The sequence below is a fragment of the Anarhichas minor genome, unplaced genomic scaffold, assembly GCF_050575085.1.
Source record: "Anarhichas minor isolate MPS153535 unplaced genomic scaffold, ASM5057508v1 ptg000021l, whole genome shotgun sequence".
In the NCBI taxonomy this organism is placed as follows: domain Eukaryota; kingdom Metazoa; phylum Chordata; class Actinopteri; order Perciformes; family Anarhichadidae; genus Anarhichas; species Anarhichas minor.
The window spans coordinates 1,034,528-1,106,616 of record NW_027466467.1 but is presented as its reverse complement, the minus strand read 5'-3'; the positions used below and the strand labels follow the sequence as shown (position 1 = coordinate 1,106,616).

Below are 72,089 nucleotides of genomic sequence, written 5' to 3'. Positions count from 1 at the left end.
TGAGGAAATTCCTCTCAGATCAGATCGCGATGACAGAAGAAGTTAAATAACTCTCCAGCCTCGGTGATAATTCCACCAGCATTTTCTCCCATTATTTTCTCCACTGGCGCCCCATACAGCAAAGAATCCAGTATAAGATTATCCTCATTACATACAAAGCTCTCCACAACCCTGAACCCCTTCATACCTTTCTGACCTACTGCATCGACACTCCCACCTGCAACCTCAGATCCACCGATTCCAACCTCCTTACCCCGCCTACTCGGTCCAAGCACTGCACCTGGGGGAACAGGGCCTTCTCCATTGCTGCCCCATCCCTCTGGAACTCTCTACACCAGCACCTCACTCAGACATGGCACTTTCAAAACTGCACTTAACTCCTGTGATGTGACGTTATGTATGATTTTGTTTTGTTTATTACTGTTATGTAATTTATCTGCTTTGTTCATTTTGTTATTGCTTTTATTGTTTCTGTCTCTACCATGTAAAGTGGCTTTGACTACCTTTTTTAAAGCGCTATATAAACGTACCCTGTTTAAGCAAGTTGTCATATCTTTAAGGCTGTGCTTTGCTGCTGAGGTCTGGCCACTTCGAGGATGGAGTATCCACACTGCTTCCTGCGGATGGAGGCGGTCATGGCGATGCTAATCGCCCTTCCTCGCGTGAAGCAGCCGCGCTCTCGTTTCGTTCCGGCGGCCCGAGGTTGAGAGGGAGTGCTCCGAGGACAGCGTCGAGCACAGCGCGGGCCAGAACTTGAGCTCTGGCTTCACAGTGTGAGGGCGTGTGGGGGGGAGGTAATCCTTTTCTCTCCGTCTCGCTTTCCCCTCAGCATGCTCTGCAAAAAACCCTCCTCCAGCAGTGCAACAAGCTCGGGGTCACCGTATGCCGGATTAGCACCTGTATCGCCTCAGATCTGCCTCGCGGTGTCAGCACACATTCACAGGTGGATGGTTTTGTGTGTGCGGCCATTTAATGCCAGAATATACTCTGTGTGCCTCTGTGGTTCTGTCAGTGAAGCTGGTGAATAATCAACAGTTTGTGAGGAGATTTTGAGGGGAAAACAATAGCAATCCATCATTGTAAGGGTCAAACGTTTGATGCTCGCAATAGCCGGTGTGGGTGTCCAAACAACCAATGACTGCTGTCAATGTCGGATCCCTGATCCTCTCCACACCACGATTTGGCTTAAAATGTCCCAACTGTTCATGTTTTATTGTGGAATCTGTTTCAGCACAGATGGGGAAAAAAGTGACTACACTGACATTTACAACACGTACATTTCATTGCAGGAAGGCACATAAACAGGAGAGATGCATGCTGCAAAATGACAGATGGGCTGGCTGAAATCTGAATGGTTTGTTCTGCGATTTAGGCAGCACACAAAATAACTGCCTGGTTTGCGGGTTGCAAACAGTTTGTGGGTTGGAAGGAACTCCAGATATCCAAACGGATGTGAACACTAAAAAAGTGAGTTTTTCATGATCTGTCTACTTTAAGTCCTCGTTGTCCAGACTAAACTTATAAAACCAAGAGACTCAAAGACACTCAAAGCATCTATTTGGAGTTGTGGACGTAGTCGTTGTAATGTCACCCGTTGGTTTGTGGACTGACGTTTTGAAGCCTTGAAGTTGACGATTTGGCCGTCGTCATTTTTGCTTTTTGCAACCAATGAACGGATGTGACCATGTTTTGAATGTGGAGGAGTGACGTAGAGAAGCTGTAAACGGCTCTGATGTGTCAATCACTGTGTAGCCCCGCCCTAAAGCATCCCCTGCTTTATGGTCTGTTTGACTCTAAATGGACCATAATTTACTAAATGAACATCATGCTGTATTGAAGAAGACTTGAAACTAGAAATTGAGACCATAAACTCATGTTTACAATGTTTACTGAGGTAATAAATCAAGAGAGAAGTAGAGTCATTTTCACATAGACTTCTATACAATCCGATTAAAGTCGCCCCCTTATGGACATCAGAGAGAATGCAAGTATAAGACACTTCAGCATTCGCTTCACTTGTCAGGACTGGAGCTTGCCGCCTGGTTGGAGCTTGCCGCCCTCCCCGCGTTCCATACTTTAACACAACTATTTAATTCAAAGGTGCGAGAATGAAGATAACTCTTTCATATGAAATATGCGATGGCAAATGCTCTCAGGAGTTACACTAGTCTGCATCACAATTAACTTAATACTTCATTGAGAAACCTAGAAACCTTAAACTTAACGAACTTCAAATTCAGTCCAACCTTGCCTCGGGCGTACTTCGTTCAGGCCACAACGGCTGAATTCCAAAACTTGTATTTCACCCCCCCGCACACTCAAATACATTAAGTTGTCACGCTTGGCATGTGGATGAAATTACACCCGGGGAAATGTCCCAGCGTGGGGTTCTGATTGAGAGCGAGTGGATTCTTATGATGGGCTCATTACATTGAGGGGTGTTGGTCTGTGAAAGTGAGTGGGCTTAATTGGGCAATTGCAAGTGATTAGTAGGAAGAATAAAGGGAGGCTTGGCTCCGGTGAAATGACTCGGCTATTAGAGACAAGCCATAAAGGAGGCCATATGTACGTACAACACACACACCAGCAAAGCCACATTTCTATGCATACAGCTCCCTTCACACACAAATCTGAATTCATATTGTCAAACTGAACACATTTATGAATATGCTCATAGGGATTCCTGACTCACACAGACTAAATTGTTGGTGTGCACCCTGAAACCACTCACACACACACACACACACAGCTGTATACTCCTGACACGTTATTATTCAACAGTCGTTCAGAAGGCGGCTCTCTGTGACTTCCTCCATTAACTTGTAATTGTTTCAGGGCGAGGAGAGGGGTACGTATTGGATGTAATTAAATCTGACCTTTCCCCAAAGCTGTTTAACCCTTTCTTTGTAAGTGTGTGTGTGTGTGTGTGTTTCTCTGTAAATACTGCGCAAGATAATGCATGTTTAATTAATTGGCAATCAATGCAGTCTGTGCATTTCTGCCTTGAGGCAACCTTTGGCTGTGTGTGTGTATGTTTATTCTTTATATTCCGCATGAGCAATGTCCAACATCCTTGTGGTCCACCAGAAAGAGCTGGAGAACTTTGCTGAGGAGAGGGATGACTGGAATACTCTGCTAATGGTGCGTTCACACCAAACGCGTTAATCGCATCATTCGCACCGCGTTCACTTGCCGGGGACCATTTGTGATCATTCGAGTGAATCGCGCCATTGTTGTTTGGTGTGAACGCACCTTGAGACTGCCTCCCCGCGCCCCAGATGAGCGGAAAAGGATAATGGATGGATGGATGAAGCAGATCATCTGGAATCAGTTATATGATTGTGCAGCAAGTCAAAATATTCATGTTCATCTCAATATCTACAGTGGAGTCATTCCTTGTATTTAGTTGAGTTTGGTCATGCACGATTGGAATGTTTCTACCGTATCCCCGGCCCACTCTCTGGCGTTATACATTTCTGCAAACACAGGACTTTACCCTTGGAGATTACCGCTTTTGTGTAAAGAAGAAGTCCATGGTTCATCACATCCTGCTGCACACATCAAGGCCATTTCCCCTCCATGTCAAGGGGAGCTCCAACCTCTATGGAAGACATCCGCCAAGTTAATCTGCATATTGAGATCTGATCACAACGCTGCAAGAATTGAGATATGAGAACACTTATTGACATGGATTGTGTGTTATGAGTTCATGTCTCACACATACAGCTCCCATGTTAATACCAGGTGGAAATAGGGCTTTTCTTTTCTTATAGCTGGTCACAGAACATCGCTCCGTCCCCCTTTCTTGTAAAACACGTAGATTTCTCGTCCAGCCTTTCATTTTTCTTCCTTTCTGATAATTTACGAGGCTGTTTGACTGGGGACTCGGCTTTGCTCAGCTTGCATTATGACTACACACTTTACCTGCCCTTTTGGGAGTTCAATCAAATCATCAAACGCGTACCAAATGAAGGATTCTGCAGGTTTGGTTTGAATACGATCAGCTAATTCTGCTCTGAGTCTTAGCAACCTGATGCATGGCCTAGATACATACTCTAATTCTTTTTTAGCTTCATTAAATTAGAAACCATAAATGGATAAAGTAATCCAGGCTTATGGGAAATCTAAAACAACAGCCAATGAGATGTGTGTAAACTGTGTTGTTATGTGGTTATTCAATGGTGTGTGTGTGTGTGTGTAGCATGTATGTGAGAGTGTAAAGTCTCTGGAGGCCGTGCTCACAAAATGATTGTCTGATGAGCGTCCTCTCCTCATGTTATTACAGCATTAGAATAAGAATTGGATTCTCTATGTGTCGGAGCTTCTGTATTACCTCTGTGATTGCATTGCGTTTCTCCATCACCATCGCTGATGTTGTCCCGGGGGAGGGGGGGGAATTAACATGCTGCACAACTCTTTGTGTTCAGGTCACCAGCAAAAAATGAAGGTGTGTATGTGTGTGTGTGTGATAGGGAAATAAGAGTGAGGCTGATGTGTGCATGTGGCCTGAGAGAGTTACCATTGGCATGTGCTCCGTGTGGCTGTGCCCAAGTGTATTTCAGCGGGAGAAGAGATGTGATGTGTGGAAAGATAAGAAGAAGTAAAAATAATGAGTAAAGAAAAAAGAAAAATGCACAGGAAAGATTGAAAGTACCCTGAAAGAAACCCACTTATGAGAAGCTGCAATGAATAAAAGAACACACAAAAACCACGTCCGAACCACGAGGAGGCTTAAAAATGTGCTTAACAGGGATTCTCTGTGTAATCACACACGTCCACACGTTGAAATCACGTCAGCACTCGACTGCAGAATGAACAAAAGCCTTCTGCCTCATCTCATGCGTGTGACATGAAATGCACACGCGTAGCACAATGAATTAAAGCCTGACTTATATCTTTGTGTGCGTGTTTTATTCCTGCAACATGCTTAAATACACAGCAACCACATGTTGGCATCGTAAAGTACAAGCCCCTCTAAATCCCGCCTTATTGATCTGACACGGATTAAATATATAGCGAGACAATCGATCGCTCTCAACAGAACGAGTGTATCGTCGAGCTGAGAGCTTGTAAGTGGAGCACCATTCTTCCATGATATATCACCAAAGGCTGAGTGGGTATTTGATGGGATATTCAAATTGATCCATTGAGCATCACATTTTCAAAATCATGAAGAGCAAAAATGCATCTATACTGAAGACGTGTTTACAAAGTATGAGGCCTTTACAACCGGAGTGTTTATTGACATCCTGGTAAGAGTCACACTGCAGCTATTTGGGTATTTACTACTGAATATGCTACTCAATTTAGAAATATATAGCTAGCCGAAAGGCCTTCTGACAGAAAGATTTTGAAGTACTAGTGGTAGTAGAAGTAGGATATGTGCAGGGGTAGGTTGTGGTGGATTGATGGGTCAAGACTTTAACCCAGGAGACTGGGGTTAGAGTCCTGTAAGAAGCTTATTATTACATTTGACTTTTATTATTGCACCTGGGTGTTCGTAGTCCCGTTCCACATTGGCTAATCCGCCCCGGTGCAAGTAGTGTTGTTGGCTTCTGTCACCTGGGTGCTAATAGCATCGTCCATAATCGGCACAAAAATGTGAAATACTCTGCTGGACCAAATGACGACGTGTTGTGTGTCTCAGGTAGTGAATGATCAGATCCCCTCGGCTTTACGGAGCTCTATAGTGACTTTCAACTTGTTGTTTATCTGTCCGGCCCACAACTTCACTGTTCTGGTTCACTCTCGTTGCTCTAGTAACGCCGTTTTTCTAAATAAAAGCCACTGCACACTGTCTACTCCGCAGCAAACTGCAGCCAGACTCGGTTAAAGACTAGCTGGTGAACACAGTGGAGCATTTAGCGGCTGAAGAGACAGATATTTCCCTCAGGAGATGGATGAGACCAAAAACGGACCTAAAAGAGAGAGAATATTGGACATTGATTTGGTGACACAAAAACGCAACAACTCCTAATAAATCATCATGTTTCTCAGCTGGATGTGGAAATAAGCAGCTGTTTGTCAACAACTTTCTAATTCCTTGTTTCTACTGTCATTTACAGCATGGCTGCTTTTCTTCAATGTTACTGGCACAAATCCAACAAGTGGTGTTTTAGTAAATAAGGACAATTTGACTGTTAAGCGGTTATATAAATTCTCGGTAACTATCCTCCTTTATGATCTCAAAAACAAAAAAAGGAGGTCAAAACCTTTTCGAAGCTATCTTATTAATAACTTGTCAATAAAAGTAATGTGCTGACCTTATTTAGCACATTTAGACTCCCTTCATCACCTCTCAAAGGCTTCAGCACTTGAGGACACATTATAGAGAGTCTTTCCCTCTCTCTTATCAGTCCATTGATCCCCAACCTCTCTCCTCTCTTCCCTCGTGTCATTGGTGGTAATAGCTATTGAAAAAGACATTGATGGGATCCAAATTAAAGTAGATGTCTCAGTTAAGTGGAATTTCTAGTTTCCGTCTCAGCTTGGCTCTGTGATGTGTGACTCGGCCCCCAGGAATTCCTCCACTTTTTCCCCCCCACTTCTCTTGCAGACACTGGATGACCAGAGTGCATGAAGTGTGAAAGCATCGGGTGCTTGGACAGTAAGTGTATGTCTGTGCTGATCTCTGTGTGCTGACAGAGGTAGCTGCTGTGCTTGGATCTGAATCAATAACCATGTGTGTCTGTCTGTGGAGATGTGAGCTCCTGTAAGTTACCTCTCTCTTTGGTTTATCCCAATGACTTCTGTTCATATTGGACAATTCTGTGGCACATGATTCATTTATACCTAGTATCCAGCAGCTACTTCAGGTATGCATTAATGTTGGCAGAACTGGTTTCCAGGCACCTTTTTAAATGGAATGAACTGCAAACTCGAACTAGTCTTGCATCCCCCTTGGAGATTTCTAAAGCTATATTTTCTGACATTTATTTTGATTATTTTAAGTTTAGTCTTTAATTCCAGTTTCCTGTGTAGATGTGTTACTTTTCATGAACAACTCCCAGACCGGACAACGGCGTGGTAGAGACCTGTCAATCACAGTAAGCCCCGCCCTAAAGCATCCCCTGCTTTATGGTCTGTTTGACTCTAAATGGACCATAATGTACTAAATGAACATCATGCTGGTTTAAGGCACTTCAGAATTTGCTTCACTTTTCATAACCGGACTCTTCATAACAAGAAGACATTAAAATTGACATTGACATTAATGTTGTCTGTTGTTTGGTTCACCACTTAGGTCCAGAATTAAATATTTAAACAACTTTTGGATGGATTGCCATGACCTTTTGTACCGACATTTATGTTCCCCAGAGGATGAAAAATGCTGACGTTAGTGATCCGGTGACATTTCATGTAGTGCCACCAGCAGGTTGAAATTAATGGTTTTTAAGCGAAATGTCTCAACATCTATTAGATGGATCGACTCGTAATTTGGGGTCAGACTTCCACGCCACGACCAGCTCTAGCAAGACAAAGATCTTGAGCACAAACAGCTCATGAATGTCACAACAATCTCACCAGCAGAGATGTCACAATTTAAGGCTGAGGAGGGCAGAACTCAGACATGTGGTGCAAGCCGGGCGGCAACCTCCGGTTCTGCCAAGTGAAGTCAATGCTTCATGTGTTAAAGCTGCATTCTCTCTAGTGTCCACCAGGGGGCGACTCCTCTGGTTGTATAGAAGTCTATGAGAAAATGACTCTACTTCTCTCTTGATTTATTACCTCAGTAAACATTGTAAACATGAGTTTATGGTCTCAATCTCTAGTTCCAAGTCTTCTTCAATACAGCATGATGTTCATTTAGTACATTATGGTCCATTTAGAGTCAAACAGACCATAAAGCAGGGGATGCTTTAGGGCGGGGCTACACGGTCATTGACAAGTCGCTGGCGCTACCAGAGACGTATCTGCCGTCTTTACGTCACTCCTCCGCATTCCAAATATGGTCCATTGGCTGCAAAAAAACAACATGGCGGCAGCTGTATTCCAAGATGGAGACGGTGAAATCAAGACTTCATAACATCAGTCCACAATGAGTACGTACACTTCTTATATACAGTCCATGGGTGCAAGGCAATGTTAGGGTTCAGTGTGTGTGTGTCTTAGAGACAGAGAGATGGGTGAACTGTCAATGGCAGTCAAGTGTGTGTGTGTGAGTGTGTACATAAGGGAGACTGAGAGACAGGACCTACGACCATATCAGGGAAGAAAGGAGGGTTAGTGAAGAGCAGATCATTGACACAGCGATCACGTCTTCACTGAGGAGGCCAGTTGGCTCACAGGGCTTCAATCCTGCAGGACTCTCTCTTTCTCTGAATGTCTTTCAGCTTTCATCTGTTGTTCATTTTCACACGTCTATCTTTCTGTCTCAACACATTTTCTCTGCAGTCCCTGTCCAACTCTGTCAGCGTCTCTGGCTCATCAGCTGTCTCTGTCACACAGCATTGTCCCTCCAGCCTCACTGACACATGTTCAAAACCCCTCATGTGCTCATCTTTGGTGTCGTTTTTGTTTACATTCACACGCTCTTCTTCACTTCCTTCTGCTTCATCTTTTTTGTATGAAAGACTCATGAAGATGATTTTAATTAGTATTCATATAAACATACAAAAAACCTGTCTCTTCTTTGCCATCACTGTTAAACTTCTACAAATGTATGCACTAAGCAATATTTGTAAAAAGATTTTGTCACAGACGTCAGCGAGTCAGCGTCCTGCCACATGATCCATTTGTGCTTTCAGTCATTTTGTAAGAGATGGTGTTATAAGCTTTTTGCATTTAGGTATGAAACTATCTTCCGAGATGTCTTGCACAGAAAAAAAAACAGCAATTTATTCACAATGTAGATTAACATAAATCTGACTTGAGCTCCCGAGTTGTGTGTGTGTCTTTGCATGGCTTAGTCTCATTTATTTTGAGGAGATAAACCATCGAGTTTTTTACCCTATGTTGCTGATTGCAGTGTTTTGCTGGGTGACGTTTTTAGTGAGATCTGGGTTTGTGTTGCTTTAGATTTTCACCAAGGCTGGCCACACCTGAGTCTGGGAGAGATGGAGAAAATGGACGAATTGGTCAGTGTTTTTCTTTCTCATTTGTGCAAATCCGGTTTAACGCTGCTGTGATGGCCCAAATTACAGACAAATTAAAGTTGAAGGCGGAAGAAAACAAGCTGCCATTACAGCGACTGGCGCTTTTAAACACAACATTGTGATGCATTTGAAGAATTTCACTTTTAAAAGACCAAATGAATGTCCAGATATCCTGCAGAATCTGTTACATGTTGAAAACATAGTCGTCAAATGGTGCACTGAAAAAAATGATTCGGCCCCCAAGTAAATGTTACATGTCTTAATCTAATTTATTTCATCGATTTTAATGTGTAATTGAATCCTACGTATATTTTTTAATTAATCTCAAAATGTACTGCGCTCGTTTAAAATGAGTTAATTCCATTCAAGTAAAAGTAATGAGAAAAAAATATGTACAATTTAATTTCCACACGCTTTCCTGTCTGCGCATGGGCAGACTGCTAGAAATTAAAATTCTGAAGGCGGGGATTTTTTTCACTCTGGGGGATTTCCGTTAGAAGCTCTGCACTGCCGTCTGTCCACAGGTCTGTTTTCGGTAATGTAGAAATATGCTAACGGTATTTACAGGCATTAAACGTATAAGTATTATGTGTGTGTGTGCTCATTTGCAATAGTGTTGCGTGTGTCATAGAGCAAAGGTTTGAATCTCCGGGTGAGGCACTCACACGCTCCCCGTACAAAGATGAAGCTCTGGCACACAGGTGGTACTCGTAACTAGATGTGTTGTGAAACTGATAACTCCATGGGATATTGTGTAGCAACCTGCAGGAACAGCATCTTCTCTGTCCTGAGAACTGGAGGTCTCCCACATACAGTGGCCCCAACCCTGGCGTGTGTGTGTGAAGATAACGCATCCCTGTGCAGGACAAGGTCAACTCCTCATGAGAATGAATAAAGAAACAGGGAAATGATAGGACGGGGCTCACAAACACAGAGAGGAGAGATGGATATGCCGAGCCCTGACTTTGTGTCTGATGCTAGGGATATTTAATCAATTCTTGTGTTGTGTGAAACCATAGATCTATGCATTATGCTTTGATGCTTGTGTAACAGACTTGGAATGGCATTGAAGGAGACAACTCAGAGGGTAGTTTTCCAGCATTTATTCGCTGCAGAAGACAACATAAACCACATTAGTTTCTTCCTGGTCTCACTCTCTCTTTATACATCTGCTCCCTCAACAGTACGAAACACCACTGTCTGGGGAAGTCGGGACTAGCAGCGACATCAAATGGACAAAACAAACAACTACATGAGGTGGAATGATTAACAGAACCCGCGGAAATTATAACATTAAACAAAGGAAAATACATACCTGCAGAAGACAACATAAACCACATTAGTTTCTTCCTGGTCTCACTCTCTCTTTATACATCCGCTCCTAAACATGCAAGACAACAGAATTCACACAAAGGAATGCCAAAGTATCTGCGTTGTTACGTTATATGACAGGGCAGTCTGACGTAAAACCAAATGGCGCCAAAAAGGCTAACTGAAACAGCCACTAAACATATATTTTCCACAGTCAAAACGGCACGTAACAGCTTGATAAGGTCATCGCCTTAGCAGTTACTAAAGTACGTAGCGTAAACAGTTACATTCCAGAAGAAAACAACAAAACAGTGCAACAATATTATTCCACACAACTTACCCTCAACAGTACGAAACACCACTGTGAGGGGAAGTCAGGACTACGGGTGCTTTGGAGGTACAAAAGAGGCGAGACGCCGCTTCCGCAGGAAGCATTAACAAAGTAAAATGCTAAATAAAAATAGCTCATAAAGATAGAATTCACACATACTCAACAGAATAATAAAGTACATTTTTAACTCTGTTACACTTGACTTAATAAATTGTTAATACGTATAGATCGTCTACCGTCTTCTGTTCATCGAATGTAATTCCAATCAAACGATCTGCGCGGGGTCCTTCTGAAGGTGTAGTCTTTTGGAGTCAGATTATACGGTGGGCTTTTTGCCCGAGGGTAAATCCCCAACAGTAAGTAAGCAATTTATAACCATATGTGTGTTGTACTTGTTCTAAAACAGAGTTTTCTTTACACTTTAAAACAGTGTTTGATAGAAAAAATCATTTAGCTAACACTATCAATTGTGTGTTTGCTACTTTAGCTAACGTTACAACAGCTAACGTTAGCTTAGTTGCTACTTTAGCTAACGTTACAACCGCTAGCTTAGTTGTGTAGTAACATAATGTGAAGGTGATATGTATGTTAACATTAAGCTAACATGGTATTGCTCTCAAGTGTAATGCTAGGTGAATTCAATTTTAGTAGCTTTCAGACTGATTTAGTAGCTTGTGGACTTCACAAACATGCATGCAAATGTTAATGGATTAAAAAAAGATGATATCCACTTTTTACAGAATAGTTTAATGTTCGTCAAGAGAAATTGTAAAGCTTCTCAGTAGACAGTAGATGAAAAATCTACCAGGACACTTTGACAGCACCCCTGGTGATTTTACTGTATCATGGGGACATTTTCCGATTCATTGCTGGAACATCTACTTTGAAGAATAATTTAAGTTTTAGAGGGGAACTCTTAACGAATTAAAAACATGTCAAACGACTAAAAACCACCAACTCGTCACAAACGGACGTTTGGTCACTTAGGTTTAGGCTCCAAAGCTTCTTGGATGAGTTTATTTAAAGTTCATGGTTTTGGGTTAAAATTACGCAACTAATTTCTAAAGCCTTTGTTACACTTAGTGACAGCAATTAATTAAGAACGTTACATAACGTACTTGCGCTAGTTAACAGAGGTGTGGAAGTGAGGCTGACTTGAGTCCACACCTCTGTTACGTTAACGCACAATGATGACTATGAACCCGAAAAAACTTGCAACTGGTCTTGTACTTTAAATACCAATGACTAGTGAATTCACTTGGACTTGATACCTTCCGCCCCAAGCCCAAAGATTAAATAAAAATCGTAAAAAAAGATCGGATCAAGCAATTTCCCTTAATTTCCTAAATCAAACAACGTTAACGCTGTTTACCCTGATCCATTATGTTTGAACCAATCAGACGGCATCCGGTCATTTTGCAAGAGATAACCATGAAGAACTAAGGTGTACAAAAACTATACGGTGTTCAACAAAAACATGAATTGCAGTCTGCAAAACATGTGGGTCGAGAATTAGAGTCGGAGACGCAAATGGGATTACATTTGGTGAAGAGCGCGTAATGACTTGTTCAGGACTCAAAAGTCAAGGTTTAGGACTTGAGACTTGCCTGTCTTGACTTGGGACTTGACTTAGAACTTGAATGCAAAGACTTATTAATAATGACTTGGTCCCACCTCTTCTCGTAATGCCTCCAGTTAAACATCCACACTGTGGAGGTTGGGCTGAAGCGTTATCTTTTTGTTTCTGTGTCATTATCAGTTTCACACGCGTGTTTGGAAAAAGAACAACTTCCACATTCACACTCAGCAGAGATGCTTATTCACATCTTTTCGAGTCCCTTCACAGCGTGACTCATGAACCAGCCGCAGAATTATTCTACAACCACAGGTTCATTGTATGAGTTTTTCTGCTTTTCATCTCGGTTTCTTTTTCATCTAGTTGTCTTCAATCAGAATCTCTCAGACAGAACCTCTTTGATAGGAGACGGGGTGTCTACAGGCTGTTTAGTTCTTTGTGTGAAACACAAATGTGGCACATGAAACAGTCTGGAGAATTTGCTGACATCTTCGTTGAGCTTATTAACCTTTATTTTGATGGACGATTGAGATAACAGATACATGGGAATTATTTCTCGCTTGCGGTTATTGCTCAGAAAACAACTCTGGATGTGTTTGTTGTGATGCTTTGTGTCAGGGACATCATTTCATGCTTGGCAGGAGGCTAAAAAAGTTACAATTAACAAATATGAGCTTTGACTGAGTGCCCTATAATTAACAAAATGTGTTGCAAAAGTTAAATGACCATATAAATGTCAAGGCAGTATCTATTTAATTAGATGATAGTTAAATACATTACAGTTTACATTGTTCATCCCTGAGTTGGCCTCTTTGAAACTGATCTGTCGGATAACATACGGTGCATATCAGTGATTAAAAATCTATATACAGTTTTTGTTTATAGCCCATATAATTTATAATATTTCTATACTATGTCTAATTTAAGATATGTGCAATTTCACGAGCGAATAAACACTGTAGGTTGCAAACAAACAAAGAAATTCAACGTCTCTTATTGCACCTCCATCACTTACAACAACTCTGCAACTGTCACCCCGCCCCCAAACATCCGCCCCGGCTCAGTCCACAATCATCAGGACGCTTTATTTGTTGTGTTTTTGTTTTATTTACCCAGCTGCATTGTGTGCCACTGTTTACCCTGCCGGCGATGTCCTCGGACATCCATACGTCTCGGAAATGGATAATACCTGCCAAAATCTAATTTGCCCCCGCCCGCCCATCCCTCTCTTCCCTGTCAGACCTTGTAGGCAGATCCTTTCATGGTCCGCGGATAATAAATATCTGATCTGTGCTGCTGGGGAAGAGATGGATTATGGGAAGTAAGGGGGGGAGGAGTGCTGGGAAAAAGCGAACAGAGTTGGAAGAGGAGGAGGGAAGACGTTAAATAAAGTGTGTAATAAGGAGGAAACCTGAGGACTCACAGGGACCAGAGCAGTGTGTGTTTTTTATGTCTCATATTCCAACAAGTGCTTTCGGGGTGTATGTCTGTGTGTTTGTATTTTTCTGGGATTTTGGACTGTGGAGAATTTCAGTATTAAACGCATTATTAGTAGGATTTAATAACACCCCTAGTGGTGAGTAGAAGTGTTACAATAATAAATATGTTAGTCACAATATGTTTCCATATGGAATGTATTAAAGGTTTACAATATTCTTACTTATAGAGGATATTATATGTTACAGTATATTAACTCATTGAATGTATTACATCATAGAAGTATAGTCACTGTAGGTATTAAAACACTAAGAATAGTCTTGAGGGTCAGATAGGGATTCTGAGTGAGGTGTCAGACATGCAGCAGCAAATGGAGGCGACCTCATCGATGGAGGATGGGGCCAGTGGGACGGTCAAATGCCAAGCTGACCAGCAGGACAGAGAGGAGGAGTCCAAGATGTTTTGCGAAGAGCCAAGATGTTTTGCTAAGGGATCGATAATGGGAGGGGGCAGAATTCAAATGAAGCCAATCACTAATCGCCACGGAGGGTCATTCACATGTTTTATGAAAGTGTCGGACACTTTCCGACTCTCAGGGGATATAAAAGACAATGTTTTAGGGAGTTTACCTCAGATTACTGCAGCTCTCATTTTCAGCTAACTGGCCGCGCCGGACTGTGAGGAGATGCGTGTATGTGGTCTCTGCTCTCGAGAACATTACTATTGATAGTTAATTCAGTTTGTAAGTGAACTTTGTGTCGTACATTAAATATTGTTTTAATTTTGGACCAGGTCCAGCTCATTCTTCTGATGCCCGTGCGCAGTAAGAAGCTCGCAGCAGAAGAGTTCCTGCGGCCTGCAGGCTCCTTCATCCTTTGTTCTAACCCTAACAGGACCAATAACATAAACTTAATGAATTCATTGAGATCCGTTGTAGCGTGAATGTGGTTCTTTGAAGATCTGTTAATGAAAAGTGTGCATGTGGAGAACTAACTGTTTGACTGCATGTTAGTATCCTGTGTGTGTGTGTAAAATGTTCACCACCCGGCGTGTGTGGACTACTAGGCCATAATAATACTCACTTCAGGACGCTCAGTTTGCGGTTGTTTTGTTGAGGCATTGGGTCAGTCTGTCTGTCTAAATACCACACAGACCACTTGTTGTCTCCACTGTCAATCACTCCGTCCTTCTGTCTTCATCACCTGTCTTTTTGTTTTGCCACTGACAGTTTATCATATTTTTTAATAACTTTTAATGACCAAGTTTCAAGGTTCACTTTTCCTTCGTACTTCATACAAACTTCAGCCCTTCTTTGAGGTTTAAAAGACCTGAACCTAAAGTCATGACCCTATAGACCAGGGGTGTCCAAACCTTTTTCACTGAGGGCCACATACAGAAAAATATACCAAGGGCTGGGCCACTCATTAGAGGTCCGATATATCGCCTCACCCCTAGTGTGTTAACGTGAGCAAAATCAATCAAATTTGGTTCTCAATGTGCTTTTGTTCATATTTAACAGAGAAATGTTTGCTCACGTATGTTGAGCCGAACAGACTCATCATTCAAGAAGAAGGGAGTTGAGAACAGCTTGATGTCTTTCTCAATGAGAGAAAAATATTGAAAGCCAGTGGCGGCTGGTGGAACATGTTCTAGGTAGGGCTGTGCCACATCCAATCAATTTCAGCAAACATCCCAGTATGATTTAATGCAAAGAAAATTAAGGTATCAAACAGGCATTACTACTTTGCAGTTAAATATTTAATGCACACAGGATCCTCTGGCATCAGCAGTCATGGCCATGGCCAGTCGCAACCTTTAAAAGACATAAGTCACAAGTAGGATGGGGAACAGCAGAGCAACTAGCATTCAGCCAGTGAACACCCCAACGGGGGGGGGGGGGGGGGGGGGGGGGACCAGGACACCCTGCTCAATAACACTGGATTACATGCTGCATTGTTTCCTGACAACAGCTTGTGGGTGTTTAAAGGCAGTCTCAATACAGTGATGCAGTGGTGGACTACGCCACTGACAATCAACACTACCATATGGTGAGGCAATCGCAGAATTCAAAAAATCTGTATCAAATATGGGTTTGATTTGATGGAATATTGAGAATTATAAAGTTTAAAAGACATTTTTCCCATTTCTTAGTTCTGGCCTTTATTCCTCGTGCCGATGACAACATTTTATTCATTATCAATAGATCTAATCCCTACTCATCATATTTTTCAGCTGAATCAGGAGCTCCCAGTGGGGGCAGGCTTCTGCGTCGTATCTTCATGCAGAGGTTAGAGTTGTGAAATGTGGTTAATGTAAATCACAAAGGGTAAGTAAAAACAGCATGGTTCGGCTTACAATAAGTACGCTTGTAACGTAAGGTACAGGGTAAGGTTATGTGACTCTGGCACAGCGTCACGGGACATAACATTGTTCGTAAAAAATCACTTAACTTTTGGTTTCACACACAGACTGTATATAAGAAGTGGACGTAGTCGTCGGGATGTGCCCCATTGGTTTGTGGACCGACATTTTGAAGCCTCGAGTTCGGCATTTTTGCCATCGCCATCTTGACTTTCTGCAACCAGTGAACAGAAGTGGCCACATTTGGAATGCGGAGGAGTGACGTAGCAACGACGTAGCAACGACTCTGGTAGTGGTAGAGACCTTTCAATCACAGTAAGCCCCGCCCTAAAGCATACCCTGCTTTATGGTCTGTTTGACTCTAAATGGACCATAATGTACTAAATGAACATCATGCTGTATTGAAGAAGACTTGAAACTAGAGATTGAGACCATAAACTCATGTTTACAATGTTTACTGAGGTAATAAATCAAGAGAGAAGTAGAGTCATTTTCTCATAGACTTCTATACAATCAGACTTCTTTCAACCAGAGGCCATTAGAGAAAATGCAGGCACTGGAGGTTGCCGCCTGGTTTAACACGGGACAGGAACCCTGGTTCCCTGAGTAAAAGTCTTGTTTGTTTGTCACCTATATGTGTATATCTATATGAGAGAGAGAGAGGTTAAACAAAAGAAAGACAGTGAGAGAACTAGACTGATAGATATATTAGCTGAAGAGTCTGCTATGAAGCAAAACAAGTTCATGCCCTTACAACTGTAGAGAGAGATGTGAGTCTCAGAGTGTAAAACAGGCAACATACAGAAGACATGACATGAAATTGGTGAGATGGGGTTGAAAGCGCTAGAGACCATATATAGGTCAGAACCTGCCAACAAGTGATATTAAGCAGCTTTGAAAAAAGCAGCAGAATTAAAAAAGAATTGGCACTGGCTGCTGCTGAATTATAAAACATCTTCATTTGCTCAACTATATTTTTACATATCAAAGAGCGTTATTGGGTCAGCCGAGCCTTGTTCAGCGTGGCGCAGGGCGGGGGGGGTGGAGATAAGTAAAAGTGAAAAAGACAAATGCAGGCAGAGTGAAGGAGACAAGGGGACCAACGGAGGCACGATTATATAACATGCTCACAGCTTTGTAACTGCTGAATCACACAGACTGACTTTAACCCTTTAAACCCTCAGCTCCTTTACTTTTTATTTACAGGTTCATGGGATGGTCACTATGTTGGGCTGCTCTACATGTCCTGGTACACTTTTTTTGTACGATGACACATTGACAAGATTCAACACAACTCGTGTTGGATGTGAATGGAGAGAGTGACATGAAGGATATCACTTTTGTCAAAAATAATTAGTTAAACGTGCTAATAATGGATTTTGATCAGGTCATTTGTTGGCAATTCATCCAGGTAATGAGAGACACATCTGGGAATGTTCTCCCGGTACTCATTCATTACTTTAAAGCAACTCTTAATGTTGTTGATGTGTAGTAGGGCAAAGTTCAAGCAAAACTCTTTTCGAGGACTCTATCCACTCGGAGTCAAACGTGTTCGCAGCCAACAGACGATCTCGTCCTGGCTAAATGTCTTAATTTTCACGGCGAGAAAGTTAAGCAACTCATCCTCAACAATAACTTTGCCGTCAACAGTTTTGTAAATCTCAGGTTTTATTCAAGACCGATTAAAAGCAGGAGCGACCGAGACTCGACGTGCGACGTCCGCCATCACACCAGGTTTGGTGTCGAATTGCAGTCTGACTGGTGAACGGACTGAAAACATATTTCCAGTCATTCACTGCCATTTTGCATCTCACATTCAGGGTCAAAGTGCTGCAGTGTATTGAGGACAGAACAATCATCCTCCAGTCCTCTGCTATTTTAGAAAAATAGCAATGAAATGGAAGCTACGGGCGACTCCTGGATCAATATTTTATCCGAGGCCAAGGCTGAAGCCAGAGGTTTGAATAGAGAGCTGAACGGAACATCCCAACCAAGAACAACTCCAAGTAAGGAACAGATGTTTCAATGAATCAGTAAACCAGTCGGATGAGGAAAGTGGAGATGCTTCCTTAGAAAGAAGGATTTTCTTTGTGGCTAAAGACAAAATGATTTTCTAAATAAACACCCGATTCACTTCTACCAAGGAGCTCCACGATGAATTTTCCATCCTTTTGGAAGTTCAGGTCAGAGTCAGAAACTCAACATCAAGACATTTTGCCAGATATTTTGATGGAAGGATGTGACAGAAGAGTCAAGTGCGCCACATTCCGCGACTTTTCACAAGAATCTGAGCCCATTGGAGCGACTCAGGATGCAGCTCTAAAGTATCTACAGAGATCTGTGCATACTCACAGAGCATCTTCTTCACATTACTGGCGATCGTGGTTTCCTGTATTGGTTTTAGAAATGAGGGTGGATGGGTGATTGTGGTGCAGGACTGGGTGTGGATAAGGGGCCCAATTTTGGAAAACTCTCTTATTCTCTCTGTCCATAATTCGTGGCGGTTGGCCTGCAAACACAAGCGGTAAAAGAAACCGAGACCGTTGATACAGAGGCAGATGCAGAGTCTAAGAAAAGGTCAGACACAATGACAGGGATGGCGAGGTAGCGAGAGTGCAAGTAACACAGTGCTGTCAGTTGGTGCTTTGACAAGTTGCCCTGGTTGACTGCTGAGAAAAGAAAGCAGTGTCAGCCAGCAGCAGAGAGGAGCCCCGTGTCACAGTCGACACACAGCCCTCCACTCGCTGCCCCTATCATTCTCTCAACCTAGTTGCCAGAGAAAAAAATATTGGCATTGAAATTTCTGCAAACAACAGGATATGTTGAATGTTTCATATTAACCTTTGTTATCATGCTTAAAGAAATGCACATGGTAAACACTGTGGAATCATTGGTTAGGTTAAGGCAGGGGTCGGCAACCTGCGGCCCGGATTTCAACGTTGATTTCTGGTTGAAAAAGCGTTGATATTGGGTCTGAACATCTTAGACGTATTTTAACCATCTTTTGAACCGGCTAAATTACGGTTACAATATCAACGTGTCACAAAACACCAATTTGTTTTAAAATATTGATGGTTTGTTAAGTTGTAGGTTGAAAGAGACGCGATTTTGGTTCATTTAAACGTATTTCTCCAAAATCATATTACGCTGGCCGGTGAAATGTGGTCTCCACGAAGACGTTATTTCAACGCATTTAATGTTTCATACAAAACTTCGTAAATATGGAACTATAGACTGTGTGCTTATTAGATGAACGTACCAATGCCTTATTTGACAGGTGGTTTGTGACGTGTCAGTTTTATCTATGTGTGTAAAGACTCAGCTAGCTTAATCCTAACGTCAGCATGCTAACATTAGATCATCAGCAGTAAAGACTACGGAAATCACAAGAACAGATACTTAGGTACCAAAGCCAAAATTCAGGGAACATGACTAGCTGTTAGCTGTTAGCAGCTAACAGGTACGGAGGTTACTATATTGACTTAAATTATGATTGTTTCATTCAAAGGTAAATTATAACGTTATTATGTGTTTAGATGTAACCGTGGTGTTGGATTGGATGTCAATAATGTTATAATTCACTGATATTGGTGTCGACTACTAAATATCTGGTACTGTGACATCCCTAGTTAACACACAGACGCTGAGGATGATAGGAAAGTCATTGGTTCTGCAGATATTTAGTTATAAACCAAAGTATTAGACACAATATAATTTTGACCTGATGTCTGAACCACATTTGATCAAACTGTTGTTGAGACGTTTCCAGAAAAAGTAGTATTTCATTCATATTTGTTTTTACAAGTGTTTAGCAGTTACGGGTTTGGTGCCTACTGGAGAAGTCAGGGCATCATCAACATCAGTAGGATTCATCCTCTGGGCACCATGAATGTCTGAACCAAAGTGAATGGTAATCTATCTAATAGTTGTTATAAAAGTAACCAAATATGTTAATAATATTCAACATTTGGAGCAGTAGGAAAATAATCACAAAACAAAGATGAGAAAAGATGTTAACGTCACAAACCTACAGTGCATCCGGAAAGTATTCACAGCACTTCACTTTTTCCACATTTTGTTATGTTACAGCCTTATTCCAAAATGGATTAAATTCATTATTTTCCTCAACATTCTACACACAACAACCCACAATGACAAAGTGAAAACTGTTTTTTGCAAATTTTTGCAAATCTATTAAAAATAAAGAACGAAAACATAACATGTACATAAGTATTCACAGCCTTTGCTCAATACTTTGTTGAAGCACCTTTGGCAGCAATTACAGCCTCAAGTCTTCTTGGGTATGATTCCACAAGCTTGGCACACCTATTTCTGGGCAGTTTCTCCCATTCTTCTTTGCAGAACCTCTCAAGTTCCATCAGGTTGGATGGGGAGCGTCGGTGCACAGCCATTTTCAGATCTCTCCAGAGATGTTCAATCGGGTTCAAGTCAGGGCTCTGGCTGGGCCACTCAAGGACATTCACAGAGTTGTCCCGAAGCCACTCCTTTGTTATCTTGGCTGTGTGCTTCGGGTCGTTGTCCTGTTGGAAGATGAACCGTCGCCCCAGTCTGAGGTCCAGAGCGCTCTGGAGCATGTTTTCATCGAGGATGTCTCTGTACATTGCTGCATTCATCTTTCCCTCAATCCTGACTAGTCTCCCAGTTCCTCCCGCTGAAAAACATCCCCACAGCATGATGCTGCCACCACCATGCTTCACTGTAGGGATGGTATTGGCCAGGTGATGAGCAGTGCCTGGTTTCCTCCAGACATGACGCTTGGCATTCAGGCCAAAGAGTTCAATCTTTGTTTCATCAGACCAGAGAATTTTGTTTCTCATGGTCTGAGAGTCCTTCAGGTGCCTTTTTGCAAACTCCAGGCGGGCTGTCATGTGCTATTTACTGAGGAGTGGCTTCCGTCTGGCCACTCTACCAAACAGGCCTGATTTGTGGAGTGCTGCAGAGTTGGTTGTCCTTCTGGAAGGTTCTCCTCTCTTCATAGAACAACACTGGAGCTCTGTCAGAGTGACCATCGGGTTCCTGGTCACCTCCCTGACTAAGGCCCTTCTCCCCAGATCACTCAGTCTGGCTGGGCGGCCAACTATAGGAAGAGTCCTGGTGGTTCCAAACTTCTTCCATTTCCGGATGATGGAGGCCACTGTGCTCATTGGGACTTTCAATGCTGCAGAAATTTTTCTGTACCCTTCGCCAGATCTGTGCCTCGATACAATTCTGTCTCGGAGGTCTACAGATAATTCCTTGGACTTCATGGCTTGGTTTATGCTCTGATATGCACTGTCAACTGTGGTACCTTATATAGACAGGTGTGTGCCTTTCTAAATCATGTCCAATCAACTGAATTTAGCACAAGTGGACTCCAATCAAGTTGTAGAAACATCTCAAGGATGATCAGTGGAAACAGGATGCACCTGAGCTAAATTTTGAGTGTCATGGCAAAGGCTGTGAATACTTATGTACATGTTATGTTTTCGTTCTTTATTTTTAATAGATTGCAAAAAATTGCAAAAAACAGTTTTCCCTTTGTCATTTTGGGTTGTTGTGTATAGAATGTTGAGGAAAATAATGAATTTAATCCATTTTGGAATAAGGCTGTAACATAACAAAATGTGGAAAAAGTGAAGCGCTGTGAATACTTTCCGGATGCACTGTATGTGGAAGTCTTGCCACAATTCTTTGTAAATTAAACAGATGATTTCCTTAAATCAAGTGTCTACTGGGACATTGCTGTTATCTCCACCTGTAGGTCCATAAACACGTTAGGATAACACCATCCTGGGAGAATAATGTAATTTCTCTCCCCTCCTAATTTTTTCGTTAATACAATTCAAATATGTTTGTGTTCTGAGATGGAATCAACGTCAAATTTGGGGGATTAGACACGCACGCTGTGGAGGGCCGTGACACAGAGTGAGAGGAACGGATAAACAGCAGGAAATCGCTTACGTGGGTCGCAACCTTTTTAACAAATAACACTTCACACAAGTTTCACACTCGTGAACACACACTGCCTCTTTCTGTTAGCATACCGAGTCAAGCGGGGGGTAAAAAAATCACTCAAAATCACTCTGTAATTTACACCACGGTGATCGAGGTTCTCCACCTCGACTCGCTGCAAATTGGGGGGGTTTAACATTCAGGGCAGAGACGCTCTCTCATTAAGATCTGTGAGATCTGACAGCAGAGGAGAGCTGATTCGGCTGTATTTGAGACACACACAGCAGCACATCCGTGAGGGTGGATCTCCAAGTAATACACACTTTACGTTTTCCGCGCACACACTTCAGGAGTGTCTGATTAGATCTCATCTCTCCATGCTTTCGATCATCTCTTCACGCCAGCAGATGCATCCTCAGTGCACATACAACCTTCTCATGTTGCTGCATTTTAATATGATTGAGATATACGAGGCGCGTGGCCCATGCTCCACAGTTGCAAAGCAGGATGTTGATTGATTTTGCATCGCCTCTTGACTGCTTCCACAGAAAGAAGCAAAGAAGGCTGCTTAACCAGTTTTGCCTCATGCCAAACTGCACCACATCATTCCTGACCGTCTAACCCTCGTCGATATGAATTTAAATTGGCTGCCATCTCTTCAAGGGCCTTATACTGAGGAGGAGGGCAAAGAGGAGTTCTGCAGAAGCACGTCTATATTCCAGCCAGTCGTTTATGTCATCTTTTAGACAGAACAACTTCAAACAAAGAATGGTTTGAGGTGAAGCTGTTAAAAGGTTTCTTTGTTTGGTTCCACAAAACAAAGGAGGGAATTACAAATTACCTAATTGGGATTGTTTTGTTCAGCTGAACTGACTTCTTTAAATCATCACCAATCAAATGCACTTTAAAAAGGACAGGGCCTTCTCCATTGCTGCCCCCTCCCTCTGGAACTCGCCCCTTTCAAAACTGCACTTAAAACTCATCGATTTAAATCTGCTTCCTGTCAAGTTAGTTGTGTATGTTTGTGTGCTGTTCCTCATTGTTATGTCATGTATTTTGTTTGTATTGTAATTGCCTTTATTGTTTCTGTTTTCCATTTCAATTGTCTTTGAGTACACTTTAAATCGCTGGACAAATTAAATGGATTATTACTATTATTAAAAACTGTCTTCTGTATCAAAATACAAACTATGATGTTTCTAGAGAAAATAAATCAGTTTGATGATGTGACAATGCTCTGGATAAAGTCATGATGAAGGTCGCCTAACCTTAAAGCCAAACCGCCATGGTTACAAAAATTAAAAGTTAAGGTCAGTGAAAGATGGTGGTCATGGTTAAAAGAAACCAACATTCATTGTTGGGAGGAAACATGACACAATCTGCTGTTTCTTCAACACCTTCTCACTCCCAACTCATCAAAATAGCGCTTCAAACTAGATTGAGGTTTGGGATAAAAGAAGTATGCTAGTTACGTAACTGTCAATAGTTAAGTACAGATGTTACGTTACAAAACGAGGGTAAAATAAGTCAATGTTGACTTGTTCTCACACGGGACATAACAGCGGTCTCTTGGGTGAAAGTCCTGTGTTTGTTTGACCCGTGCAGCAACTCCTCCCACCCGCCCTGTGCAGATCTTTATACTACGTCAGGTGTAATAATGACGAAGACGAGCTTACATTAGAAGTAGTTGAAAGCCTGGTGTGTCCCATATAGACGCTAAAGACTGCCTCGGTATTAGACACCAAAGGGCAATGACCAAGCTGCATTAATTGACAGGTTGGAAGTGAGAACAAGTTGGTTTATCCTGTTAAAGTCCAATGTCACCTGAGTTCTTCCATTGCTCCTGATGGACAAGACAATTACTAGAACTGACGAACGCAGACTGGCCAGTCATAGCGTAGCATCATCCAGCTCTGACCAGGGTCCGACAACTCTCCGTCTCTGCTCCGTAGACTCTCATCAGTGGTCTCAGATGTTCTTCATGTTCAGGCTGGTTTAGTGGATTTGTGTAAACGTTGTGTAATCGTGATACTCGTTACCCGGAGAGGTTGGAGGAGATAAAACGTTACGTTTCTACCTAAAAACCTGTGGAGCTAACATTAGCACATCATTAATTAGCATTGGCAATTTTATGCTATGCTAGCTACTGCAGGTATACTGAATGTCTACACATGCTGCTTTTGCTTTTTAATGATTGTAACAGTGAAAAAAGACATACCCGGCTTTACTTCATTGTCTTCTGTCTGGATCTCCAGGTGATGTGGTGGGTCACTTTTACACTGTGATCTTTAGCTTCTATCTTTATCTTTTTAACCTTTTCACTGCTGAAATAGTTTGACATCCTGATATATCCTTCAAACGCATATTGTAGACCTTTCTGTCTGCTTCTTTCTGAAATCGCTTTTTAGTTTTTTTCCAAAAATAGATTTTTTTCAGGTAGTGCAGATAGTGACAGTGTGGGCTCCATGGTTGCTCTGACAATACTTGAATTACATGATTACCTAACACCATGTAATAACGTTTTCAACTAGCAAAAAGCTTTTACCCAGAGTTCAGTGCTTGTGCTACTGAAATCCCTCTGCATATCTGCATTCACGTGATCTTAACTCGGGATAGAATAACCTTCTCCTGAACCCGTCCTTGTGCCCATCTTTTAGTCTGCAGGATGCTGCCCAACTGTCAGTTTCACAATTTATCATCTCAGTGCAGAGCTGCCTCTTGTAGCCTTTTTGTCAGGACAGTCTTTACTGCAGCATTGCACGACTTTGCTGTGCCTACAATGCCTTGCCACAGCTCATCAACAGATGAATCACCTCTGTATTCCTCTAGTGCAGAGGTAACCAACCTTTTTGAAACTGAGCATATTATCTGACGCACAATTCTCTTCTGCTCAGTGTCGCTAAATTAGCAGCTCTGCAATTGCCACCGAAGCCCCTAGATTTTGGAAAAACCGACCTAATGACAGTTATTCACAAAACAAGTCAAGATTTGTCTGGATCGAGAACCCGCTCATTGGGAAACCAAGTCTCTTTCACCAATTTGTCTTGGTGTAATGTTTTTTGAAAGCCCAATTTAATAATTAAATGTATTATTTATTTTATTTTATGAACTGAACAGTTATGTCATGTGAGGTGGGTACATGTAATCCTGAGTCCTGTGTGTGCTTCGGTTCAGGCCACTAAAGCACTCTGGTTAGTGAATGTTTGTGGTTCTGGCTGAACAAGATAAACCAAGAACACCATCTTTCTAACATCTTTACAGCAATGGGCTTAAGGAATCTCTTCATTCTCCAAATCTAGTCCCGTTACTAAAATATCAGGAACTTCTTGGCAGAAAAGCAGCTAAAACCACTCAGTTAAGTGTAGAAAAAACATTGTGTTTCGCTTAAAATCAGTACACTTGAGCTCCGGACGTCATGTGACTCAGTGGTGTCACGTCACATAGTTGTCTGTAAAACTCACTTAACTTTTTGGTTTCATATGGGACATAAACACCTGTCCCTTGAGTGTTTCTTTGACCCAATCACCAAATCACATGCGCTCTTTTTTAATTTTATTTTTTCCAGCAACACAACCAGCATCCGTCCACCACAGCAAAGACACGACAACCCTCTTATATAATCTAGTGACTGAGCTCATTTTCAAAAGACCGAGCGACTCAATTATCAGCTCTATTTGCTGCAAATCCCAATGGAAGGAAAGGAAGACACAAAGTCAATCAACTGAAGGAGCCCCCCCCCCCCCCCCAAAGCCGTGTGGAGGCACTAACTGACTGACTGTGACACTGATACAAAGATGAAAGCGGAATACAAGGAAAACAAGCTAGCTTTAGGATTTGCAGTGATTTGAAGTTAATCAGATCATTTGTGTGGCAAACTAAGGCAGCGTTGTGAAATAATGAAGAGTTCTAATTTTCCACAGTAGACCTATTTTATTCCCCCTAAAATAGTGACATCTGTCTTCACAAGAAAGGTACAAAGGTCTTGTGAAAATGATTGCAGAGTGCTCCGTTCTCCAGGAAGGGAAGATAATCCACCGCTCGCTTTCTGTGCGTACACACCTGTTGTCCTTTGTCCTTTTCTTTCTCTTCCCGGTCACATGGTCGATGCCCTTTGTCCACAGAGCAATGATGTGCAGCAGAGCCGTTACAGCCCTGACTGCACTGCACTTTGATGAAGTGCACACGCGCAGAAATGAAACTTCCAATTCTCCACAGTGAGTGCTTCATTGAAAGCACATGAACTGTGTATAACAGGAGTCTTCACACCTCCATCTGAAGGAGTGTTCATCAGCGCTAGAAATAACAGTGTAAAAATATATATATATATATATATTAGCAAGATGGAGACTGCAAAAATGACATTTTTTTCTTTTGCAATTACTACTAGAGGTCACCAGGTAGTACTGGTTCCATAGGGGCTTAAGAAAATGTCACTGATCAATGTTCTGTTTGGTTGATGAACCTCTAAAGTAACCAGTACGTACAACCGTCAAATACATGTAGTCAGGCTGGTCTCATCCAGCATTTGTGGAAATAACTATGATTTTTTTTTTCACATGTTATCCACGTAATCTTGAAGGAGGAAGTATGAAGACCGCTAAATCACACACCGGGAGGGGGGGGGGTGGACAGGTCCAACAAGCAGCAGTCTTTCAGACAGGAAACGAGAAGTCAATGTTGATTTATTTGTCATTTAACTTGCGTACTTCAGTGTTGGCACTTCTGAATCTTTTTAACCCAAACGATGATCTTTTCCTGAACCTAACTAAGTAGTTCTGTTGGATGAACCTAACTGTGTGTCCTGTGAAGACGGAGGTTTATTTTGAAAAGACCGTATGCACATAACAAGCGAAAAGTGACACGTGATGCTGACTTTTGTAGGAAAACACACAACATTTTTTACATTATATTAAATGAACCGTTGAATGAGGATAAGTTGATGTAGTGGACTAAAAAGTATACTTTTTGGCTCCTAGATACCTCAAGGTACCTCAGAATTGTACTTAAGTACAGTACTTCAGTAAACACACTTTATTACTTGTTACCACTGGTTTTCATTTTTACTAAAATATCAGAAAAACATTAGTCATTCATTTACACAAAGAAATATTGAACCATAAAGTTAGGACTCTTGTAAAAGTTAAAAACATGGCTGACAGGTTCGTTCACTTCAGGAGAAAAGAAGTTAAAAGTGAGGACACGGTAGTTTAAATGATCTGAAGCTAAAGCAAGTGAACAGTTTCCGAGGAGGTTTCTCTGTCAAAACACAGTTTAGTTTCATATTACTCGCTCTGTAACTGTGTGAGAGGACGCGCATTGAGCTGTTTTCCTCTCTGTCAGCTGTCAGCAGGTGTCACTGATTGTTACAACGGAGACGCAGCTCGTGCAGCAACGTTCCCCAGCTGGACTCGGGTTACCTCGTGGATTTCTGATGGCTGTGATGAGAAGAGGTCACGACACCAGAGAGCTTTGACTGCAGAGGAACAAGCAGAATTAATTGTGGTGTTGTGTTCCATCAGCCTTCAACACAGTTTCTCTTGATTGATAATTAAACGTCTCCAACTCAGCCAAACATAACATACGTGTTGTAGCATATGACCCTCAATTAGCACAAAGTGCAATCAGCTGTCAGGGAACAACGAACAATAAGCTGCTCATCTGTCTGGCACAACATTTACAAAACAACGGAAATAATATGAGGGACAAATAGTAATTATACTTCTGATATAATAATGACACAATTGCTCTGCATCCTCACATGATGACGTTTGGGCTGCTACTTTAAAGCTACTTTGAGGAACTGTTGTCGGTGTTGGCTCCCAGCGGGGAGCAGAGAGGAGGAGGAGTAGGAGGAGACGACATGGCTGCTGCTGCCGGGAGCTGAGCTCTCCTCCTCCCTCCGGAGCTCCGACTGCAGGTCCAAGGCTGCAGGTGAAGCCGGATCTGGTGAAGACCGGTCCACGGTGGAGGATCCGGGTCTGTCCACGGTGGACCGGTCTCTGCTGGAGGATCCGGGTCTGTCCACGGTGGGCCGGTCTCTGCTGGAGGATCTGGGTCTGTCCACGGTGGACCGGTCTCTGCTGGAGGATCTGGGTCTGTCCACGGTGGACCGGTCTCTGCTGGAGTCTGAGCTGGAGGATTTTTTGGTGAACCTGCCTGATTTTGTCTGAATCGCATCAAGAATTACTATATAAAAATAGAAAATAAAAATGTACTCGGTGATTATTTCACTTGTATGTCGTAGAGAGGCATCAGTATTGGATTGGTAGTCGGTGGTATCTAGCTGGTAGACTAGTGATTAATTTCAACAATAATTTGTTATTAATTTTGACAAATACACACTTCAAAAGCATTCTTTTGGTAAACCAAGAAAGCCTTTCCCTCTCTTTATTATTTCCAATAACTCTACTTGACAATCAATTACACCAAATAGTTTTAAATAATGAATAAAAACAAATGCTGTGTTCCCACTTTGCACAATCTCGCCTCTTTTACGGCGGATAATGTGAGAATAATGTCTGCATCTGTGCTCACAGGTGTTGGTGTACGTCGTGGGGTTTCACTGCAGCGCGTGCACCCGGAGGCACGAAACTGCTGCCTCATGATATCCTGCTGATGTGCTGCTTCCCTGCTTCTCAGAGGCTTAGAGTAAAACTAATCTACCGGTCCTCCTGCTTTCCTTGCATATTCTGAATTGTTGGATAGCGTTAAATTGTTCGTTTTTGGACAGAATTACACGTTGTAAAATATCCCAATGCTGTTTTTTTTGCTGCATTCATGCATCACATCGCCGTCCAAACCCAGCAGCTTATTCCTAGATGTACCTGGCTGCTGAACACATTCAGGCAGGTGGGGCTGAGTGACACGACACAGCAGCAGCTTCCACAAGTCCAACAACATTTTCCCCATGCATTGAATTTCACCCCGGACTCCGGGAGTATTTCTAGCATCCCCACTTAACGTGGTTAACGCTCGGCTGTGACGCTTCTAAAGGGGTGAAAAGCCATCTGAAATAAATGGACAGTAATGAGTGTGACTTTGATTGCCAGTCTTTGTTCTGTCTATTGGCGGGAGAGAGAGAGCAATTAGCATCGCTCCGACAGTCTATCAGCGCTTTGGAAATTGGATTTTTGGTCCAGAGTGGTTTCCATAAGACCCTCGCGTCACTCTGACACGGTAGTGCCGCTTATTTAGCGAAGGCTGAGGCTCCGTGCACCTCGTCTGCTTCATGGTGTATTCTAGCATCACTTGATTATGGTGATCCCAAGAAAAACAGAGTTTATCCCTTGAAAATGTTCCCGGCAGAAACCTTTCAGTGTTACAACAGCAGGAGGAGAGCTGGGAGAGCGTAGAGCAGCAGCTCCATCTAGTGGGAACCAGTGTACGCTGTCACCTCTCGTGTCCCTTTACCTTGGTAATAACAGCAATAACATGACGACAAATAACTGACGTAAAGTATAAGATGCAGGTTTTGTGTTGCTGCTCCATTTAAAGGAGAAATATTCTTGGTGTGTTGTGCATCATTTGTACATGTCCATCTGTAGTGGAACCTCATGTTTTACATGTTAAGGTGGAGCATTGAGGTATAATTATGGTGGATTATCTACACAGAAAACTTGTTCATCACATTAGTTGGTGACGATATTGTGCTGCTTACAGCTTCATGAAGTCCTGAAGTTTTACATCAGGGCCACAACTGAACACATGCAGCTGCATGTGGTGCCCTGTCCCACTTTACATGGGAGAAAACAGACAGACATCTTACAATTCTTTATTTTCTTCTTCTGCAGGGAAAACCCGTTCATGTTGTGCGCGGTCAGCATTCATTCTGGCACATTTGCTTTTGTTTCAGTAGTTGGTGGTAAAAGCTTAAGCTAAAACATCCAATCCTGTTTCCTGAACCGACTAATAAGCAATTTTTAGTTTGCATGATTGTAATTGAATAAGAAGACCTGAAATGATCACATTTATTTAACGATGATTAAGTTATAATTCGAGGGACTTGTATTTGGTGCCACCTAGTGGGGAGGTTGCAGATTGCAACCAACTGAATACCCCTCCGCTGACTCCTCCCTTTACAAGTCTTCGGTAACGCAAGTCGCCGAGTGCAAATCCGTGGTAACGCCGTACTAACACTGCTTTAGGAGCGGCACCGCAGTTTTACACTCGTCGCTCACTGTGCCGCGGTTTCACAAGCATGTCGAAGAACTAACGGTTCTAACGGTAAACTATTCCTCCTATTTAATTCAATCTCTGTTTTAAAAGTTGACTTGCAAAGCCGGAACACCAGAGTGGTTCCACAGCGAGGCGAAGCTCTGCTCCTTGATGGAGGAGGCGACGCTGCTGCCTGTTTATCTTTTGATAACGTACGAACACAAAAAGCCTTCTCTGGAGCCAGTGTGTGTTTGTCCGTTCTGGGCTACCGTAGCAACACGGTGGACTCCATGAAAAGAACCCGCTCCCTTTGTAGATATGGACGGTCCATTCTTAACTAACGAAAACACAACAGTTCTTAGTTTGAGGGGATTACACACTAATGGAAACATGGTTATGTTCATTATATTCCATTACTGGCAATAAATCCCCTGAAATGCTAACTACCGGCCCTTTAAGAAACCGAATACATTTCCTCCAGGAGGTGTTGTGTGTGTGGCTCAAACACATCACCTTATAAAGAATGCTGGTGGCAATGTGGCTCGCAGGTCTTAGTATTTACATTTCATGCAACTTAATAATTTGACTTCCCTACATTTCAATGGAGAATATATTACTTATTAACTTCAGAAAGCATTTCAAACACAAAGCATTGTTAAATGGTGTTCATGCGGGGAACAGACACGTGTAGCAGGACGGCCTGAGGTTGTCTGGCCCGACTGACAGACCTGGGTTTAATCCTTATCTGTGGAATTATCTTCCAGCTTCATACGTCAACATTGCCACTACAGATGTCTGATTTTTAATTTGAGTTTCCATTCGAGCTGTTTTTTTTAAATCTTAGCTCGTCTCTGTATTCGTTAAAATTACCCCCAGGGATCAATCAAAGAGCCTTATCCTGTCTTATCCTGTCTTATCTTGGCCAGCACGCTTTTGGAAAATAAAAATATATATTCCTCAGAGGCTTTCCTGGTTAATTTAAGAGTTTTTACTACTTTACATTTACTGCTTTAACCAGAGAGTTGACAAACAAATGCTCATTTGAGTTTTTTTGGAAGGTGCTGTCAAATCCTTTAGGGCATGTTGATCCTCGTAGTACACACATGTATTTGTCTCTCTCTCACACACACATGGATGGAGTGTTTTAGAGTTAATTTACTAATATTTCCTTCAGGCAGCCTGGTCTCTCTAAAGCACGTTAACGGCTCTGTTAATTATGTTTCGAGGGAAGTGATTGCTTCGTTGATTGCGCTGGTTTTTGAAAAGAAAAGCATTTCTAATCAGAGTACATGGACGTCTGCTTACAAGGGGGGGCGAGACACCCAGGAGACCGCTGTTCAAGTCCCGCTTGCAACCAAATGTCAACATTGACTTATTCTTATTCCAGCCGTAATTTAGATTAAACACTAAATAACCGAGGAGTCTTTTGGTGTTTTTGTTTTATTTCGATTCAATTCACAACATCAGCCACGTGTTTAAAACTGTGACAGTAATGTGTTTCCCTCAAAGCATAATTGACGATGCAGTTTGGTTGTATGGGAACACACATGCTCTCAGTTGTTGCAACTTGCTGTCATGAACCCACCTGTCACTTTAAGTTTTGGGCAACAGAACTACATGCTTAGGTTTTGTGAAAGATCGTGGTTAGGAGAAAAATAAAGTATGTTGGTTATGTAGCTTCATTTATAGCTTATGTTACGTATGCAGTGTGAAGTAAGTAGGCTACATAGTAACGTGAGTGGCCTGCTCAACATTGACTGATGCTTTCACTCGGGACACAAACAGTGGTCTCCTGGGTGAAAGTGCTGCGTTTGTTCGACCCACCCATCCAGCCTGACTATTGTTCTCTGTTCTACGCCACCCTGACTTCCAGAGCAGTTGCTGTGAGCATCTAGTATTGCTACAAGAGTAACTAGAAAGCTGGAATCATAAAATCGCAAAACATCGCCGTGTTTCGGTATCAGACAGCAAAAACATCCGTATTTGATGCTCTGGGAACGAGACCGGGCTGAACGCTACACCCCAGGCGGTTCCTCTCTCTCGTACCCTCTTTGTCTTTCAAACACTTACACTGACTTTTAATGCTTACTCAACTTAATCGCGTTGGTTTGCGCTCCGCTGCTTGGAATGATCGAGTGAAAATGTGTTTATTTTACCTTGCGTCTTAATGCCCCCCCCTTCACCATCCCAGAGGCAGTCGACCCTCGAGTGTGTTCATGCTTCCTCGCGGCTCAGCACGCTGTGTCTCTTCTCTTTACAAATAACCCCATTTAGTTGAGAGAACGAATGTTGCCAGAGATGTCAAACACTTAGCCCGGGGACGGCCATGCAAAATGTCCCAGTGAAATATATTTTAGTTTGACTCAGTTTGATCAGACTTCTTCACCAGCTAGTTCCAAAGTCGAAGCATTGGACTCTGATGTCTGATGTCCAGATCCACACTAATGGCCAAAACTGAAGTAAAGTTGTGATATGCAACACCTGCTTGTCTGTATGTGGTTAGTAATCACAATCGCTCCATATTCAGCCTTCACAAGATTCAACACCTGCACGCTCTGCATGTACTGTGGGTAATGTGCACGGTTCCGTCCTGCAGGTTAATGAGGTTCCTGCAGGAACCGAGAGCAGAAACAGTGGAACAGAACCGACCCGAGGACACGGAGGCTGGATTCCGCTGAGGTAAGAAGTTTGGAGGAAATGTGATGTTCCTTCTCGGATGACTTTGGCTGAACTTGAACTGTCTCGGGACATGAGCAGAGTTTTCCTTATGTATTCATTATTTGTGTCTCTATTTTGCTGAGGTGGCGCTGGTGCTATTTGTGGAACTTAAATTAGCCTTTGCAGGAATTGAGGCTACGACACGCCGCTTTGTCTTTCCTTCCCGCTCTCAATTATGCAGTGGGACAATTTTGTGCTTAATAAATATGTTCTAAAGTGTTCTGAGCCGGTTAGTCAGCACTTATTTTTATGTTTTACAGCCTCATCTTTCCAGCAGGAAGCTCAGGTGACGTCTCTGTGTTAGCACCATTTCTTAGGAAGTTTAAATTGAGGTTTTTCGTCTCCATTAAGAGTTTATTATTCCTTCAGATTGGCTTCCATATTCATCTGGAAGCTATTTGCATTTCTTCTACAAAACAAATAAAGAATCAGCTTTGAAGCAAATCACACACCCTCGAAACAAAAACACATCACCTCCGTTCCAATTATGAGAAGAAGTAACTCACTGCACACGTAAGGCCCAGCAGGAAGACAACATTATGATGTTCATCATTTTAATTATGTATTACTTTGCCTCAGCAGTGAGCTCAGTAACGCTAACTGCTCTGGAAACAAATGTTTGCTCGTTAGTGTATTATAAGTATATATATAAAGTACAGAAGCTTCTGTCTATGTAAACATCACTTGTTATTCTTATAAAATGACAAACTGGGGTATAAATGATTTTGTCAGATATACCGCCATCTGTTAAAACCTCTTTTATTAGTTAATGAACTACTAGAGGCACATCCTGATCCTGGTTGTGTTTATTGAGTACAGGACAGTCAACGTTCATTATATTACATATTATATTATATTTGACTTTATATAATAGAAATACATTATTTCATAAGAATTAGTCTTGCATTTGAGGTCCTACTGTACCAAATAGAGTACAAAAGAATGAAGAGAACAAGTACTCATACAAATTATATCTTTGAATTATTATATTTAATGCATCATTTTGTAAGTAATGTATTATATCGATTAGGTGGAGTCATTTTTATGTAATGTAATGTATACACTCTTGTATACATTACATCATAAGTAAAGAATCAATATGTCCCCGATGAACGTACTTGAGTAGAAGTATAAAGTATAATAAAGTAGCACAAAATGGAAATACTTTAGTAGTTAATTACTTTCCACCACTGGTCTGAAAGTAACAAAATCCACCTTTCAGCACCTTGAACTATCAAAGATAAACATGTTATCATTCATTTGTTTAAATGTGTCGTTAACGTGGGGTTGTATCAATTATGACCAGCAGTTACCTCCTGGTTTTTAAATGCCCAACAAGAAATAAAAACAATAAGAACACCCAAAATCCATGCATTCATGCATTTAGAAAAAATAACTAAATTTTAGCCCAAAGTCCTTAAGAAGCACCCAATAAGCACGTTTCTAAAGAGAAACTCCTGTTAGCTCAGCATGAAGCATTCCATTCACAGCATGAAGCGTCTCTCTGTTCTGGCTGTCAGGTATTAGAGAGGACGCTGCTGTCACACACTCATCTGAATAAATGATTCATGGCGTCGGGTTGAGAAGCTGCATCGCTCATCACTCAACTTGGAAAGTGATGTAATGTTGCGTGGATCAAATCACATTTTTTGAACGTGGAGGGCAAGAAGAAGACAGAGTGATGGGCAGAGGTTGAAAGCTTGAGTCGGAACGACAGGAGGAGGTGGGAGAGAGATGTGGGGGAGAGATGTGGGAGAGAGGTGGGAGAGAGGTGTGGGGGAGAGATGTGGGGGAGAGAGGTGGGAGAGATGTGGGAGAGAGGTGGGAGAGAGGTGTGGGGGAGAGAGGTGGGAGAGATGTGGGAGAGATGTGGGGGAGAGATGTGGGAGAGAGATGTGTGGGAGAGAGGTGGGAGAGAGATGGGAGAGAGATGTGGGGGAGAGATGTGGGAGAGAGGTGGGAGAGAGGTGTGGGGGAGAGATGTGGGGGAGAGAGGTGGGAGAGATGTGGGAGAGAGGTGGGAGAGAGGTGGGAGAGAGGTGTGGGGGAGAGAGGTGGGAGAGAGGTGGGAGAGAGGTGTGGGGGAGAGATGTGGGGGAGAGAGGTGGGAGAGATGTGGGAGAGAGGTGGGAGAGAGGTGTGGGGGAGAGATGTGGGGGAGAGAGGTGGGAGAGAGGTGGGAGAGAGGTGTGGGGGAGAGAGGTGGGAGAGATGTGGGAGAGATGTGGGGGAGAGATGTGGGAGAGAGATGTGTGGGAGAGAGGTGGGAGAGAGATGGGAGAGAGATGTGGGGGAGAGATGTGGGAGAGATGTGTGGGGGAGAGATGTGGGGGAGAGATGTGGGGGAGAGAGGTAGGAGAGAGAGGTGGGGGAGAGGTGGGAGAGAAAGAGACAAAGTTTCCTAACGCAGCAAAATGCATTTCATTTTAGTCCACAAACATCCATCTATGGACGCATTGTTTCCTACTGTCAAGAGAAAAGCTCACTCGTCTTTATTGCTGAGATGTCATTTACATTATTAAATATCCTCTGAAACTCAATAACACTCAAACTGCACCCAACAGGGAGAAAGACTCCAGAGTGACTCAGGCCCACAGAAGCTTTCCTGTTTCCTCCAACTAAACTAAATGACACCAAGAAAAAGAATGCTCCTGTTGGGGATTTTTTTATTTGGCTGATGCTTCAAACTCTCTTCGAGTTTGTCCAGTCCAAGTTAATTTGGGATTACTGCAATGCCAGGATGGGAAAGTGGAGTTTGAGGATTTGAGCCAAAGATGATCTCCAAACCACCTCTCAGCAGACGCATGTGTATCAAACATCAGGGACTCTGACTTCACTATGATCGCCAGTTTGTTGTAGTTCTGAAGTTCACTGTAGTTCCATGATGTATAACAGCTGCTGGTCCATTTGGTCAAGTGCATCCCTGCATCAGGCTTTCACCTGTTCATGGTTCCAATGTGGATCTGGATCGGCCGAAAAAAGGTTGAACCTAGTTGAGCTTTGAAATGCTCGCAGTCTGTTAGAAATAAAATGATGACCATGCAAACCACAACACATTTCCATAACAGCGTCCGATGAGAGATGTCTTAATGAGGTAATCAAAGCGTTGCAGGATTTTATTTTATTTGTGAGGATTCATTTCTACGAGCAAACGAACACCAACAAACACAAACGAGCCGACATTAACTTCACTTTATTTGAAACTATTTTTCCATTTCTTTGAACCATCCACCAAAGACAATACATTTATTTTGTGCAACAATAACAGCAACAAAATAATTCAAATTAGAAAGGATTCAAGTTATTGGTTGCGTATGAAGCAGCAAGTTTACATCAACAGTAATGATGTGAAATATTTAGTGATATTCCAAAAGTTGTGATAAATACAAATACAAATAAAATCTTCCTGCTCTGAGAGTCCGACTAAAACAATTAAATAATGATTGAAATAGTGCCTCAACCTAATCGTAACCATCACAGCTACATTACATCTCTGACAGTGAGGCTCATGAACCAGTTCTCTCATCTTAACCAAACCTCAATAATCTCAACTGACCAAGATGTCCTCACTCGTCCTCTCGAGGTCTTTAACCTAACTCTGTCCTCACAAAGATAGACGTTACCAGTGTGTACTCACACACACACACCTCTTCAGTAATCCACTGCTCTATGCAGCACCTGTCCTCTCGGTGCTTACAGTTTGTTCTGATAGATTCAGAGAGACTGGTGGTGTTCAGTATGTTGTCATAATGATTAGAACCTCCTGCAGCCGTCGTCACACAGTGGACCGGTTACAGGGAGACGTCTCCTCACGGTGTCAGTGGGCTGCAGTCTGCAGAAAGCTGAATATTGATGAGTGTCACCATATCACACTGAATGCAGGATGTGAGCAGGACTGCTGAGGAAGTAGACTTTAAATAAATAACCATCAGTAAATGCATTTAATACTGTTATTTTTAAATGTATAAGCCATAGTAAAGACTTTGGTGCATAACAATGTTTCACAATAAAATAAAAGTTATGTCGCAATTCCAGCAACACACACTCAATACTTTGCTCTTCTCTGAAACTGTTTCTTAATACATTTGTATTGTTTTTCTTGTCATTACTTCTTCCACAAGTGAGTTCCGTATCAGACCACGACGGCCGCGTTACGTCAGGGAGAGCAGCTTGATATCGTAGCATCCGTCCACCTGGAGCACAGACAAAGAAACATCATGTCTTCCCCTCTGCATGTCTCTAACAGGCTGGGAACACTCACACAGGGGCTGATGTCATCGTGGCTGATTGACGTCCTGATGGCCGTGCACAGACCACTCACATCACAACTTCACTCATAACTCTTTTAAACATCAGTAGATTTATCAAACTATCAAACTTTAAACTAACGAGAAGACGATAAACCCAACAGATGAGAACACGTGTGTGACATGTAGTTCTGTCTTTGGTGGAGATGATATTTCATTTGCTGTTTTGGTGAGATCTGTTTGAGAAGGCAGATATGCTTGTGCTATATAAATAAAGTTTATATTATTATTATTAATAAATATTAAACACGATGCAGAAGCCCACATATCTTTTGGGGGAAAAAATGTATATGAATATTTTTTGTGTTTTGTTTTGTTCATATTTTACTTGAGAGATACAAACACATTGAATCTGCAAGTACCAGTTGATTGATATATTATTGAAGTACTTATGTACAGAAGAAGCCAAGAGTCTGTGTGGCTTTCTCTGGGTTAACTGAAGCGATTGTTCAGCATGGGGCTGGAGGCAGCAGGTGATGTGTGCGTGTCACTCACATCATATCGTCCGATGGAGGCTGTAGTCTGGTTGGTCTGCATCACCTCAGTCAGAGCCCACATCTGCTGGATGCTGGATGAGACGGTCTGGGGGTCCGGGAGGCCCTGTGAGACATAAAGAAAGAAAAACAGACGTCAAGCAGCCGGCGGATATCTGGACCAAGACTTCCTTTTCCGTGCTCTGCTGATTGTTTCCAGTCCGACTAGCAACTCCAGACATTTTTTCACATAATCCAATTGGGGTTTTTAAATGTTAAATTTAGACTAGAAAGTATGAAAAGAATGTCAGAAAGATGGTCAGACACACACAAAGAAAAGGAGATGTTTACCTCCAGGTCAGGGTGCTGGTCGACCAGCGTCAGGTCAGACAGCCAGTCAGAAACCTCCTTCTCTGGGTTCTGGAAGTTCAAATTGCACAGTTGAGTCAAATGTTGCACTCACAATGCTGGAATACTTCAGCTCGACCTCAACATGTGCGTGTGAATAGATCCACTGTGTGTCACTTTGGCTCCATCTGCTGGTAGAATAAAGAAGGACGAGACAGTGGACAGCTGTGAGTGCTGCTGCTGTCCCGTTCACCTCTGATTCCAGTCTAAAGCGAGTCCATCGCAGCTTTAACCTCCTGTTGAGTCACTACGGATCATCTTCTGATGAAACTAGAAAGCTCAGCGTCTGTCTCCTTATTCCCAAAATACATACGGTTTTATTTTGACGTATGAATATTGAGCTGAACGGGTTCAAGTTTAACTAACATATTACTAGCTGCGTAGAACACCAACCTAGTGAACTCTTTACACCTTAGACGTCCTCAAAACCCACGAGTTAACCCCTCCCCCAAATAAAAGTAAAATGTATTTGTATTACAATTATTATTATTGTTATTATTAGCAATATTAATATAATAATAATATGATCATATTATTAATGATAATAATAACCACAGTAGCAACAATAACAAGTAATATTATGATATATATGTATACTTATAATTATTTAATAATAATAATAACAATACTAATAATAAGAATAATACTATTATTAATTATAAATTATTATTATATAGTATAATAATAATAATAATTATTATTATTATTAATGCCACAACTGAAGCCTAATTACACTACAAATCAAGTCATGATATTACACTGATAACATGTTCATGAAGCTCGTTACCTCACTGAATCATTGCCTCCACTCTCAGAGGCATTTAAGCCTCATTAAGTCAATAATCCACTTTGTGATTAATGTTTACTTTGATCCTCAGAAGTAGTGAACACACTTTCTCTCTCTCTATAAAAGACAAAAGAAGAAGCAGAGAACTGACCGGCTCCACGTGAGGGAAGATGTTGATGTCTTCCAGGCTGAAGGTGAGCCAGGCAGAGGACGGCTGTCTCAGGATCAGTCTCACAGAGACCACATGATCCGGCTCCACCTGCATCTACACAACCGACACGAAAGACTGACGTGAGCTATGCCAGACGTGAAGCGGTTAAATGACACACTGAGCACCCGAAAAGCTAAAGATGACCAACAATAACAGGTAATAAAAGCTGAATAAACATAATTTACGCCATCACGATGAACCTCTTAAGCTATGTCAGACTCGGAGCAGCCTCTGAAGTTAACACAGATTAAATCCCCATTCACCATCTGGCTCTATTTGCATGCAGAGGAAACAAGAAGAGAGAGATAACGCGGTCTGTATTGTCTCCACACATCACCATTACAATGCTTATTGAGCCTTTCTTGCAGACTCGGCTGACTTTCCTCCAAAGCCGGCTGAGAGGCAAAACAAACAGCACTAATCTGTGACAGGCCGCGTTGGTTTTATGCCCAGTTGGATCTGTTGGTTCACAGATCGGATGTGCAGTTCAGCGGGGAGCTGCCTCGGGTCGAGGGCTATCGTGGAACATCCAGTGGGATGAAAGAGGAATTAAAAATACACAGGAAGACTCAGGGGTGCACTCATCATTTCAACACTAGAAGAATAAACAACACCTGAGCGCTGCCGACATGTTTACACGTCTTCATGGTGTAGTCGGCCCTTCAGAGTGGACTGATTGGAAGATCGATCGCTAACCGCAGTTCTTGCATTGAAATAGGTTTTTGGTGATTGGATTGCATTGGAAAGTGCTCGACCCATAATCTGTGTATAAGAAGTGGACGTATAGTCATCGTGACGTCACCCATTGGTTTGTGGACTGCCGTCGCCATCTTGGAATAAGGCCGTCACCATCTTCACTTTTTTGCAAATGATGAACAAAAGTTACCATATCTGGACTGAGGAGGAGTGACGTAGTGACGCCGCATACGTCTCTGGTAGCGGGGGGGAGGTGTCAATCACAGTAAGCCCCGCCCTAAAGCATCCCCTGCTTTATGGTCTGTGTGACTCTAAATGGACCATAATGTACTAAATGAACATCATGCTTGACCACATGTACAGGTTTGAATTCACCCAAAATGCTTTGAGGACGGATTGTGATCCAACAGGAAGAGTTGTGACCAAATTGAACGACGGTGTGCATGCTATTCCTTTTTTTCCGAGTAATTGATAAAGTACAGAAAAATGTAGTCTTCATTTGAGTAAATATTTTGCAGCCAAATCAAATTGTTTACTTAATATTGAACCTTTTGTTTCTTCAACGGCAGAGGCTCGCACAAACCACGCTTCACATCCCACCTGCGCCCTGTGGACGGAGCAGTAGTCCTGGGAGCCTCCCTCAGTGTGGGGGTTGTCCATCAGCGGCAGGTCTCTCAGGGCGGTGCACCACTTAGCCGGGGCCTCCTGTCCGGGGCTCCTCCTCAGCAAGCGGACCGTCACGTAGGCTGTGTAGTAGTTCTTAAAGGTGATCTCCTTAATCTGAAACACAGACCGTGGATTATGAAAACTGTACAAATTGGGGGCAAACAATTACATACAATAGCTCCCCATGTTGCATTATTGGAACCTAAAGACAAACGCTTGGCAGAGATAATTCCTTCATGCATAAACTCGCTCCGAGCAGACGCCTTTGAAGCTCGAAGCTTGAAGCTAATGAGGAGTCACTCCGCATTAAAAAAAAGATTTTTAATGAGGACTAAATGCTAAAAAGTAGATCAATGCCCCAAAATGTTTGAAGTCTCTCTCGAGCAAGGAATGCAGCTTAATATTCAAACAAATGTTTTGTATGTGTGTGTGTGTGTGTGTGTGTGTTTTCTGGTAACTTACTAGACGGTGCCGCAGGGAGACACCAGAAACATGGATGTAGAATAGAATGGTGCTCTGAGAGTTTATTCTAACAGCATGCTGGGGGACAAGAAAGTCTAACTGTGAAGAGATTACACACATTTCTTTCGTGATGCGCTGCGCTTTCTTCTGCAGTGCGTTGACTTCCAGGGCTGTGATACACGAGTCATACCGTCGGTTCTCGGGTCAATGTGTGATTCATGTGGAGCTACCTGTCCAGTACTAGCGATGACGAAAACCCTGTGAGCTCACAGTTCTATCAGACTTGTAAAACAATAGAAGCACGGTGTTGGTTCATGACATAGAGTGGAGATCAGTGGAGTGGTTGGAGATACAGCTTCGTGAAAACCAGGGGTTAGTTTGTAAAAAAGCAGAAACAGTGTATTGCTCGGCTCAACATGAACCTCATCAGAATATCGAGTCATTTGTTTTCCATGCGGCTGAATGTGAAGTGGCAGCTTACATTGACAGGCTTCCCAAAGGGCAGCGTGACGTCTACAACGCAGACCCCAGAGTGAGCTGCGTCTGCTTTGGTGTCTCCGATCTGCAGGTGGACCGGAGGCTTGATGGTGCAGCTCACAGGCTTGATGTCATCACTGCTGCCGCTCATCTTCTGGAAACACGTGAGAGTTACACACTCGATTCAAATGACACACCTTCTCTACACTGAGAAAGAAATGTGTTGAAAGTGGTCAGAGCTGAACACTCTTAGTCCCCACCAAGGCCTCAGTGCTGATGCATCTGTATAAAATGAGATTTCTTTATTACAATTACCCGTAGATGCACCCCGGGCTATTTGCACATGCATACACTTGAGTGTGTGTGCGTGTGTCTGTGTGTGTGTGTGTGTGTGTGTCTGTGTGCGTGTGTCTGTGTGTGTGTGTCTGTGTGTGTGTGTCTGTGTGTGGATTTGTGACATCAAAAGCATTAATGTTGTGGATATTTGACGTCTCCGGGTCACCCTGAGAACAGACTGCTCAGTGAAGTCGTGGACGTCTGGGGCCGAGCAGGTAAACGGTGAAGAGAGTGACGTGTAATCTGAGCATTCTTGTTTAATCGTAACAAAGCACAAATTATTAAAATTATCATAAAGTATTTTCAATTCATACATACATCTTAAAACGAGTCTGTAGTGGAGATGTAACTGTTACGCAGTGTGTCAGTATAACAGGTAGCAGGGCTGCAGGAGATGGGAGATGCACTGGTTCTATAGTTCTCTTTGCAGATAACAAAGAAACACATGGAATAAAAAGTCTCGCGACTGTAAACTGCTGTAACTATGTGTGATGAATATGTCATTGTTAGCGTTAGCTGGTCCGCTCTCTGCTAGCACCACGGACAGCGACACACTGCGTCACACAGCACGACTCATGCAGCTCAGCCGAGCAGCAGCACTGACGGCGTGTGACGTCAACTGTTCATGTCGTGATGCTGCAAATCACACATAACGTAACGTTTTAACGTAACGTTACCGCGGAATCTAGCGGTGCAGAAACGGGCTAACGGATGAGTCGGCATTGCTGGTTAAAGAGGGGTCGAAAGGAATCCACAAAGTGACGCTGTATTCAGCACTCACCTTTCTTTGGGTCGAAGGCGACGAGAAAAGCAGGACCGACGCGCTTGAAGTCGCGTATACTGACATGCTGATGACGCTGTTACTTCCTGACTGTAACCGAGGCGACGGTGAGCGTCTTAAAGGGCCAGTAGCGCTCTCAGCCGGCTGTGTTTGCTCCTGACCCGGTCCTGATGAATGTTTGCTCCTGACCCGGTCCTGATGAATGTTTGCTCCTGACCCGGTCCTGATGAACAGGATTCTATGAAAAGCAACTTGAACAGTGTTCAATATTATAAACACACCCTGCCAGTATTGCACATGTATTGTTAACAGTATGGCATATTTGTTGAAATGGTTATGTGGGTATGAATACGCTGATAATCAGGTGATACTGGTAATACTTATAATTTGAATGACAGTTGTGGAAATTGAGCTTTCACTCTGATCACTGGAGGCTGTGACACTTCTGCCTCAAGTCTAAGTCGACGTCAAAAGGAAACTTTTTCTTGAGATTAAATACAATTAGCGATGGTTTGAAGAAAACATTGCCCCCAAAAAACAGACAACGGTTTTATGTGGTTCTAGACAGATTGCACTCCATATAACATGTATAATATTAATACTAATATTAATAATGTGAATAACCTGTCTTTATATTGCACAGTTACACTGTTTACAATAACAGAACACAAATTAAATGACTATCTATATTCTTTCACATGACCCTTATTTATTTTTTGTTATCTTTTGTTTTTCATTCAAACCCTTATGTTTATTTAAGTATTTTATTTCATTTTACTGGAGACAAATCTATGACTTTTACCCAAAGTGAACATCTCAACAGTTTGGTAGAGGCAAATAATGGGAAAAAAATGAATGTATAAATATAATTCTGGATTGGGCCATAGATGATTAATTCTTGTCATAACAGCTCTGTTTTTTATTAAACTGCCAGCTGCTGCAGCTTTTTTGTTTGTTTTTTACAGATATTAATATGTTCCTGCAAAAGCCTGCAGCAGAGGGCAGGCTTACTCCATGTATTAGTGCTCCATCACAGTCAGTGAGACGGTGGTGTGTTACAATGTAAAGGCCTCTCCTCCACTCAGCTCACACCCTCATTCAAAGCTCCACACCTTTATGAAAACATCCCACCCCCCCGAAATAAGAAATAAAAACAGATATATACGTTCATCCCCACCGGGCACAATCTCCTGTCAAAATGAGATTCAGGTGAGCAGCCGTGGTATCGGGCGAGACAGCACACCTTCGGCTTTATCAGTCAGCGGCAGGAATCAGGTGTTATGTCTCCGTGGCCTTGTAATGATTTCCCTGTAAAACTGAAACACGCTTTTCTAGAAGGTTTAATATCAATTCTGAACAAGACAAATTGCCTGCACATGCACTGGAGAATATTGTATCTGAGTGGACTGTTAAATAACCCTGAAGATATGAACAATTCACATCTGTCGAAGCAGTGTACTGAAATACGCTCAGAGGACAAGACAAATAAATACGAAAAATAAATTTTTAAGGTACTTTTCTTCCCGACAAAACACCTGATTCAGAGAGAGAGAAAGAGATCTCTTTAATCACATCATGAAAATGAAAAGCTGCTTCCAAATAGCAAGTTAGCATCCATGAGCTCTTCCTGTTTACATACTCGGGTAGCAGCATCAGACCAATGTCTAGTGGTTCAGGTGCAATAATCAGTCCTCATCAATATACAACCCATTCATTTTTTGTCTCACTTAGATTACTGTGGACTGCCATTGACCGCATTCTGGACGGACTCAAAGCTGCACCGGCAGTTTTTAAATGTGTCAGAAATCCAGAGAGCAGTGCACCTGATCAGCTTTATGGTTTTTTTTCAGTATCCAGGACTCACTGGCTTCCTCATCTTCACTTTAACGATGTGCTTTTGGCACAAAATACAAAAGCACATTCTGATTATCAGAGCAAAGCACCAAATATTAAATAACCAATTCAAATCACAAATCCCTGTGATCTTCAAACAGAATAATGGACCTAATTTGGCGAGGACATTTTTTTAAATTGCCCTTTTATTATAATGTTTTTTGTCAAATGTAAATCTGTATACAGAGCAGTGAAGTGCTGCTCTACCTTATCTATCTCTACAACCCCTGGAGATACAGTACAATGGCATACATTCATCCATTCTGTTCATTGTGTTTGAAGCAGGGGGAAGCAGGGCTTTCCAAAGCCCTCAGATCAGTCAGTGTAGGAAGCTGGCACCGTTGGTCCTTCTGCAGAAACAATCCCCCTTTTCTCCCAGATGGTCTGTGCAAGCAAGCATGTAGCTGCAGGGGCTTAGAGGAGGCAGGGGGAGGGAGAGAGAGAGGGAGGGATGGAGGGAGAGAGAGAGAGAGAGAGAGAAAAGAGACACTGCTACCCATCCAAGTAGCAATGTCTACTGGGTTTTTATCTCTGAGACCCACATACCCCTGTCTCCTTCCCTTCTTCATCGTTCTTTTCATCCTTCCTTTCTCTTTCTGTCAGTCCGTGTGTCTATCTGCCAGTTGTCAGCGCCATCTGTCTGGTTTCTCCACGATAACAACTGTTTTTTTCCAAGCTGGACTAAACCAGGACCAGGATATTGTCCTGCGCTGGGAGTTGCTATCTGTCTCCCTCTCTCTCTCGTATTTGAACCTGGATCCCCCCCCCGCTGGGTAAAGCACCTATGAGATGGGGGGTAATTTGGCCCGCTCTATGACATGTGTCTTACATAAGAGAGCACCACTGAGGTGTCGCTCTTATGTAAGACACATGCAATTGACAAAGCCCCGCTGCTTCAGCCTTTGAACAGAGGATAACCTTGAGAAAAGGGAAAGGAGGAGGGAGGGAGGGAGAGAACGCTTGTCGTGCTGAAATTACAAGAAGACCCAATTCCAGGTGCCAAAATGTGAAATCTATTTGAAATAATTTCAAATCAAGGCCTCAAGCCATCCATGGGTCCAGCTGGCGCAGAGAAAGCTCAGAGTTGATGTCGATGATCTGGAGTTTGTGAGATAGAGAGAACAACGATCACATATTTGTAAGAAACAAAATGGATAAAAATGAAATTTGAGTTTCAAGAGAAGTTTACTTCACAAAAGACAAAAATGCCAAACGGCAAGAAAAAATCAACTGCATTCAGTTTGTTTGAAACTTCACGGAGTGCAGTGTGAAACCGCTCTCCATACACGGTGAAGTCATGGTGCAGATTAGAATCAATGCTCTACACTCTGGAACGGTGTTCACATGTTCTTGTGTTCGGGATCCTGGAGATCTCAGGCTCTTCTTAACAGCTCCATACTTCATCAATATTCACAATTTTAAAATAATTACTTATAAACATGATTTTGAGCTAATGGCATGTTTCAGAAGTTCGCTCCAGAAAATGATGCTTTCCAGCTGTTTTCAGTGTCCAGCTGTTAAACATGGTTAAATACGATGGTAGTTTATCGACTCTATGAAGTGCTGCAGGGATGAGTCCTAAAACCAGGGAATGAGTCAGCACGTCTGCACTTCCGGTTCTCAAACTTTGTTTCTTGAATGTGTTTTTGGTTCGATGTCTGAAATCATGTCTGTGTTTAGAACATTTAGTTCTCTGATTATAAAACAGGTCAGTGAACGCCCCTCTGGTGATTAAAAAGAGAGTAAATGAGACGACTAAACGTCCTCACTGGAACACTAGTCCTCCTTTAGCTTAGTGGTGGAGTTCCTTTATAGCTTTTTACATCTGCCTGATTGCATTCAAAAACCATAATAATGGTGTCGTTTCCTCACTTGGTGTACTAACTGCTTTATGGTCTTTGTTATTAAACTGTGTCAGCCTCAGTAAATGTGTGCATCCAGTAAAGGAAGGAGTTCAATATGTTTTCTACTTAACAGGCTTGAGAAAGTTCAGAGGCAAAGGAAATCGATAAGGGAGTCACCACAGCAAAAACATTGTTTTTCATGCACGCTTCATGTTATTCATATTGTTAGTATTACACAGAGAGCATAGTGGGACAACAGACAGCAAACAACACCACGGTTAACAGTGAGAAGAGAGATCTGACTCTTGACTCTGTTGTTTCTCTGGAGTGGATAACGGGCACACAGACACTCAACCTCGACTGATACAACAGTATCGCTACACAGCTTTCAATGTTGTACTCACAGATAAGAATAATCATGACGAAAGTGATGCGCCTGTCATCCAACTGAATTGCCTTCAAACCATTTTGTGATGTAGGTCAGGTGGGTTAAAGGGAACCGTGGAGTTATAGAGGCCTGACGGCAGTTGTTCAACCTTGGACTTTTTAAAACCTCTTATGCCACCGCACACACACACACGCACACACACACACACACACGCACGCACACACACACACACACACACACGCACACACACACACACACACACACACACACACACACACACACACACACACACACACAAACATAAAACAGTGCTGAAGCAGTGCATTAAAGATTAAGTGAAGCAAAAAGGATTAGATTAGATAAGGCATATCTTCGTGCCCCACAGCAAAGAGGGACTCATACATTTTGTATATGACATGAGCAGGAAAAAGAAAGTACAGAAACATAACACACATCTATGCATTATATATGCGATACAGACTCTGGTTGTTTATGTTGCACTCTGACCTCCTCACATAAACACTGCTGGAATCACTGCTTGACATTTACAAGAAACCTTAGTTTGTGATATTCCACATGGCGGAGGAGATAGGAGGTGGTGCGGAGACTGAATGCAGATCTCAATTCAAACAGGCCTGCATGTTTTATGGATGCATGTGATAGCATGTCAGTCCAGAGAACTCGCAGAACTCAAAGCTCAGGCGTGCTGTAAGCGAGAGCGTGTCTCTGGGACTCCAGGAGAAATGATGGAGTCATTATTTGATCATTCCTATATGTGGGTGTGTATCTGCTTTGCATCTGTCCTCCATGAATACAGAAGTTCACTGCAAAGGGCAAGACAAAGAATGAAAATGTCGTTGACCATTACAACAGCTAATGTTTTATTTTGGGTCGTGAAAATTCAGTCCAATCACCAGGAATAAATCAGTCAATTACCTGGTATAACAACGTTTATGAACATACTTTATGTGGTATGTTTCACAGTTGGATGATGATTTACAATTGATCCAAATTTCAAAGCAATCCATTCTAAAATTGTGGAGACTAAAAGTCAGAGGATCGTCTACATCAGTAGGATTCATCCTCTGAGGAACATGGATATTTATGGCAATTCATCAAATAGTTGCTGAGATTTGAGATTGTCTACAAACAAATAGCAAACCTTCAAAAGTCAAATGAAAGTCAATGGCGCTGTCCGGTGTATTTTACGATGTGATCATTTTGTGATTTGTTGGAGATAAATGTGCAACAAGCAAAGCAGCAGGTTTCTACCATGACACAATATAATTGTAATGTCAAGTTGTGTCTGATTATACCCTGAAATGAAAATGTTCAGCAGCTGATAATCCCATTAAAGCAGCAAACAGTACGATACGATTCATTATCTGATGAAGATAAGGGGACAAACAAACAGTTATCTGCAGGTAACTGCTGGAGCTTTATTCAAACACTTTACAGATTTCAATTTTGTCGGCAGCACAGAGATTTTGAGGTCGATGGAGAGACTCGGTTGGTTAACCGTAAATGGCAAAACAGAGAGGAAACAAAGAAGCTGTTGCCATGTTATTACATCACGGTCAAAACTGACTCCTGTGAAGAGTAGTGCAGCAAGTGAGAGATTGGGATGAGAGTGTGATGACAGATGAAAAAAAACCAGAAAGCACAAGAGAGGAAAAAAGCTGAAACAACAATTCAAAGAACAGGGAGCTCTGAAGGAGCAGACAAGTCCCTGTATCGTTCTGAAGATCAGTGAGCTCCGGCCCGCAGACGGAGAAATGCTGCGATTGTCTTAACCTTAGTGAGTGAACCTTGTCAGACCATCTCCCCTCCCATCGACCTGTGGCTTTAGATGCACTGGGCTCATTAAAGGGACATGTCGGTGGGTTTTTTTCTTTACGGTTTTTTTGGGCATTTCTACAACAAGACAGATATTGTGTGACTTTTAGCTCACTCCATCCCAGAGCTGTGCCCCTCTGACGCTGACTCACTCAGGCCGTGGTTACAACTGTCTCCTGAATGCGACTTTTTGTGATCGGCCAGATCAGAACTCAGCTGTGTCCAGACCAATGTGTGTCCACACATGATCCTTCAATGCGACCTGCCTGATCGAATAGTGATCGGATATATTTCAAGGAGCGGCTGTAAAACGGTGGATGAAGACATTTCCTTTACTGGAAATTCTTCACAATAAAAGTCCCCCGTTATTTTTGCTGTGTACTCTTCTTCCCTGCAGTATTAGTAGTTTTATTGAAGAATAGCCGCTAACGAAGCTACGCTAATTCTGTAATAAATACAATTTCTCATAATTTCACCAAAATAAAAGTCCTTTTATTTTGTTATTTAAAAGCTTTTATTGAGAAGCAGCTAAATCAGGAAATGTGTTTTCATCAGCGGTCACTTAACAGGACTCAGACTGCTACGCTTGATAAATCGTCCGGATTGTGTCCACATGCTGTCCAAAGCCAGCCAGGCCACCTGGGTGTGTGGTCTGGCTGATCGGATCCCAATGCGAGCTGGATCTGATCTCGGAGTGTGCAGACTTGACAGTTAATGCGTCCTGGCATGATCGGTTGACGCATTAAGAGTGAATCCAGACCTCGTCCACAGTCACAAAAACCTCTGGTGCCATCAAGCTGGTATTTGATTAACTGTCACGTGTTTCCTGAAAAAAACAAATGAATCAAAAGAATGGGAGTCTGGCCCACACACTGGTTTAGATTTGGGAGATCTGTACGGTGCAAGAGGTATTTTCCAGGGTGATACTGCTTTGGAGATGGCACCCTTTCATCATCGCCATTACAAAATCTGATTCATATTTGTCGCAAAAAGTGCAAAAGTACACATTGATTTTCGTTTATATGCAATTTACATCGATTTTGTTTTTCTTTTTATCTTACGTGACATAGTGTGGAATCAGAAACAGGCTTTGCAGCATCACTACCCGCCGCCTCCTCACTTTAATTTTCTTCCCCATCAGCATTTCCTAACACCGTGATGATTTGCACGGACCTCTCTGCAGCAATGCAGAGCTATGACTCGTATGATTTGTAGCTTTATTGATTGCCATAAAAGACGAAAAGCACTAAGAAAGAAAGGTACTAAATGATACCAAATTGAGGATCCGTGGCACACAGTCAGTGACAAGATTACATCTGCACAGTGTGAACTCCGTTAGAAAGAGACAAATTAAAATAGTTGATTTGTTTTCATTTGACTTAGATGAACCTAAACTGTATCCCTCACAAGAGCTCCGATGTTAAAGGATGAGATCTCAATGCACTTTATGAGTGCTGGCAGGAACCACTTCATCTTTAGTACTGATTCTTTCTCTGAAAGGGACGCGATCATCTCCTTCACATGAAGGACGCCACAAAGACGTCTCTGGACTCAACTATTTTATTTAAGTGTTCACACTGGGAAGTTGAGTTAAAGGGAAAAAAGAAAACTTCTGCTGGGTTACAGACGTCTCTTTCTTGATGTGCGTCTACAGGAAACATTGTTTTTGGGCCCAATGGTATAAGGTCAGCAACCTAGAAGTCGTAAATCCACAGTTTGGCCGAATTGACTTCGAAGCCCAGCTTGCTGCCACCCCATGTCATGGGGCATGATGGTGGACTCAAATGCAGACCAGAAGTAGAGTGAAATGGAATTTAATAAACACTTAGCTCAGAACGTGAACACTACAAGAACACACAGGGAATCCAGGGACGAGACAAGAGACGAGGGGGCAAATCCAGCAGGACGAGGCAGGACAAGACACACAGACGGGTACAACAGAAACAATGACCTGGCAGTGAGTGGCTGAGAGACAGGGGTTTATAAGGTGACTTGAACAGGTGAGGAGAGTTGTGCTGATGAGGGAGTGCTTGATTAGCGGCAGGTGAAGGGAGTTAGGCTGCTGCTGAGGGAGTGAGGAGGGTGAAGCTAATCAAAGACACACAGAACACACAAGGCAAAGCCTGATCGTGACACCGCGTGCCACCCTCGCCCTTAGGGGTCTGCATTATCTTCCTGCACTGGTATCGGTGGTCAACCATGTGAATGGATACTGATGGCCCTCTTTTAACCCATATCTATGAGACTGACAGCCGCTGATAACAACCGGGTGAAACATTACAAGCTTCACAAAGTCACTCAACATTCAAGATTCAAGAGATGTACTTGCTATTTGCACCTTAAAAAGTACATTGGAACTATTCACAGTGGCACTATGTGTCTTAGATACTTCAAACTGTGCACGTTGTGACTGAGTGACATGTTCCTCCCTCGAGGCCTCCTGTGTGCTCCCTGCTGACATCGTTCAGTCGTACAAACCTGTATACTTGATCCGACCTGACTCGGCTGCTGCTGTTATCAGCTCTCGTACAGACTAACTGCTGCAGATACATCGATAATATTCCTGGTTGCCATCGAAGTTTTGCAGCCCAGTCGCGAGGAAGCCCGTCCCTGTGTTTGTGGACGGGTCCAACAAACACAGGACTCTTATCGAGGTGACAGCTGGTCTTTGTCCCGTATGAGACCAACATGTGCCGATTTTACACTTGTTAGGCAACATTGTCACAGTTGTTACTTAATGGTACATAAGAAAGTCATGTTATTTATTTACGTTACATTGTTACGTTAAGTTCTTGTGTTAATATTTGAACATAAACAATGATCTTTGAACTAGTTTTGTTGGCTAAACCTGAATAAATCGTTTCACAGCCCCGTGGCATACGAGGCTGATATGAAACGTATTTCTGACACATATTTATGCTTCACAAACAATGGTTCTCTGCTAAACTTTGACTCAGTGCTGCAGTTTGGTTCATAGTTAGACACACATTCCATCGTAACTCTTAATAACTGATTTGTATTTTGATTTTAAACGTTTTATTGTCTGCAGGTTTTTTCTTATATCTACTACTGTGAAGACACAAAGTACATTAGAGTTGATAGATTATAGGTGATGCAGCCTAACAGTAACACACTAGCAGCATGGAGTAAAGCACTTCATGATTTCCCTCTTTATGCAACCTACAACTTCAAATGTAATAACTAATATCCAGAAACCACAAAAAGTGTGATGTGTTTAGACGTGCAGACCAGAATAGACGGAGGAAACATCAAACTTTATGGCTCTATTTATTCCACACATTAAAACGATGACTATGCTTAGTTTAACTTGATTCCTCCATGTCCTCCCTCAACCTCCCAATTTAATAGATGGATTGCATTTACACAATGTCTCATACTGAAGAAGATACCGAAACAATGTTTTATTGTTTCCCCCTCTGGCAAACGTATTATCTTTGTGGTTCTTCAGCGATGTCTGGGTCTCTTTTTGACGGCTGCTTCCTCTTAATCATACAATGAAGAATGCTCACTGCTTTTGGAGGGAGAGCAGAGGGAGAAAGAGAAGAAAGTGAAGGATTTAGGTCGAAAACAGAGATGGCATCAAGAGTCATGGAGAGGGAGAAAGAGATTGGTGGCGTCGTCAAAGAAGAAGAGAAATGATCTTGGGAACTCCGTCAGATTTTTCGCCTGGAGAGGCACACAAAGCCACCAGTGCCAACACCTGCAGATTTTTATTTTCCATGCATTTGTTATCAGCCCTGTGTTTTATACTTGGGTCTTGTAATGGCGCGGTAAATCACAGCTGACAAGTCAGGAGCAGTCGCAGGCCCTCCACTCCTTAAAAGGGAAGACAAATGATGGCGAACGAAAGAGCTGAGTTATTAAAAGCTGAGGCGTCGGTGTTGAATAAGAGATTGAGAAATACTCTTTCTGTAAGCGTCTGAAAATGACTGTGTGATGTGTAAACGCATTAGATGGATGAATACAGTTGTGTATTGTAGTTTGTTTTCATTTGTGCCACTTTCCCTCCTTGATGGAGCTAAATGCTTGGCAGGAGGGATACACAAGTGGCCGTCTGTTTAAAAGCCCAACAAAGATTTATGCAAGTGTGAACTACAGCCAGTTAGTTGTTTTCCTGAAGGCCTGACGAGCTTTCGGAACTGAATCTTGCACCTGCCTGTTTGAAAAGTAAAGCTTTGTTCTGGGGGGTAAGATGAAATACTATCAACAGTATTTTAATCCTTTATCATTTTAACAAAGTTTAATGGCAGTTTTTTACAATACACCAAACTAAAGCTCAGAGGACATGTTCTCAGGGTGGCTGCCATATGTGGCGTGCTAAACATGCTTCCAATAAAGTTAGAATTTGTTGCTGGAAGCATTTGGCTCAACCGTCCATTTCTTTCAGCTTCCCTGACTCAGTTTGTCTCTACGAACGCCCCCCCCCCCCCCCCCTCGTCCCTCCATCCGTCCCCTCTGTTGTTGTCCCTCTCTCGCTCTCCCTCTTCCCTCTTGTCTAAAACGGCAAATGAATTCACCCCTACCTTGTGTGTAAATGTAAATGTGGACACGTCCAAAGGTCACTGATTACATCAGTGACTGCTGGGATATGGGCCCCTGTCTGTCCTTTATATGTGTGTGTGTGTGTGTGTGTGTGTGTGTGTGTGTGTGTGTGTGTGTGTGTGTGTGTGTGTGTGTGTGTGTGTATTGGTTGTGTGCAATGCAAAAATTTCCATTTTTGGCTCATTTGAATGTGTTTTAAATGATCTGTCCTCAACAGGCTATCAAAAGAGAGAGAGGGAGACAGAAAGGGAGAGAGAGATAGAGGGCAACACCGGGAGACGGAGGGAGAAACAGAGACTAATTCTAGTCCAATCAGGGACAAGCATTAATGTTTGACTGCCTGGCAAAATTCAAATGAATTCCAGAGGGCTCAATTTGTTTAGTTCCTCTCTTGCTCTGACGCCTTCGGCACAATCTATCTGCCGTTAAACACTTTGAGATCTCAGCTCCCACCGTCAGAACACTGTGATCCTGAAGAGGACTTATATGTTCCATTGTTAATACGCTTCAGCAGCCTCTGGTTGTAGAGAAGACGCAGAGGCGACTACACCACCTTCATCACAAGTCAGAAATCCTAAGCAGAAGTCAAACTTTTCAAAATGGGATAGAAAATGAACGAGGCAAAATGTATATTTAAAATCCTGTGGATGAAATGTTTTATAATTGAATGCATTTAATTGACCGTTTGCCTCTGGCTGCAGGTCTGTGGTGCTTTGGGTTCATGTCGGGCCTCTGCAGCATCCGGGCGAAGACACGAACACCTGGAGAAGCCGTTCCTTCCTTGTTTTGAGTCGTCATCGTCAAGCCGCCCTGTGATTGGCTCATCTGTTTCAGAGCGATTGGCTTGGAGTATTTATTAATCAACACTTCAATCAGCCCATTTGCACTCTGAGCATGAACTGAGTCCAGCAACTGGGGGCTAGACCAATCAGAGAGGGACGGGGAGGGGCCGATACCGAGCAGGACTGCATTCTGACTCTAACTTCTGTCCATCTGTCTGGAAATACTGATGTTTGTGGGGGTGGAGGTATCATTTTACGAACGCCAGTCCTCATACTTGGCACACTGTCGCAGCGTTATTGTCACGTGACGTCTCTCTCCGTGTATTAGTCTTTTTTTTGGTCTTCAGTCTTCTCTCTGTTCCTCTTCCTCTGCTTCGTTCCCCCGGGTCATCTTTCACTTCCAGTCCTTCACTCATAATTCTCTCCCAGCCCTTTTTGTCCTCTCACTCTGTATATTTGGTTCCCTCGTCTCCCACCGAGCCCTTCTCTCTCTTTGAGTGACATATTGGTGTGAAGAGATGTTCCCAGCTAGCTAGGCAGCCAAGCCTGACAACGTGAGTGTCCTCTATATAGACGCACAGAACGAGACACTAACGAAGAGGAGAGAAAGTGAACGAAAGACAAAGTAAAGGTGAAACCACCATCAGAGCTCTGCAGCCGTCCGTCTTCACTCGCTATGATTGCCGCGGTTGCAGTCGATAAACAGGCTCTTTCTTAAATGTGTCTTTCTGGACCTTTCACCTTCCTGCGTCTGCTTGGCATGCTTTAATTAATTTAGCTTTATGCCAAATCAATAAGACAGTAGAAGGCAGAGGTAAACGAATCTTGGGGTCTATAAAAGCCAATTGATTTATTTTGCAGTGTTGTCATTGACTGTGTTTCTGGGTATTTGGGCACACGTGCTTTATCCTGTTGTGTGTGCAGCCAGCGTTAAGACTTGGACATCACTCATATTGTATTTTATGTTCTTGAGGGTAGCTTAGTTGATAAGAACGTACGATAGGCATATATAAGCATTATGCTTCTGCCTTTCCAGTCACACTGTACACCAGAGTGTAGTATATGGCTACACCTAATCTTTCGTACCTACACCACATTGTTGTTTCTGTAATTTAAAAATATTAAATTGTACACAAGAAACCCAGTAAAGAAATCTTCAAAGTCAACAGGAATTCCAATGAAGTGTCAACCTGTATAATGCAGCAACACGTTGGTCAAAACTTGAACAGGAATTTAAATTCTAGTTTATGATGTTTATAGTGTATGAACATAGAATTGAACTGAGTAGATCTGCCACACTGTCGCTGATACCCGATGCAGCTGTTTGAGTCAACATCTGCACGATATCCAACATCGGTATCAGTGCATTCCTACAACACACACTGTCTAGTGTAGATAACCATCTGCACTCATTGTGTTTACACTTTCATACATGGTGTGAAGCAGACAATGTGCTTATGGTTCAGCGCACCTTGTCAATGCTACATGAGTTAGTGCTTCTAATAATTGTGCCACAAGGACCAGTTTTTGTGTCTTTGCAATTCCCCAAAAATCCTGTGAGAAAATATGAGAAAACTGTGCAGACAGATGACATCGCTATCTGCTGCTTCACCTCCTTACATTTCTGAAAGTCACCTGCTTTGACCGTGTGTGCACATTCGTGTGTGTGTGTGTGTGTGTGTGTTTTCTTGTGCTCTACCACTGCATATACTGTAATCCAGGGAAGCAATTCATTCAGGCTCTCTGTTTGCATTTTTCACCTTGTAGAACACACATGCTCACTCTGTCTTTTACTCTCTCACACACACACACACACACACACACACACACACAGTCCCGTTCTCCATGATACAATCTGTCGGGCTGCTGTTACAGCTGTGGAAGGTGTCGATTACTCTCCTCATTTTCACTGCAGCTTATAACCTGATTTTGCTGCTGCCGTAATGCAAGATTTGGTGTTATTAACTTTTTTTAACCCCTTTAAAATGAGGCAGGATGTCGAAGAACGGAAGATTGTATACTTTTTTTTCCACTGCTGTGTGACCTTGAGGGATCGGCTGCTGAGGTAAGGAGGGTTCAGCACGGACCGTCAGCCGAGAGTAGTTGTGGACAAACAGTTGTGCTCAGGAAGAATGAGTCATAAAACCCGGAAATGAGTCAGCAGTTTTGCACTTCTGGTTCCCCGTCTCAAAGTCAATCTTTGGTTAGATGGTTGAAATAAGGTCTTTGTTTGAAACAAGCTGCAGAGATTTAAACATTTTGTTCTAGGGTATAAAATACGTCAGTAAATATATTTTTGTGTGTCGAAACGTGTCGAAATGACACACAACAGTAAGTCAAGTAACTGTAAGCCACAACATGGAAGTATCATAAACATTTGTTTGCCACAGAGCTTATTTTCTGCAATAATCTAACAGCCAAAGGAACAATCCCATTGGCTGTTTGTTGAGGGAACCAGTGCGATGTTAACTTCTGGGTTGGTCGACAAAAATACATCATCCTAAATTAATTTGAGCCTTTTCACAACCATAACTATGATATTTTCCTGATCCTTGCATATATACAGTATATCAGAAGTTGTGTGTTTTCCTTGTTATGTTTACATTACGTTGTTTACTTAGTTTATATACTTATTTTAAGCCAAACCAGGAACTTTTTCCTCGACCTAAGCCAGTGTTTTCAGTCGGGATGAGAACGTGTTGTTTCTGTGTTATTTCTTACTAACCTGATCAGACCGTCCATCTCACTCTCCATGTTACCCTCCCTCCTGACAAAGACTCGCGATCCTCGAACTCCCTCACTTTGGGCCAGTGACTCACTGCAAACCCGAGCGGAGGCCACAATCCACTGTCTTCTGACAGAGAACCATGACCTCAGACTCGAAGGCACCGACGCTCATTCTGACCGGCCCAGAGCGTGCTGACGGTCCCGGTCTAATAGAGGCAATAGAACCACATCGTCTGCAAAGAGTAGAAACGGAACTCGGAGCTCCTCCAACTGGACGCTCTCTTACCCCCGACTTACTGATCTTTTTAAGTAAAAATAGAGAATAAAATGATATAATCGATCCTAAAAATGGAGACAGTTGAATTGGAACATTTGAAACAAAGAATATTCATATATCTATCTGGAAATATGTCATGGCAGTCCTTCATGTACAAGTATAACAGTTTATCACAGAGGTACATGGATATTGTGACTAATTAGACAGACAGTGGAGTATGTTTTGAAAAGGCACTCCATGCAGTGAAATCTGTTTATCTCTCCGTCTCTTCCCACTGTCACACATCTCCACAATAATTAGCTGGCGAATGAAGGACCTCCTCTCTCCCTTGAGTGCCTTGTGTCTCACACACACACACACACACACACACACACACACACACACACATACACACACATTCCCAGAGGAGAAAAAGATGTATGTGTGTCACATCCAGATTCAAATGAATGGTGGTTTGAGAATGATTCTCTTTGGTGTAGTTTGCTGCTTAACGACAGGGAAGCCACACAGGAAGTGTTCATGGCAGTGTGCCCGCACAACCACCAGCTGTCCGTCATTCTTACAGAAGCCCCAGAATGCAAACTGCAGCACATTACTGTCTGTGCAAACATCCTGTAGAAATGTAATGTATACTGTAGTTTGCCTTAATGGCTTTTTTCAAATTATATTTTCCAACATCAATAGCTGACCTTGACAATGACAATCGAAAGCTGTGTCAAGAATTCTGGAGAAAAAAGACTTTTACATAGTTGATTATTATTAACTCAGAGCATATTCAACTCAATATAAAGTCTCATGCACAGTGTACCAGCTCGCTCCCAATGCATTCAATGATGAAGCTAGTGATCAGTGAGGCCAAGCTGCATCATTCAGCCTTTGTATGCAATGCACCTGCTCGCACCGTCACCAGCAGAGAAACCGAAGTAGCAAAGAGTGCAAGATAGTCGACACAAAAGTGGGGTGGAGGGAGAGGGGGGGGGGGGGGGTCCGAACAAACACAGGACCGTCGTCCAGGACATCGCTGTTCTTGTGAAGTTGAAATTTTGTCTCGTCAGTCGTTAGTCACATGAGTCTTTAGTGTCACGTGACTTGTTTAGTCACTCGCTAGTCATGTGGGTCATTAGTTAGTCAAGGTAACATCCACCACGCTCTTATCCTAAACCCGACAGAGTGGTTTTGTTCCCTAAACAACAAAAACGTCATTAGGAGACTGAAGTTTATTTTGAAAATAAGCATTTAACAATCGTATATTGACACTTGTAAAACTGACCCTAGAGGGTGTTCACTTATCCTCATACAACGGTACATACAGTATGTTATCCTACGAAAAGTGTTTTTCCTTTGAAAGCCAGCAACTCGTTACATGCATACAGTCTTTTCAAAATAAACTTCACAGGAAACTCAGTAAGGCAACACATCTACTTAGTTCGGTTTTGGAAAAGATGTATTTTTGGAGTTAAAATAACCAATGAAGTGCCGTTCCTGAAGCACAGAAGTTACGTGATAAAAACATCTTCATTGATTTCTCTTTTCACGCGGGGAGCGAATTGCAGTCTCCTGACTGGAAGATCGCCGTTTGTTGGACCCGTCTACCTCCCGTCCACTCGAGTCTGCTTCAGTGGTCTTCAGACTTCCTCATTCATGATTTTGTGGATGACAAACAAAATCATTTTGTGGAATACCTACGAATGAAGACGCATCATTTATTTTGCAGCTTTTGCTACGAATGCTGGATGAGGCCAGCCTGCGTAGTTTGAAACAACAGTACTTGGTTCGGTTAAACAGGACTCAGGACTAACAGCAACCTCCTGGTTTAAAGCCCTGTGTGTTATGTCCCATCCCACCACCCTGTGCAGATTTCTGCAGACTCATTTGAAACCGGTATAAAGCAGACATGACCCTTAACAAAACACCTTTTCTCCTCGAAACATAATTCACAGTTCAGTTATGTTTGGGAAGCTCGTTGTTATGGAGAGAGGGCTGGTTAGGGAACAAGGGTCCCCCACCAGACAGAGCATGCAGCATGAAGTGTGATACAGCAACTCTAAGCAGTACTGGTAGTAGAAGACAGATGCCAGAGCTGCTGATTCTGCAATTCGACTCACTATCACGTAATGACCATGAAATAATGAATATCATCATTACTGCAGGAAAACAGAAATATGTTTCCCCTAGAAATGAAAGTTGGATTCCCTGCGGCTTCCGACGTTCCCTGTGATTGTTAATTCTTCTGAAGAGCTGACTGGCCATTTAAAGGCCAGCAGGGGTTAAGCTCCTCTTTGGCCTCGACTTGTTCAGATTGGAGGTGAAGTTGTAAATTATTGAGTGAGATGTTGCCGCTCCAAGTGTAAGTGCGGTGTCAGCGCATTGCAGGTGTGTGATCAGGGCTGATTGGGTAAAGAAGGAGTGGAAGATGTTTCGGTTGCATTATTGATAGAAAACAGCAACCTGCTAAAGACAGACGTGGAGGACACACCTGCACTCAGCCGGAAAATACTTTTCTACATCACGGAACTCATGTTCACACTCCGAACGTTCACCTCAGAATAACACACGTGGACGGCTGCGGTGCATCCCGTGCATCGGTAAACCAGATCAAAAGAGGCGGCTCGTGATTTGTTATGTGCTTTCAAGTTTCCTGTGAAACTTTATCCCCTTGATGTCTTCTGATGTGCAGCACATCAACACGACAACGCACATATGGTAATCTGATCAAAAAACATGTTTAAAGAGTTTTCACTGCGCTCATTTCTTCAAGTTTTAGCAAATTTCCATTAGTCCCCCCCCATCAAACCAAATCCATTACATCCACTGGTTTGTGTTTGAGGCTACCATTACTGTAAAATAGTGACGCTACATTAGAGCCCTCTAAACTCTCTCTCTCTCTCTCTCTCGTCATTAACATCAGGGAAGCCAATTGATATGCTTGCATGGTTGTAATCCTCCCGACTCGTCAGCTCGTCCCTTTTGAGAATTCTGCGGAAAAACAAATTAAAACTTGAAGTCTGACTGCATGCGGGTGGAGAATCGGGGTGATAATGCTGCAGTGTGCAGCTTTTCTCTCTCTCTCTCTCTGTACTTTTTTCTCCTGGTTCCCGCAGGTCATTCCCTCCCTTCGTCCATCCGTCTTCACCCTTGCTCGTCATTCCTTCCTCTCTCTACCTGTATTCCCCTCTTCTTCACTCCCTCGCCTCCTTTCTCCCTATGTATGTCCTTTCCTCTGTGTCTCATTACCTCCTTTCTTACACTCCTTCCTCATTCACTTTTGCTCTCATCAATCATTGTCTGTCCATCCGTTCCCTGAGTGTTACTGCTCAGTCTTTCCCTTCCTAGTCACCCATCCCTTTCTTCCTCCTTCTCCTTCATCCATCTCTTCCTCTTACTCATCTTCACTGTCCTTCTTTTCCACCCTCTATCTGCCCCTCGTCCTCACCTTCCTCTTCTATTGACCCTCCCGTCCCATCCTTCTCTGCCTCCGTCCCTCCTTCCCTCTCTTTGCTATTACTTCTCCCTCGCTATCAACCACTTTGCATCATTGTTTTCTCCCTCCTCCCTCTTTTCTTTCTCCTTCCCTTCTCAACTGACCTTCTTCTTTGCTACCTTTTTATCTCTTCATGTCTTCTACCCCCTCCGCCAGCGACCACCTCCACCACCCTCCACCACCCTCCACCTCTTTCTGCATCCTTCATTATTCGTGCGAGAGAAAGATGCTATCATACGGGGATCGCTGCGATCCAATTCTGATACCACCCCCCCCATCAGCTGTAGAGGCGCTGCGAGCGAGAGGGACTGAAAGACAAACAGTGGGAAAGAGACATGGAGACGTGAAGTCTTCTGAGGGAGAGATACTCTTCACTCCTTGTACAGTATATCCTCTGCAGTCAATACGCTCTCTCTCCCTCTCTCTCCTCTTCCATGTGGAGGAAATCTTTGAAGTCACCACCTCTCTCTCTCTCTCCTAACTCTCCCCACTGTTATCTTTTCCTCTCTCATCCCCCCCACCCTCCTGTCTTCCCCATGTTTTTGGTATTCCAGGCACGCTGCATTCAGCAGGTGGAGCCAATAGCTTTGCTGCTGCCACCTCTCGCCCCTTCTCTCCCAGACAGCCATCGATTCTCCTATGGCTGTGCCAGCAAGAGGGGGGTGGGGGGGGGGGGGGGGGGGGGGGGGGGGGTGGGGGGATGGAGGCTGGGCGGGAGTTAGATAGTTAGATGCAAGATGGTGCAGGAGGAGGGGGGAGCAGAGTGAAGCCCCTTAATGGAACGTACATCAACGACTACATGTGTGTGGTTGAATCATTCTGAGGTATTAGTGTGTGAGCACCTGAAGGTCCATCCATGGGCGCGTTATGAGACTCTGGGCTGCCGGGCACAGACATGCAGAAAGCCTCAGCACCTCTACAATCTGTGTCTTGCTCTTACATGTTGGAGTCTTTAAGCCACTCTTTGTTGTTGTTTTGCTTCTCTTTGAAGGCGTTTTGTCTCCTTTTGTATAGTTTCCTTGTGTTATAGTTATTCTGTTTCTTTGTGGGTAATTGCTTCTTTCTGTAATTGTTTTGTGTCTCTTGGTAGTTGTTTTGCATATCTTGTACTTGTTTTGGTCTCTTGGTGTCTCTTTGCAGCTACTTTACATCTGTTTTTCAGATGTTTTTCTTTCTTGCCACTTGGATAGAAGCCTCCAATATCACTAAAGGGCAGCCGCTTATGGAGCATCTTGACGCTGAAGGTTTGGGCGTGATTGATATCAGGAAACTGTTGCAGTTAACTATTTAACACGTGGTTAACTTTGTGAAGCAGTTAGGTTTAGGCCACAAAACCATCATCGTTTGGTTTAAATATAGTCTGTTTGTAATTTAATGTGAGCTACAGATGAACATAACATCAATAAAAAACGTTCAAATGTTGGTTTCATATGGGACATTAAAGCGTGGGACATTAAAAGTCCCTTGAGTTAAAATCTCAATCTGTTGACATAAAGTTGGAAGCACAGAATTGCCTAAAATATTAATGTAGGCTGTAAGATTTTCCAATATTTGGAATGAAGCGGCTCTCGTCCAAACCATGCAAACAGCAGCAGACTGTGCGGACATGCAGTCCACATACGTTTGGCCTTAAAGGTGACGAAGTGAAACCGACCACAGTCTGAAAATCAAACTTGTATCCAAAATAGGAGAAGCACATTTCCAGGTGTATGCACACACTGTTCAAAGGGATGTGGAGGTGCATGTGAGAGTCTAAGATGCTGTTTCATAAGAGCTCCTTTGGGCAGATGTCTGTCTCAGTTTGGGGGATCAGTGTGAGTTCTCTCTCTCTGAATGATCAACACATGGAATCATTTTAAACGTAACTTGAAACAGTTTTTGACAGAAAAAGATCAGAGTCTCGTTTCCCAACAGCTCGAGGCTGAGATGATTGTTAAATCCATCATTCAGACATTCCTAAGATTCAGAGTGTCAATATTTAAGATGCTCTTAGATATGATCGTAGATGAGCCTCCTATCAGCTCGTAGGAGGCTATGAGCATCTTTATAGGATCGGGAACATGTTTTTATTAATTTCTCCATCTTGAGAGGTGACGTTTGGATTTAAAAGTAAGTCATCGTCCTCCTCTCCTCTCCTCTCCCCTCCTCTCCCTCTCCTCCCCTCTCCCTCTCTCCTCTCCTCTCCGCTCCCTCTCCCTCTCCTCTCCCTCTCCTCTCCTCCTCTCCTCTCCTCTCCCTCTCCTCTCCCTCTCCCCTCTCCTCTCCGCTCCCTCTCCCTCTCCCCTCTCCTCCTCTCCCTCTCCTCTCCCCTCCTCTTCCTCTTCCTCTCCCTCTCCTCCCCTCTCCCTCTCTCCTCTCCTCTCCTCTCCTCTCCCTCTCCTCCTCTCCGCTCCCTCTCCCTCTCCTCTCCCTCTCCTCTCCCTCTCCTCTCCTCCTCTCCTCTCCCCTCCCTCTCCTCTCCGCTCCCTCTCCCTCTCCCTCTCCCCTCTCCTCTCCGCTCCCTCTCCCCTCCCCTCTCCCTCTCCTCCTCTCCTCTCCTCCTCTCCTCTCCTCTCCTCTCCCTCCCTCTCCTCTCCCTCTCCCCTCTCCCCCCTCCCTCTCCTCTCCTCTCCCTCTCCCCTCTCCTCTCCCTCTCCCCTCCCCTCTCCCTCCCCTCTCCCTCTCCTCTCCCTCTCCTCTCCTCCTCTCCTCTCCGCTCCCTCTCCCCTCCCCTCTCCCTCTCCTCTCCACTCCCTCTCCCTCTCCCCTCTCCCTCTCCTCCTCTCCCTCTCCTCTCCTCCTCTCCTCTCCTCTCCTCTCCCCTCCCTCTCCTCTCCCTCTCCCCTCTCCCTCTCCCCTCCCCCCTCCCTCTCCTCTCCTCTCCCTCTCCCCCTCTCCTCCTCTCCCTCTCCTCTCCTCTCCTCCCCTCTCCCTCTCTCCTCTCCTCTCCTCTTCCTCTCCTCTCCCTCTCCCCTCTCCCTCTCCCCTCCCCCCTCCCTCTCCTCTCCTCTCCCTCTCCCCTCTCCTCCTCTCCCTCTCCTCTCCTCTCCTCCCCTCTCCCTCTCTCCTCTCCTCTCCTCTTCCTCTCCCCTCCCCTCTCCCTCTCCCCTCCTCTCCCTCTCCTCTCCCTCTCCCTCTCCTCTCCTCTCCCTCTCCCCTCCCCTCTCCCTCTCCCCTCCTCTTCCTCTCCTCTCCCCTCCTCTCCCTCTCCTCTCCCCTCCTCTTCCTCTTCCTCTTCCTCTCCCTCTCCTCTCCCTCTCCTCTCCTCTCCTCTACTGGCTGAAATGATGCCTTCCTGATGTTTCCAGGTTCTGTATTTTCTCTTTTCTTTTCATTCACGCTGTGTATGTTGTTTTCCGTACGCAGGTATATAAAATGCAAATGTAATGCAGGATTGATGACCAAAAATTGATGACATGACACTTAAAGGAACAGTCACCGTTCAGCTCTAGATTTGCTTCGAGCAGCAGCTAATAAATCAAAGTTCCTTTTCTTAAACCGACCTCCATCCAGGATCATTCATTATAAAGCCGAGCAGGCTTTCTGTTTACGGCGCCATGAGCTGAGTCGTCACACTAAACGACTGAAAGAGTAAAACTTTTCTATCGTGTGCTTTAAAACATTTAAGTCAGCATGAAGTCGCTCTGAACAGCGTAGGTGGAAGTGCTGCTGTAGCGTTGGTTGAAGAGCTCTGATTGGACGTAGACCTCTGGTTGTGCTGTGGAGCTGTGTGCCTGTGAACAAAGGCCCATGTAAGCCCACAGTAGCTCACATATGAGCGCCGTGCTGAGTGGGAACGGATGATGCTTCTTGATCCTCTAAAAATAAACAGCAGATAATTACACGTTCAAGTGCTCACCGGTGCAACCGCATTAGAGGCTGACGCGGTAATTATTAAAGTTGAAGTTTGCACGCACACCACGAAGAGATAATAATAATTATAAACTGTATTTATTGGGAGACACTAATGCAATGGTACATTTTGAGATTTGTGGTACTACTTTGTTCGTGTCTGTAGATTTAAATTCACCAAAGGTTACTGTTAGATGATGCCTCTTTAGCATATTTAAACATAACATTTCAGAATAAATGATGGTTTAGTAACACACTGGTGAAGTTTCATGGTGACGGGTTAGTTCACATATCATTCATAGTCATAGTTGACAGTATTTTCTGATTTATGGAGTGATACAAAGAGATTTCCCACATTCCCTCTAAAAGCCTTTGACTCTAACATGTCAACAAAATGAAACCAGAACTTTATGTTAATTTCTCTGTTCTGGAAATGTATGCATATATGTATTTCATAAAACTTGTAATGACAAAAAAAAAAGAAACAGCCTTAACTTAACTTGGGAACTGTTTGTGTTTTCCCGTAAACAGCTCCGTTTAAAACAAAGTGCTTTACAGTTAAAATCAAGAATAAATAAATAAAAAATGTACGACAGCAACGGAATACAATCAGACAATTACAACAACACACATTTAAATAAAAATTAAATACCCAAATGTGTGAAAAAAGATATGAGAAGACATGTTGGAAGTAATATTATGTGCTCTCACCTATAAATACTTTAACAAAACATTTTTTAGATTTAAGTTTAGGTGATTTTGAAAGACGTTAATTGCGGCTCGCTGCCAATTAACGTAACTTAGAGGCTCTCGAATCACATCAGAGGCACTTCAGTTACATTTTGCACACATTTCTCAAAAAACTGACTTCACACAGACACTGAGAACAAAGCAGAGAAAACATGCAGCTACATTATAGATGTGACCATGAAGCCGCTCGGAGCACAGAGCATTCAGCTACAGCACGCAGCAGAAATCAGCACACAAACTACTTAGAGAACACTTCTGGCTTGGCTCTCGGCGCCGTGCTGTGTCCATGATAAACTCTGATTGCTGATATTGACTTGCAAGATATACGACGGCGTCTGCTCTTTTTGAAGCTGCTGCCTGCTCGTCTGTGTACAGACATTATTCTGTTGTGATTAGCTTTTGAATTCTTGTTCTTGCAGTTTAGTGACACTAGTGTTGATTTGATTGTGGTGTTTGGAGTGAAAAGATATTTGTTAGATGTCCACCATGTGAAACAAGCTCCTTCAAGTCATGTAATCCAGGTGTGACCCTCGTGTCCTGAACAGCTGTGACCATCGCAGGAAGGAATGTGAAGATAAATTCCCTTTCATTTGACCGGCCACTTCCGCATCACATCCCGTCAGGTGGAGTAACTCTCCCATCATGTGTTTCCACGTTTCCGTTCTCACCCCGGCCACATTTAGCTCACTTTATTCGATGATCGCTGCAGCGATGAGCACTTTCTCACACTGAGCCCCCGGATGAGATCACTCTGGGCTCAGTGTGACAAACCTGCTGCTGTCAATCACGCACACATTTCACTCCTCTGTGAGCGCGTGTGTGTCTTCTTTCTTCAGCTTTGTGTTACTCGTCTTCCTCTCTCTCCCTGTGTGTGTGTGTGTGTGTGTGTGTGTGTGTGTGTGTGTGTGTGCCCCACCGGCCTACATATTGAAATCAAAGGACACTGCTAAGTGTGTGTGTGTGTGTCTTTGTGTGACACTACAGCTGCTGCAACTTGTCTGAAAAATAAAAAATAAAAACACATGCACATACTTTTTTAATGAATTCAGAAGGTATGTCTTAATTTAAACCCATAAGTGTTTTAAAAAATATATATTTTGTATATTATTTTGTACACACACACACACACACACACACACACGAGTCGTCATCTGCTGTCATTGTCTCTAAAAGCTTCTGGCACGGATGCGAAATGCTTTCATCAAGTCCAACAGCACTAAGCTCTGCTGCTGAAACATGCGTGTGAAGCGTAAAGCAAAAGCTCACGTGCCTTATCGCCGTCAATCACTTCATCCGACACAGAGAAGAAGAGGAGCGGCCGGCATCTCCAAAGGTTCCTTTGCCAAAGTGAATCTTCCATAAATGACTCACGTGTGTCGGTGTAATGGAGAACATAACGACCATGACACCCTTCTCTGCTGGTCTCACTTCCAATCCAAGGAATAGATACAACCATGTTTTGACAGGTTTGACATTTAAATCTTTAATTAATTGAATTTAAAGTAAAGTGAGCCCATCATCAACGGCTTCATTGTCAGCTTGGTTTAAATGGTAGCTCACAGTGAGCCATGTGCCCTTATAAAGTAAAGCCGTTTGACACTGACTTTCAGCGGTGTGACTTTGAAATCAACTATGCATCACTGCCTCTAAAACAAATAAACGGGTAAAAGTGAACACAGAAGTCTCACGGCTTTCGAGATTGAGTTCACTCGAGCGTTTCGGGTGATGGGGACGAGTGCGATGTCCACCGCGGGTTGAAGGACGGGACGTCGGATCCATTAAATGAAACACGGCGACGCTGTCACTCACAAAAGCTCATATCCACGCGGGGTAAACTTCCTGTGCTGTATGTGAGGTCCCCGTACTGGGGGGGGGGCCTTTCAGAACAACACATCAACAGCTCTGAGGCTACTCAGTGACAGTCTGCTCATCTGTGGGTGTTTACAAAGAACTTTTATGGTTCTGTCCACTCATAAATAAGAACCGTTTCCTTGTAAAATGTTGTGTTTTCTGATATTTCGAATGTGTTTTGTCCAACGTTTTTGTGTTTTGTTCTTCTTCACTCACACACCTTTATCTAGCGTGCACCATGATGTACAGCGGTGTCATCGATGGAAACGTATCAGCTCAAGTCACCACCTGTAACGAAGGCCTAACGTACAAATGTTTATATTTTATTGATACGTCTTTGGCTGCCGAGTCAGAAAGTCCGTCCACATCGGAAGGACTATGACCAGTTTTGTACGGATTTTGACGTCACTGTCGATCTGCTGATCCACGACTTTGCTCCAGACTGACATGTTAGCATGCTAGCATGCTAAACTACTGTACGACGGTGGCATTAATGGTAAACATTACACCCACTTATCATTGGTGTGGTTGCATTGTTGTTTTGTAGACTTGGCTGTCGATTAGTCTAAATGTCACAAAGAGCATCTGTGTGTTTACATCTTTGAGACAGTGACTGCGTCTGTCTGTCCGTCTGTCTGTCCGTCCGTCTGTCTGTCTGTCTGTCTGTCTGTCTGTCTGTCTGTCTGTCTGTCTGTCTGTCTGTCTGTCTGTCTGTCTGCTCCCAGCTCAGCTGTTTCGCATCACATTCCTGCAGCCACGGTCACGCCTGACTACATGAGTTTTTAATGATTGGGTTTTGGCTCAGACTTAGATAAGAGGAAGCCAAAACATACACGAGGAAAGATAAATAGCCTCACCAGTCATTTATGACCCAAGGTGACAATTATGTAATTGGCATAGATTATGTCATAATAACATACTGACTACAGAAACAGGTTCACTGAACTGGCCGTGTGTTGAATGTCACAACAGAAGGAATGATTGATGCACCCGAATCGTTTGTTTCCGGAAAGATGAAATGAAGGATCCTGGTAAAGCCATGTGTGGACTGAGATCATAGATAAATAAAACCATAAGCAGAGGAAGTACGCTGATGGACTTTCCCCCAAATTATAGACTGTCTCATATTCAAAGCACCCAAAGTCGATCAGGCAGAAAGTCAGTTGCTGTGATCGGGTTACTCTGGGTGGCCTGAGCACCAGTGCTTCTCTCTCTTCCCTCCTTCTTGGGAATCTTCTTCAGACACGTGTTAAAGAAAGACAAAGATGGCGAGAAGCCAACGCATAATGTGAGAGAAGTTGAATATGCTGTAACTGCACAGTGAACGTGTGATCTGTAGCTGGCGTGACTTGACAGTCTAATAACGTCAGGGATTAGACTTCAGAGAAAAACCTCCTCAAATTGGCCAAACTTCAAATGTCACAACAGAAGCATCAGATTAAGGGCAGTGATTGATGAAGCCGGGTTGCACCTTCGTATGTTTGTTTCCCGGCAGAGAAAAGATGGATGCCAGAATAGTTGTTAACGACTCTTTGCCCTACAGAAGCTCACCTGCAATCAGAAAGTAGGTGACAGAAAGGGGCCTTGTTGGTGTTATCAGCAAGTTGCTTGCAAAAGCTCGTTACAGCCTGAGAAAAAGTTGCCGACCGATGAAACCTTTTGACGGAGCAGAGAGTGTGTTTCTGTCTTTAAGAGGAATAAGATAAAATTACCTTTTTGTTTCTCTAAATACATCTGCGGTTTGATGTTGTCAACCTGATGGGTAAACAAGCAGAGGTTTAACCTTTAAGATTGTTGGTTGCCAGATAATCAGGTATTCCTCTTCTTCCCCTAAACTCCAAAACTGACCCACATTTTGCAGAAAGGCAAGGATGGCAGGAAGCCAACTCCTGAAATGAAGAAACGTTAATGTGCTTTAATTCACGACTCAGTAAGTAGTTAAACTGTTGGCATCGTTTTTTAACAGCCTACTTACTGTGCACATGATCTAGCAGGTGTTCTTATGAAACACACCTGACATTAGAAAATAGGTCACACAAACAACTTTCCCAAAGCTTGCCGTCGGCCAAAGTGCATCAACGTTAACGCACTGACTGACACGTGAGTCGGCTCGTTACGTGTGTTTGTTTCCTGGTAACCAAGCAGAGATATTCACAGCCCGAGAAGATGACCTCAAATTAAAACAAAATAACTATCGAGGTTGCCAGATAACCAGTGCTTCTCTCGCTTCCCTTCTGTGTCGCCTCTTGGGAATCTTCGTCAGGCGCGTGTTGCTGAAAGGCAAAGATGGCAAAAAGCCAAAATAGTAATGAGAGAAAAGTTGAATGTGCTGTAACAATGAAGCAGTTTGTGACTAAGTCATCTGCATATAATTAGACTTCAGACACAACCTCCACAAACTCTAAATGTCACAACAGAAGCATCAGATTGAGGCCAGTGATGGATGAAGCCGGGTTACACCTTCGTGTGTTTGTTAGGAATGATTAAGGTGCCACAGCGGCTCACCTGAAACCAGGAATTAGGTTACAGGAACTGGCCTCGCTCCACCTGTCGGCATCAAATGTAGGTCAAAGATCAACACGTTTTGATTCCTGAGCGAGACGCTGCAAAAGCTTTTTATAGCCGTTTGTCTGCCAGCCAATGAAAAACGCGTCATCGAGGGTGTTTGAAGACTTTTTTTTTTGCCGTGTTTTTTTGACTGTTTGCAGTGTGAGCACGAGGCCCAACACGTCCTGGACTTCTATTTGCATGCAAAGCACAGAAATGAAGCCGATCTCGCGTCTGAGTCGAGACGAGAGAGCAAACATTGTAGATTTGTGTTTGCTTTCACAAGAACCACAACGAAATAGTTTCTTTCCATACACCTGTAGGTTTGAGTTCTCACTCAGAGCACCTGGTGGGTAAATAAGAGGTGTGACATGTTTGATGGCTACTCTATTGTCAGGTGTTATCTGCAAGCTGATGTTGGTTGCCAGATAATCAGATAGTCCCCCTCTCCCAAAATCTCAAAAATGTACCCACATTTTGCAGAGAGGTAAGGATGGCAGGGAGCCAACGCATGCAACGAGGAGACGTTAATACTCTGTTAATAATTAAATCATTGGCTTAGTTTTTTATGAGCTAACTTGATGTGCATGGGATCTAGCAGGTGTTCTCAATAAACACGCCTGACATTAGAGAAATAGGTCACACTAACTTGACAGACGCGTGAGTCAACTCTTTGTGTGTTTGTTTCCTGGTAACAAACCAAAGCCCTTCGCAGCTCGACAAAAACTTAATTAAATGAGTGGCACAGCTTTTGTAACTGACTGGCACAAACACAAAGGCAGCCTTTACAGTTGTGTAACCTCGGGAGTTTTTCAAACTCACTACGCTTCAGATGTGACAACGGGAGAGTCACATAAAGGGCATTCATCAATGCGCCTGGGTACCGCACTGTGTGGTATGAAAAGAAATTGATGGTCTGAGAAAGTCGTGAAAAATGCCTCAAAAATAACAAGACATCGTTAAAGTTGTGAGAAGACTTTTTTGACAGAGCTGCCGTTCCTTTGTGTTCCAGGCTGCGTCGTGTCCTGCACACTCTCTGCTCGAGGAGCACGGAAGTAAATGGAATGTTGATCTTCATCATCATCAAACATTAACAAACAGTAAATATGTTCATTTACACTCAAAGTGGACTTTCAGCAATCTACTCTCTTGTTCTGTGTTAAAGTTGTTGTTTTACGTGCAAATATTTTAGATATTTGTAGGTAAAGTAGTAAGTGAGCCTGATAGCAACACGCCGAGTCTGTCTTCTTCTTCTGTTGACTGCTCTGTTTCTTTATGTTGCTTTGACATGTTTTAGCACATTCATTTATTTAATGTACAGTTTGCCTGCACTGTATTGCTTTTGCTCTTGTAAAAAAAACCACATTCCATCAAACACCTGTTGAAGATGATTCCTGCCGACAGGCGTCCTCCTTCCACTCTCTAAATGGACAGGCGCGTTGCTGAAAAACGTGAATAACCCGTAAGTCACGTCTTGGACTGATATCTGCACGCAAAGCACAGACATGAATGCCTTATGCAGGTAATAGAACAGAACTCTTTTTATGGCAGCACATTACGTTTTCACTCCTTCAGCATTTCGCCAAGAGGCATCTTAACAAAACATGCACACAGCAACGTTAGGTGACAAAAGAAAGTCACCCAATGGTCGTCTGCCCTGCTGGTCTTGGTTCTCTTTTCCAGTTCGTCTTCGGGATCCTGCTGGAGGTCTCCATCACACCTCTGTGCATGTGAGGAGGGACGCACACACACTCTGGGTTGGTGTCGGCAACAGCATCCAACGATAAAGGCCGACACCGGCATTCACTGCAGCAGAATGATTCGCTTTCTGTTGGCATCGGTGGACAATTTGAGCGAAGGCACCACCGGTTGGTGTTTGTCGTTTCTGCAGCCTCTCTGCACTCACTCGACCGTAAACTCTGGCTTGAATAAATATGGCTGAATATCCGAGTCAGCCAAAAACACTGTAAAATGTATCCTCGGCCTGTTTTTCGAGCGGCCTCGAGAGCAGGAGTCCCGGCCTCCCAGAGAAATCCAAGCTGAAATTGAATTTTTACATTGTTGGTTGCCAGATAATCAGGTATTCCTCTTCTTCCCCTAAACTCCAAAACTGACCCACATTTTGCAGAAAGGCAAGGATGGCAGGAAGCCAACTCCTGAAATGAAGAAACGTTAATGTGCTTTAATTCACGACTCAGTAAGTAGTTAAACTGTTGGCATCGTTTTTTAACAGCCTACTTACTGTGCACATGATCTAGCAGGTGTTCTTATGAAACACACCTGACATTAGAAAATAGGTCACACAAACAACTTTCCCAAAGCTTGCCGTCGGCCAAAGTGCATCAACGTTAACGCACTGACTGACACGTGAGTCGGCTCGTTACGTGTGTTTGTTTCCTGGTAACCAAGCAGAGATATTCACAGGCGGAGAACATGTACGCCTGCCCTAAAATACATGAAAAACAACCTAATCACTGAAGTTGTTTGAAGATATTCATTGACCCTTGAAGGAGCATGCAGGTCACTTCATCCCTCACTGCTCAGTCTGTGCGCTTTGACAACACACACAAGTCCTGGTCATTCATATAGAAAGCTACAGTCATCTTAACAATATCAGAAACCAATCTGATGTGAGATTAGATCAAACAGAACTTCATTTAAGGAAATTATTGTGCCAGAGATTAATAAAAGATTACAACAGAAGAATATAGTAATACAATAAGCGATAGAGTAATAAGTGTATAAGAAGTAATACTGAGACCAGTGCAAAATGAATATCA

The 72,089-nt window shown here is 43.1% G+C and overlaps 1 protein-coding gene across 10 annotated transcripts; it reads right to left on the bottom strand.

Moving 5' to 3' along the window:
* Nucleotides 1–36,112: 36,112 nt before the first annotated feature.
* On the bottom strand, nucleotides 36,113–42,612 carry nicn1 (nicolin 1). 10 transcript variants are annotated; one of them, XM_076096093.1, is made up of 9 exons: nucleotides 42,540–42,612; nucleotides 41,427–41,576; nucleotides 40,946–41,023; nucleotides 40,418–40,597; nucleotides 39,062–39,175; nucleotides 38,067–38,135; nucleotides 37,738–37,842; nucleotides 37,045–37,128; nucleotides 36,113–36,846 (listed from the first exon to the last, which is right to left on the bottom strand). In XM_076096093.1, exons 1-8 carry the CDS (start codon nucleotides 42,603–42,605, stop codon nucleotides 37,087–37,089), a joined length of 804 nt encoding a protein of 267 aa, XP_075952208.1. In that variant the 5' UTR covers nucleotides 42,606–42,612; the 3' UTR covers nucleotides 36,113–36,846; nucleotides 37,045–37,086. The 10 variants fall into 10 exon arrangements, with proteins under 10 accessions (XP_075952208.1, XP_075952209.1, XP_075952210.1 ...); XM_076096094.1 differs by having other exon boundaries at nucleotides 36,113–36,833; XM_076096095.1 differs by having other exon boundaries at nucleotides 36,113–36,777.
* Between the last annotated feature and the right edge of the window lie 29,477 nt (nucleotides 42,613–72,089).

What these genes read in the sequence shown, in the direction of transcription:
- nicn1 (XM_076096092.1), bottom strand. Translation starts at nt 42,605, where the DNA reads ATGTCAGTATACGCGACTTCAAGCGCGTCGGTCCTGCTTTTCTCGTCG. An exon ending in ACCAGCACCCTGACCTGGAG is followed by an intron (nt 37,843 to 38,066) that starts GTAAACATCTCC and finishes TATGTCTCACAG; the next exon opens with GGCCTCCCGGACCCCCAGAC. An exon ending in CCTCCATCGGACGATATGAT is followed by an intron (nt 37,129 to 37,737) that starts GTGAGTGACACG and finishes TCTGTGCTCCAG; the next exon opens with GTGGACGGATGCTACGATAT.